This window comes from Oryzias latipes, chromosome 18 (assembly GCF_002234675.1).
Source record: "Oryzias latipes chromosome 18, ASM223467v1".
Taxonomy (NCBI): Eukaryota; Metazoa; Chordata; class Actinopteri; order Beloniformes; family Adrianichthyidae; genus Oryzias; species Oryzias latipes.
This window is the reverse complement of record NC_019876.2, coordinates 2,642,373-2,714,461: the sequence shown is the minus strand read 5'-3', so window position 1 is coordinate 2,714,461 and position 72,089 is coordinate 2,642,373. Positions and strand designations below refer to the sequence as shown.

The following is a 72,089-nucleotide window of genomic DNA, read 5'->3' as shown; positions in this document are numbered from 1 at the left end:
TTTTAAGTTTTTACGGTTGTTTGTGACCGTGGCGGCGCGTCAAAATTTGAGGTCGTTTCGAAATCACGCCATGAAAAGAAAAATGGCCATTACTCAGCCATAAATAATCTAATCTGATCCAAATTTGTTGTGCATTATTGTAGTCTGACTTTGAACACATCTGCAGTGGAAAAATCCGAAACAGGTGTAGCGCCACCTGTTGGCAACAGGAAATTACATGTTTTACTTGGAGCATCACTGCTCCAAGTAGGATGAGCAAACACACCTCAAAATGACGTCCACCTGTTGAAAAACCATTGAAGTTTACTCTGATGAAAAACAAATCTTTCAACGCGGGGGTGTGGTCGTGACAGAGCGGCGAAGTTGGGTATCTCGCCATGCACAAATGTTGCTCTCACGTTCACATTCCTTGTCTGATCTCACTGAAATTAAATAGATTTGATGAAACTTCCATTCTGAACCCATGGATATGACAATTTTGGACGAGCTATATATGTTCATAAATGATCATGAAGCATGATCATATAATCAAGCTTCATAGGAAATCAGCCGTTTGTCTCAGGAAGCTGAGATTTCAGAATTAGATGCGTCTTACAAAGCTCCACGTTTGAAAAGCAGCACTATACGTACGATAAACATTTAACCACCTTAATCACCCTATTGTGCTGAAAGCAAATTTTTGGACATTTTGACTCAAGCAAATATTTTTATCATAACATCTGTTTAGTTTATCAACACCAAAATAAAAAATATTTACATTTATAAAATGAACTGGTCAACTCTAGGATTTTATTTATTCAATCTTACATCCTCAAGCTTTTCATCAGTCTCCCCTGCTGCAGGAGTGGAGTTAGCCCCCCCCCCCCCCCCCCCCCCCCCCCCCCCCCCCCCCGGCTGTGTGCTCACATGTAAATTAGCCAGGAGTGGCAGACAGAAAGTAGAACAGTTAGAAAGCCTAGTTCAACACTAAAATACAGCAATTTCCTTTGTTTTGTTTGTCTTTTATACATCCTTAGCACTAATCATTGCTTTTTTATTCATCCAAAATACAATTAACTTTATATTTTATCTTTTTTTTTTTTCACAAACAAAATATATGAATGTGCTCCAAAACAAAACCCTGTCTCAGTACACTCCTACAGATGTAACATCAGACAGTAAATGTCTCTTTTATGCTTTTTTAATCAATGCTGCAAATTCTTTTCATTTCCTTTCAATACATCCAAAGAAATTAAACTACAACGACAACAAACACAACATATAGCAAATGTCTCTAAGAAGATTGTGTATATACATTATGTACCACCTTTAAACACCAAATAAATAACAAATCTTTCTAATACAATCACAAAAAATGGAACAAAAAATGTAAAACCCAAATTAGAAATTGCAATTTTAAAAAGATACATTTTTCAGCAGCTTTTCAAAATCAATCACATATTTTACTCTTCTGTGGATGAAACAAAGAAGTCCAGAGCAATGTAGCCACTTCTCCAAAGTCTCTGTCACGTTCAGTTTTACACAAAGTCTGTGAAAATCCACCATACATTGGTCACATGTATTCAGAGACCTGCTAAAAGTCCACAATTGTAAAAGCTCTTATATAGACAACTGTTTGTTTGCTTGGAGCTCTAAATATAAAAAAATGCTTTTCTATCACCTAGACACAGGTGGAGAACCATATCAACTGGATTAGTAACAGGGAAACATGTTTAGGTTTAAACTTACATCAATAGACAACATGAAGCTGTTCATCACATTTTTGACCTAAACATGTAAACACATCCTTGGCTCTGCGGTTAGGAAATGGTACTTGGGAATCTCTTCATACCAGGAGCCAGCCTGAACATTGGAACATCACCACAGTGCCCATCCAGACTGGGACAGCAACGGGGTCCACTTCACAGCCGTGAGGCTGCTGTGTTTAACTCCAGCTGTCCCAGCAAGGGAGACAACTGCAGCAACATCCACTGACCAAGCTGGAAAGCCCTGGCAGAAAAGATCCCCACAAGAAAAACACTGGCTCAGGCAGGCTGGTCAATAAAAAAATATAGTTTTACCAATGTCTTGCAGCTCGCAGATCAAGTGGTTTAGTTTTCCAGTAATGTCAGTCAAGAATACAAGTTCAGATTCACCATATTCAGCAGATATCTCCACCAATAGCTCCTTAAAAATCCTGTTCTGTTTTGCTTTGCAGCTGAGGTTTTTTATGATTTTCACAATAGGAGTCATTATATGTCCAGAGCCAATCACTTCTGCACATAAGGCCTACTGGTGAAAGAAGCAGCAGTAATGCAGACATTTTGGAAAGTCTTGGTCAGCTTTACAGTGAGTGATGAAACCTGTTTGTCGGTCAATCATAGCAGGAGCCCCGTCTGCAGGTATGGCTACCAGCTTTTCTAATGGTACCTTTTTCTGCACAAAAACTCCTTCACCGTGTTATACATTTCAACTCCTCTTGTAGTTGTCTGTTAGGGCAGATGTGTCAGGAATTCTTCTCTTGTGGAAACCAAAAGCTATGCTGAACTGTTGCCGTCCACAGACTCATCACACTGGACGTTAAACCACCTGCACTTTGTAAGATCCCGGTCCAGCTAATTGGCCAAGTTATCAGACATAGCTGACACTCATCTAGACATTGTAGTGAAAATTGAATGAGTTCTATTGTTCTCATCCTTAGGGACAGTGATAGCAATTATCATCATTGCTTGTTTCTTAATCTGATAAAAACCTTCTTCTACTTGATGAGAAAATGAGCAGGTCTAAACGAGGCTTAGATTTAAAAAATTTTTTCATGCTATATGCAAAAGTCTTTGTCCTTTAAGGCAACAGATTATAGTCCCCCCCCCCCCCCCCCACAGGCTGCTGTCATATTAACATTAGCTTGGAGCTCCAGAATGGACAAGGAAAAACGACGAGAATGGCTCGAGCAGGGCATTGCTCACGGGGCGGTCGCTCGTGCCAGGCGGTGGCACGTGCTCGGGCCCGCTAAATGCTACTTGTAGCTTTAATTATATTTATTTCTGCTTAATGTGAAACAATAAAAAGTTACAAAAAGTACAATCAATGAATAGTTAAGTTTTACCAAACTTTCAACAAACTTTCTCACATGAATAATTATCACCTAATTCACTACTTAACAGTTATTTATTTATTCTAGGCTATTGTAACTTAGAATAAGGTTAATAAAATAAATTTGTTTATTAAAACTTTTCCGTTTCTTGATGTGTTAAAAAGTTTTAGCCTCAACCGATAATCAGTTTGGGCCTAAAACAGACGTAACTGGGACTTCATCCTTACTTATAAATAAGGGATTTCAATGAACTTCTTGGTGGCCACAACAAGAACACAGAAGTCCACATTTTAAATGTTTCTGTGATAATCCTGGGAAAAAATCTGGAATTTTATCCACTAAATGAGAAGAAAACTTCCAATCAAAGGTCAGATTTCCTGCTCCACATTCAGAGGTTGTACTGTTTCTTCTCCTCGTTCTTTCACTGCTTGATGTTTGCACACCTGGACATGGATCAGTTCTCCTCTCATGTTTTATTCAGCCTCTTGGACGGCGGTGTCTGGTGTCCTGCCCTTGCTGGCGGCCGCACCGCTCGATGGCCGCTTGGCTTCACGTCGCCCTCGCTCGCTCTCGCTCTCCCCTCGCTCGCCCTCGCTCTGCCTCGTCCGTCTGCTGGAGTGAGTCTGCATGTTCTACAAACACAGACTCTTGCTGGTATTTGTCCCAGTTTCAAGCCTCTGCAGAGGAATTTCAGATCAGGTTTTCATGGCCACGCCCCCTGCATCTGATTGGCTGGCACCAGGAGGGCTCGCTCTCTGATTACAAACGGGCTTGAGAGGAACCCCTTCGTCCTCTGAATGAGAAGTCATCACAGCAGAGGTCGTACATCCTCTGATTGCAGCATTGAACCAGCAACCTCACATCAACAGATTCCACCTTCTGACATGTGAGATGAAGAGACGGTTCCTCCTCTGCCTCCATCGGTCCCTTGGGTTCATCTGGAGGTGTTCTGGCTGTGGTGAAGCTCTCTGAAGGTCCTGCAGAAGCATCTCCGTCTGATCTGGGCCACGCTAAAACTCAGCTGCTGTCGTTTAAGTCGGCCTCAGATCGTCACGCTGATGCATGACCCACTTAAAGCCGAGCTGCAGCTTCCTGCCTCATGGCCTCACAGAGGCTCCGCAGTCATCTGACGTGCAGAGAAGCACATTTATGGACGGTCACGCTGCGTTCACACCGCCCTTCATACGGCGTTTCAGGCTGCTGATGTCAAAACTCTTGTGTTAGCGCTTAGCTCTGCAAGTTCCTACAACCGTTTTTGGACTCTACTGTTGGGTGTTTGTCAAAAGTTAAACCAGTTTGACCAATCAGGGACTCTGATGCGGTTAGGATGTATGGATGACGTCCTTTTAAATTCACAGAGGTGCCAACCTTTGAAACTTGACAGATTAGTTAAATGGAATTCTATGACACCAAGTCTTTCATTTATCGGGATGGAGCTGTGAAAGAAAAAGCCTGGAGCCAGATCCACTAGATTGACATCACTACAACGCTTCACACCAAGACTCCTCCAACCGAAGGTGGCAGACATGCGCTAGTCCACAGCAATAAAACAAAAGAGGAAGAAGCCCCTCCCTGCTTCTGCAGTGTGAACACTATGTATTAAATGCAAGTTCAACAAACCACGTTCAGCTCGTTCTTGAACGTGCATTACATGTCCGGAGTGTCCGGAGCTTACAGACCCACTCCAGTGAAAATGGTTTTTCTCATGATGTAGGAAGTACGTATAGAAAATAATCTAAGGTTAAAATTACATTTCTGAGTATTTATTTATCCAAACTGGGATGAATCAGGACCAGATGAAAAAATATCGTTCTCTCAGTTGTTACGTTGAAACTAAAATGGGCGGAGCCCAAGTCTCCCTACTGCGCTCCATTCTGATCCATTCACATGTAGGCAAACAGATCCATGAAGGTCTTTGATTTCCTGGTCTGAGCTGGAATCTGGATCAGAACTGTACAGTTGGACAGCTCTGACAATGCTCGCCGTTTTTGATGCACCGCTAATGTTAGCTTGTGGTTGTGAGGGGCTGTAAGCTAGTGGAAGAGAGGGTCAACAGAGGGATGATGGGAAATCAGTGGAGGCTAATTTAAGCACCAACAGTCAGAGGTGGATTTCTGATGAACTCCTGCCGCTCTGCAGAGACTTAGTCCTAGAAAATGACAGGTTTTTAAAGTTTGGCAACAAACGACATAATCATAATTTATTTAACCGGGTTAGATATGAAGAACGTGTTCTTATTCACAATAACGACCTGGGAGTTACAGTGGGTCTTTAAGTTAGGAAGCTTAGCTCAAATGATCACCCCTCCACCACCATGCCTGACAGTTGATTAGAGATGGTTCTGCCTAAAAAAGCGACTCCATTGTTTGGTCTTTTTCTCCAAAGCGGCCCTCGAGTCCTCATTCTGATGTTTACCAGCAAACATCTGAATGATCCAGAGGAGTCTGAATGAAACCCATCATGCTTTGCAGTTTCAACAGATTTGTCCCTCAAAGGGACTAGGGGGGGGAGGGGGGCTGCACCACCAAATCCTGTGTGTAATCCTGGAATGGAAGGCCAGTCCTGCAGGACCATGACCCCCCAACATATGGACGAGACAGACAGGAAGTGACTCATGAGGAACCACGGGGGGGTCTAGGAGGAACGTATCTGGTCTTTAAATCTTAATCCCACAGAAAATCTGTGGAGGAATCTGAGATTAAAGGCCTTCTCACCAACACTGTTTGAGCCGGAGACCATTTGACCCCAGAGTCCCGTGTGTTTGGTTTCTGTTCTCTGGCACAGAATGGATTGAAACACATTGAGTCTCATGTTAAACTGATGCTGGTTAGGACTCTTTTCACTCAAACAGATCCTGGATTCTTTGGATTTTCTGAGTTCTGCAATGTTGGACTATCAGGTAAATTGCTGTAAATAAATTTCTTAAAGATTCTGTTCAGCTTAAAAAAATCTTTGAAACTTTTCAAGGAAGAAACTTTTAGAAAGGTCTACATCTGATGAGGATCGAATTTGTTTCTATCCCATGGAATTTAAGACTAGAATAATTTCCCCTGGATTCTTTTACAATAAATAGAGAGGGGTCGATATCAGTTTTTCAGGCCAACACCAATATTTCCTGATACTTAGGTGTGTACAAAAACACAACGTTTAGATTTTCTATGTTTCTTTATTAGAAGTACACAACTTTTCTTTTACTGGACAATCACATCGTACTTGACCTTTTTAACAAACAGCAAAGTATTTCATAGGAACAAGTATCACTTTTTAAAAATAAATCTAAAAACACTTAGACCATTATTGAGTATTAGACATAACTGTAAACTTCCTATTGCCAGGGATAACATGTATCCCTATCAAAATAAAACATACCTGACTACAGTCAGTCACTGTTCATGACTGTAAACATCAACTTTCCAATTCCAGGATCTATTAGGAACAAGAACACATCTGTGTATCTGAAAACAGTCACGACAATGTTTTTTATATCAACCGATACTGATACTGGTACCGATGTATCGCTCATCCCTAATAATACATTTAAAGACACGTTCTTAACCCTTTAACTGCAGTGTTGATGTTCTCTCAACTACCTCACCTCTTCAGCTGGTCACACTGTTTACAACATTTGACAGTTTCTGAGTTTGAACACAATTCCCGTAATTCCAACAGACTCTGAAGCAGACAAAAGCGGCTTTGGGCCGATGTGCAACATTTGACAGTAACGTACCAACGATATGAACCTTAGCTGCTATTCTCTGCCTCAGAATTAACTGGAATTCCGTTATCTGATGAATGACAGCAGAGCTACGACAGATCAAAGTGTGTGTGGTACTTCCTGACAGCTCTGGCATCAAAGGGTTAAAACTGTGGCGTCTGGCTTCCTTCAGCTTATTGGAACACGCTGTTCTCTTGTTGAGTTGAGTTTATTTAACCTGTAATTACTCCCCAAAGCTCGGAGGGACGACGTGGCGCTGGTAATAAGTCGGCCCCCACCCGCTGTCCCTCTTCTCCACCGACATGAATTAAAGATGCAGTGAGGCGGAGGGTGACTCCTGCCGCAGCAGGCGCTCACCTTCAGCAGGCGGACCGCCGTTCAGTCTGCCTCGCTCCGTTTCCACAGTTACCAGTCTGTGACGACTCGCACCCCCCACCCGCCCCAACGCCATGGCCCTCCACCAGCATCTGCCGTGGAGTCACGGGTCTATTTCTGGCCCCGCTTCCCGCCAGCTCACCCTGGCGCCGTCAGCACCTCACTTCACATCAAACACGCCGCTGATGCGTTTGGTTGTTGGCGTGCGACACGCGTGACGGTTGGAGAAAACCCTCCAGATCTGATCTGTGATCAGCAGAGAGGCGGGGCTTCATCGTGAGCTGTCATCGTCCCGCTGCTCCAAACAGCAGATCGTTTCCTGTTTTACACAAACAGCTGAGTTTATGAATGAATTTATTACTATTGAAGGTTTTCCTCCACAGCTGACGACAGGTTTCATTGATGTTTTTTTTTTCCATTTCAAGTACGAAGGAATCAGAAACGTTTTAACATCACTTATGAAGATTTCGTTTTTGCTCTTATAACAAATATCTGACCCTGAAAGTAGTTTTATCTCAGTCACAACCAAACTGCTGGAAACGAGTGTAAAGTGACAGAAATCCATCAAATTTAGCTTCATGGAGTTTGTCATCAACCTTTAGTTTAGCCTTTGGTAGAGTTTTCAATGTAAAATACAGATTTCTTGAACTGCACAAAGTCAGGTTGTTTGTTTTCTTTAACCGGTGAGTTCAGGAAACCACACGGTTCTGCTCAGAGACGCCGTCAGACCCAGAAAACCCGTCCGATCCACATCACATCAGTTCTGCTTCTTCTGATGCAGTTAAAGAACTTTATTGAACCGACCCGAGTCGTATTCAGCTGCTCCTAATGTTCACCAACAAGGTTTTGTGCCCAACTGTTGTTGATCAATCTAAGGCCATACTCACCAATACCCATGATGCAACTGGGTATGGCTGAAGCCACCCAACATGACCGCTAAAAGCTGTAGTTTGACACCGTTGGGGACTCTAGTGTGCTACAGAACCGCTAGGTACTACAGAACTGCAAAGTACCGTACCACACCGAGAACCAATGTGTCTGTGATGTTGATAACAAAACTCGTTCAGACTCAACGGAAACAAAACTGGAAACTGCTAAACAACCAGCAGGGATACGCCTGAAACATGACAAACATGTCCCGTCTACACGTCTAGAGAACTGAAGGTCCTTCCATCATGTATTGATAGATAGTAAACCGTCAGACAGAATACTGAATCCCACGTGTTCACTACGACCTGTCTGCCGTAGAAAAACACATGCATGAACACGTTCTCTCTATGGTTCACCGAGCGGTGTAGGATCTTGATATTTCCCATCATGCCACAGCAGAACCTTTAATGTTTTCTGGTAGAACTCAGTGAAACAAACATTTAGACGGACGGACGGATTCCAGTCCGTGTCTCCCTCAGGTTCTGTCTGAGCTTTCAGGACGTCTCTGCTCTTTATTTCTCTCATTTCCTGCCGTCGTGACCCACTTCCCCCTCAGGGATCAATAACTATCCTCTATTTCCAGGTGACAAATGAACAGCAGTTTGTCCAGATGACAGCGGGACAGACGGCAGGCTTGAGGGAGACGGATTCGTTTCTAACCCTCATCTTTCTCTGATGTGCTTTTCTGCTTTTTAATGAAACCAGAGAAGTTGTGAAAGTCCCAGAAGTGCAGGACAGCCTGAAATAAACGGCGTCTTCACCAATCTGGATCATCTCCAATGTTGCATCACTGTTGGAGCGGTTGGAGAATGGAGGTGAAGCTTGTTTCCCTCTGGAATTCATGAACTTCTTGAACTCAAACTGGATTCCAACGTCAGCGTTAAGATCTCCATCAACACTGCCGTTTCAAGATTTGCCCAAACTGGTCCCTACATCCGACACAAACTGTGGGACTGTTACCATAGAAACCAAGTGGACGGATCATTGCTGACGTCTCACGGATTGTCCCGAACGGCAAGAATCAAGCCTGAATTGGGACGAACAAATTAACCGGAACTTTCTCCTCCCAACGTTACAGCACTGGGTGATGGGGCGGGACAAAGGACAGCAGGAGTTTAGTTAACTCCACCCTCCTGCCAGTCAGTACAAACAACCCCCCCCCACCCCCACGAGATGTTTGAGCTTTCATAAAAACCCCCACAAACGAAAAGGTCCCAACATGAACACCCTGTTCTACCTGTTCAGTTTTTCTGTGAAGTTGGACTTTTAACATGGGAGTCAGTGGGAACGGCTCCCATTGGAAACCAACCCTAGTGGTCATTAGATGAACTGCAGCTTTAGGTACTCTGGGGGGGCTAACCGCCCTTTGAAGTGTCCACTCACTAGGACACGCCTCCACTTTGATCTCTGGCAACAGAGTCATGTGACACAGCGGAGGAATCTTCACCTTCATCAACAGGCAGCTCCCAACCTCATCTTCATCAACCTCTCTTCTTCCTCATCCGCTAGAGTAAACCTCCACCCATCCATCCAGCCTGCAGAGCAGAGAGGGGGGGCTCCGGGCCGAACGGATGGACAGATGGAGGGAAGGACTGGAGAGGGAGGACGGTGGAGGAGAGAGTCAATGAAAAAAACAAGATGATACAAAGAATGAATGGACAAACGGAAAGATGGAGGAGGACGTGAAGGAGGGATGCAGATGGAGAGATGTTGGAGGAATGACAAGAACAGAAAGCTGTAGGATGAATGAGAGGATGATGGGAGGAAGAACAGATGAAAGAGGAGAAGTTAGAAAACTGAGGTGGAGGTGAGGAAGAGGGGGTGTAGTGAAGTTTGGATGAGGAGCCAGGATGAAGGCATGCATGGGGGGAGAAGATGGAGGAGGATGGAGGGAATTCCCTGTTGCGTTCAGCAGCAGCCAATCAGCTCCGGACTTTACGGATTCTTACATAATATTATAACCGAGCCTCAGCGCCGGGGTTTGCCCGGTTCTGCTGCCCGGTTCCCCACTCCAAACATCACGAGAACATCCTGTAAAGAACCGAAACTGTGAACCGGACCGGATCAGTTTGGACCCAAACGTGACAGGAGGATCCACCTGCGTGGATTAAATCTGTTTTCAGCATAAAATGCGAGATTTGTGGGAATAAAACATGATTTGAAACAGAAATGTTGTGTTTTAAACTTCCGTTTAGATTCATTTAAAGGTTCAGAACAACAGAAATGTTTGTTTTTAGATTTTAAACATGGAAACAAAGGCTGAACCGGGTCAGAACGGGCTAAAGCGCTCACCTGGGTGGCTTTGTGGAACTGCTTTTTCAGCCCCGCGACAGACATCTTTCGGCTGCGGAGGAAGAAAAAAGAAAGAACTGACGGCGGAAAAATTTCACGGAGAACGGAGTCTGGAAGTGGACCGGTTCGACCCGGCGGAACTCGTCCGTAAATCCTCCGGTGATGCGCGTCGATAAGTGTCCGTTAGCGCTCGGTGGGACCCGGTGGGAGCGGAGCGGAGGACGGCCGGACCAAACCCAGCTGCTGGATCTATTTTCAGGCGCACGAGCGAGGCGGAGGGCGGAGATCGTTGATGAGCGAGATGGATCACTCCAACGAATAAACCGAAATGATCCACGTCCCGTTTGTCCAGCTGTTTATTTTTTAAATATGCAATAAAATTTTGAGTTTTCCAATGAATAAATAGGATTATGCTTGTTCATTTTTTATTTATTTCAAAGACTTGTTTTAGGTAGTGTAATGTCTGAACTTGACATAAATTATAAAGAAATAAAACAAAAAAAGGAAAGAAATCCGTTTAACAATGTCCCATTGGCAAATGTTTAGATTAGATTAGATTAAATGACTTTATTTATCCCACCATGGGGCAGGAAAAACAATGTTCATAAATAACAGCAAAAGAAAGGACATCAAAACTGATATTCTCATTATAAATAAATACAGCTACGAAGGTGGCGTGTGATCCACTGCAAACGTGTGGTGCAATTTTTTGTTATATCCGAAAAATGTAAAAAGGTACACACCAATCAAACATCTGTTTAGGAATAAGAACATTTGAAAAACAACAACAACTACAACAAAATTACATAAATAAATTTAAAAAATGGTAAAAAAAAAATAGTTTACTGGGAAAGACTTCCAACAGCTTTTAAAGATTGTTAAAAAAAGATTTTTTTGTTGTTTTGAAATTAAGACCAATAAATTAATTAAAAACGTTTAACAAAGTTTATTTTAGCTTTTTTGAATTTGAATAATATTCTGTTTTGTGAACAAAAAATGTTTTTATTTCTTTTGATTAGAACTCTTCAAGAGTTTCTGTGGATAAAAAAAAAAATGTAAAACAATTTTACCAAAAATGTCACAGTTTGGTTTAATCCACATTATATAACTAACATCTACAGAGATTTTTGATAACTATGCAGGAAAAGACAAATTTCTCGTCAGTCAGACGTCTGTCTTCACAGATAGACGATCTTCAGAAGGGCGAGAGCGCAGGTCTGCTGTGACAGGAACGCGCCGCCCTCCACCGTCCACGAGCCGTCCTCGCACGCGCGACCCTCCTATGTGAAAGAGTTAATTCTACAGAATAATAATAAGATCACAGGTGGGGTCACGTGATCGAGCGTTTCTGCAGGCGTCTGAACTGTAACTGAACACACTGTAACTGAACAGACACCGACGCGGTTTCAGCACCACGGACAGCTCATTGGAGGGTCCGATGGCGCGTTTAAGGGCAGCTCGGACATTCAATTACTTTTTCACATGGACATTCCCCATTGATTTCTTTTTTTTTATTTTTTATTTTTTGTAAAGCCTAATATCAGTATTTCTACATCCTCCATATATTTGCATATGTTTTGATTTTTAAAAATGTGCTAATTTACCGGTTCAGTAAGCAAGAATTTCAACCAAACTATGTGCTTTAGTCTGTCTGATATCATTTTTGATATTTCTTTGTCATAAAATAGATTATTACCCCCCCCCCCCCAAAGCTACATTAACCCCATTATATATAATAATAATAATAGTACAAAAATATTACAATTTGTTGTTTTAATAAAATTGTACTGATTAATGTTCAATGTCTGATTCAAATTTGAATTTTTGTGTAATTTATATAGTAACATTCCCACTAGTAGCTATTGAAGCCCTCAATGATTTAACCTGAAGCTCGTGGTCACGGTGCACGTTGGAGCCCGTTTACATGTTTGTTGTGTGCAGATGTTGGAATCACAGAAACACAAACAAACTAATCCAAACAAATCCAAACTAGAATCCAATAAAGAAATGAGTAAAGAGGATTAAACCAATAGTCTTTTCTGATTCTATCTAAAGACACACGTCAATTGATGATTAGCAGACTTTTACTTTTAAATTAAAAAACATAAAGTTCCACAAACAAAGAAACTGTAATCAAGGAAACCACAGGACTAGTTCTCCTGGGGAACCGGCTCAACCGGCTCCACAGGAATACATATATTAGATAGATTTGCTTATAATACACATGCAGGGACTGAAAATATGTAATCTAATGTACTTTTAACTGTTTAAGCTAGTTTGTCTCTATTTCAATATTGATCTCTGTTTTTACTCTGTGATCATGTTTGATCATTTTTATATCAACTTTAATGCCCATTAAAAAGTAACGTATGACTGAAGGATTTAAAGTTTTGAGGAAGAAATGTAAAAATAACCACCAGATGAATTCCTCCTCATCTTTTCAAATTCCATCTTTGGAAAAACATTTGTTGAGGATAAAAACTTTATGTTTCTTTAATAACAATAGTGATGCTAACAGCTGATAATTCCACTGAAGATGATAGAACGTCCAGTTTGTTATCCAAATAAAACGATGTTACTTAGTTGTGATAATCCCTCATATCTGAAAGCAGATTGTTTTTGCTACCAGAGCAGAAAACTAATAAAGTACAACAATAGTAAAATGTCACAACGGTGGATAACTGTGAGTCTGAAGTGGTGGAGGGACTGGTGGCTTTTTAGTTTTAGGTCTGCATCTATGGAAGACTGAAGTCTGTTATTAAAATGATCAACCATATGATGACAGCTGAAATCTGAGCAGCAGTTTGTTTAAAAACATCCAGAAAACTGGCAGCATCTTCAGGAGTTCTGTACCGCGTCCTCACAGCTCTCTGAGGTTCCTGCTGGATTCACTGGAGACACATAATGATGAGCTGATTTCACATAAACCCTTAAAAAGTCATTATCCTGCTGCAGCAGCATTTTCTATGGATGACATCACTGCAGTTCTCACATACAGTCAATGGTTCAAACACACAATAGTTGAAATAGAAACACAACTGGAAACGTGGTTGTTGCAGGTCATCCTCATGCAGGACAGATGAAAACCAGGACAGTTATCGTCTCAGCAGAACTCTCATCACTTTAACAAAATCATTTCTGAGTTTTCCACCTCTCTGGACCGAACCGACATTTAGAGAGAAATGAAGCAGAAAAGCTTCAAACAGCTGGAATAACTGAACGCGGCCGACCTTCAAGAACAGATTACAGGTCAGTGACAGTTAATCTGACCTTTCTGACCTTAAACTGTAACATTTCCCATTCTCCTCTGATCACTGCACCATCACTGCACTTTCCCCTGAAGACTGTCGACCAAAACAGGAAGATGTCACTGGAAACTGAATCATCCTTTAGAACAGAGGTTCCCAAACTGGGGGGCGCACTCCCTAGGGGGGGGCACGGAGGTATTGCAGGGGGGGCGCAGCAAGGCTACGGCTTGAAGCAAGCCCACACCAGTCACTGAAAAGATGTGGACAGTAAAGGTGCACATTTTGCAGAGTTAAATGTTCAGGATTTTGTTATTTTCTTCAGAGAGCTGGTAAAGTGTAAAAGGCCACTTTCATGCAGGAATGGAGTTTATAAGAAGATGTGTTAAAGGGCCATGAACATCATTACATGGTAAAATTTTATGATACAAGATGCAGTGTCACTTTTAATAATTGTAAAGGTGATTTGTTTTTGTTTTTTTAGTTTTTTTCAGGAAGAAGTTGCCATTTTGTATGACTTACAATGTTAAGTAAAGTCCAGTGGAGTTTAGAAACAAATGATTTGTATGTTTGTGTCAGTGTGGGGGGGGGCTCGAAAATATTCTAATCTTCAGAAAGGGGGGCCCCGCAGAAAAAGTTTGGGAACCACTGACTTAGAAGAAAAAAACTGTTTCCAAAGAATTAAGTCACTCATTCTTGATATAAAAGCTTTAAAGTATTTTCTTCTACGAGCAGAAGAGACTGGTTCTAATTCAACGTTGAAAAAACTGCTATAGAAGTAGGAAAACTATTGGCTACCAAAATAAAAAAAGATCAGGCTGAAGTACTTTTCAAAATAAAAGCATAAAGTCATTTAGCTCAGCAGAGTTAGGAAAATGTCATTGAAATAAACTATTTACATTTTAAATGAGATGAACTCTACATTAAAAGAGCAAAAGGAGCATTCATTCACTCAGAGGCAACTGGATTCAAATGGAGAAAAGAATTCAACTGTACGAGAACTGCAGAGCTGATAGCAAGAGGAGACACGCGGGGCGGCTTCAATAAACACTCTGCTTGTGCGGAGCGGTCTTCTGCCATGAACTTGACGTGACCCGGGGCAGAAAGCAACTCTCTGACGACAGAGAGTTTGCGCTCAGTGAATTTAAACACGCATCTCCAGCGACGTATGCATCAGAGGATGTCCGATTGGCCGTTCTGCATTTCAATCAAGTCCCGTTGTTCTCAGTGACGATTTTGATTGGCTGGTGGATTTTTTTAGAAGTACTTTTTTTTTATCTTCTCTGTCCAGCGATCTACAGTCATGTTCTTGAAGATCGACCGGTTGATTGCGATCGACGTGATTAGCACCCCTGCGATATTCTATAGAAATGTGTCAGTCACATTAAACGCTGTTTCTATAACAAAAGATCAGAAGCTTTGTTCATTGTTGAAAATATAACCAATATTTATTTATTCTTTTCTGAACTCATAATCCATAACATCCAAAAACATTTCTTATAATTTATGGCAAATCTTTCATTCCAATAAGTTATTATGGTACAAATCAGTGCAGAATCTTATACAAAAGGTCAGAGGTCAGTCGCTCCATCACAGTTAAAATTTCTATTTCCAGCTGCTGCTGCTTCTGCTCCTCCTTCACTGTAGTGATCTGGAACATCTCCATCATGACTTTGATTCAGATGATCATCTATGAAAGGACTGGAGAACTGTTCAGGGTCAGCCCCCCCTTCATCCAACGGTGGCTGGGAAGACTCCCCCTCCTCCATGATCCTGAACAGAAACAAGCAGGTAGAGAAGATGGATGGATGATGGATGGATGGATGGATGGATGGATGGATTATTTCATATTATACCATGGTCTGGGTGAATACTCAATTCTGATTGGCTGCTGGGTGTGCATTAAAACCTGATAACCGCACAATGAAAAAAGAAGTTCTTCTTCTTTAAAACAACCTTCAGCTTCATCATTTGGACAAAAACAAGCGGTAAGAGATGAACTTTCTCTCTGAACTGATGCTTTATTCAACCCATCGGGACGATCAGCATATTCAGTATCGCTTTATATCGCCACATCTTGACTGCAGCTGTGGTGCGGCGCGACGCAAACTATTTGTTACGTGATGCGGCGCGATGTAACAAATTGGGAAAAAAACAAGAATTAAGGACAAAAAGCTGGTTACTATTTATTTCTTTTGTAAGTGACCATGGTATAAGCGGGTTAATGGCCTTTGAAGTGTCCAATATCGCGTTTTAACGCGTCAGACGGTTCAGGCTTCCAAGGCGTGCGTTAAAAAGTGTTATACCATGGTCCGGTTGAACGCTCGATTCTGATTGGCTGCTGGGTGTGCATTAAAATCTAATAACCACACGGTGAAAAAAGAAGTTCCGGTCACCTAGCTTAAATGTTTTGTATCACTGCGCCGGCTTCTTTAAAACAACCTTTAACTTCATCATTTGGACAAAAACAAGCGGGAAGAGGTGAACTTTCTCTCTGAACTGATGCTTTATTCAACCCATCGGGACGATCAGCATATATATATATATCGCAGAATCTTGACTGCAGCGGTGGTGCTGTGCGACGCGGACTATATGTTACGTGATGCGGCGCATCATATAGTCCGCTTTTTGTGAGAAAAGCGATCTAAATCGGAAAAAAAACAAGAATTAAAGACTAAAACCTGGTTAATATATATGTGTTCAGGCTTCCACAGCGTGCGTCAAAAAGTTATAACCGCACGCTTCGTCGGCCATTAACCCTTACATAATGCACAGTTCTAAGGCCTTTAACCCTTACATGTGGGCGGCCGTGCTGCAGCGGTAGGGCGGTCGACCCATGATCATAAGGTTGCAGGTTCGATTCCTGCCTTGCACGCCCATGTGTCAAAGTGTCCTTGGGCAAGACACTGAACCCCACCTTGCCTCTGGTGGGAGGTTGGTGCCAGTGTTCGGCAGCGGAGCCGCCATCAGTGTGTGAATGTGTGTGTGCATGGGTGACTGTGACTGCAAAGCACTTTGGGCCTTCGAAGAAGGTAGACAAGCGCTTTATAAGTATACGCCATTTACCATACACCATAACATAGTTCCATGTTAAGCAGCAGTTGTGGTACAAAGGAGCCTCTTAATGTGATGAAAATAATTGATCAGTCAGATTTGTGACCATCAGTGGTTTGTTTTTCTTTAGTTACAGTTTAGTTCACAAAAACAGCATCCAGACTAAACAAGTCGTAAATTGTCCCTCTTAATGGTAAATGGCGTATGCTTATATAGCGCCTTTCTTCCTACAAGGACAAAGCGCTTTACAGTCACAGACCCATTCACCCAGTCACTCACACATTCACTCAAACATTCACACACTGGTGGTCGCTAATCAGAAAGTGTCTCACTTTCCAGCCGGTGGATTATACCACGATTAATGTTTCAGCATTAAACTTTGTTTTTTGCTGATTTTCTTCTGGATTTCCAGCAATTCTTCTGATTTTTCTAGATGTTTGTTTTAATAAACAAACTAAAACTAAAACCTAAACTAACTTTAACAGCAAAGCAGAACCAAAGTTTTCAGTCAGTCTCTTTTTACAGAATCTTGATCTCAGTACAGTTTAGTTTAGAAGATAAATTTAGTCTAAATATCATCACTTGATTAAAAATGAGGATAAAATCAGAAAGAAAATTACGTTTAATTTTGTTTAAACAAATGAATGACTGACCTCAGAGCGATGGAAGCAGAATCTGGTTGGGGATCAGTTCTGTCTCTGTTTCTGAACAAAGAGATTAGAAGTTAACAGTTCTGTTCAGTAAAAACATTAAAAAGGTATTTTATTTATGACTGACCTCCTACAATATCTAAAACCCAGGATCCCCCCAACACCAAGAAGAAGAACACCTCCAAGAACACCAATGGCAGCGATGACATCAGAGCTCTGAGCAGATCCTACAGGACAGAGATGATGAAAATGAAAAGAACTCAAGAATAGAAAATAAAATAAAATTAAAGTTCATGATTTATGTTCTTAAACACAAAACAAAATAAATCATTTGCTAATATAAAAATGTATATTATTGAATCTTTGTATTAATAAACAAAGCTAAGGAACAAAAACGGAAGTGAGTACACCCCTAAGAGGAAATGATTATGTGGACACACACACACACACACACACATACAAAAAAACACACAAACACAAACAAGCATTTAAAGTGTCAGACATGATTAAAATGAGTTGGTTTTACTCTTGCTTCTGATTTTGATTAAGCTGAATTTTTGGGAAACTTGACATGTTTTTAGGAATTGTTTATACTTGCTTTTATTCTTTTTATCCTTCTATATTTTTATCTATTTGTTGTGTTTTTATCTGTTTTAGGAATGATTGTGTTTTTAAGTATGGGCAGCTGGCCACTTAAAATTTCCTTCGGGATTATTAAAGTCTATCTATCTATCTATCTATCTATCTATCTATCTATCTATCTATCTATCTATCTATCTATCTATCTATCTATCTATCTATCTATCTATCTATCTATCTATCTATCTATCTATCTATCTATCTATCTATCTATCTATCTATCTATCTATCTATCTATCTATCTATCTATCTATCTATCTATCTATCTATCTATCTATCTATCTATCTATCTATCTATCTATCTATCTATCTATCTATCTATCTATCTATCTAATCCGTCCGTCCGTCCGTCCGTCCATCTATCTATCTATCTATCTATTTACCAAAAAAAAAAAAAACGTCCATTGAAACAAAGTAGAAACTGTGTTGATGTACACATGTACACATTTAAATCATGTAAATTCAAAGAACAGTTTTTTTTAAAGTGTGTAAGATGACCTTGGTTGTCCAGGGGGGTGTTCCAGGAATGTTTGAACTCCCCTGACTTTGAGCCTGAACTCTGGCTGAAATCTGCCTGAACTTGCTTACTCTGGGTATGTCGGTTCCAAAAGACCGCATATGAGTTAGCGTAATTACACTTGACTTGGTAACCCTGGGTTAACGCATGTGCACAGCAAGTTCATAAAGACATTCTCAATAGATCACAGATTTCTGGAGTCACCATGGAAACGCGTGGAGAATAAAATAAAGCGCTATACTTCAGTGAGACGGAGTCTGAGATTTTGCTGACGGCGTATGAAGATTATACAACCGTCAAAAAAGTAACACTGCTAAAAAATAATTTAGTTAAATTTATTCAAACTCAATAATTGTTTATACAACTCAAATTTACGTATTTATCAAACTAAATATCACATTACTCCATTAATCTTTTTTCCATCTTAATTACTTATATTTCTTGAACTTTCATATGTCTAAGTTTGAGCCGGCAGATATGCTCATTTTTATAACAATAAAAAGAACGGACAAAAATGCACGGAGTGCAAAAATTCATTAAAGAATTTTCCATCGCTATCATAACAGGTATAGGTGGTAGGAGTGCTATATAAACTCATCATCCTCTTCTTTACTCTCACTCATGGTGCAGAGACGTAAGCATAGTAGGACAAAATAACTCTGCAAAACACAGTAAAACAGCTAAACAACTAAACACATTTTGTAAAAAACCCACACTTAAACCCAAATCCATCCAGACAGGCAAAGGGAATGATATCCCAGAATCCCTTGCGGTGCCGATCCAACAGCAGCACCAAAGTTACACCCACTTAATTGAATTAATTTGAATGAAAGGAAAATAATTGTCTGAAAACTACGTGTTATTTTTAAGGTGACCTAACTAAAAAATGATTTATCTTAACTGAGGCAAATAATTAAGTTAGATCAAAGTAAAAAGGTTTATCTTTCCAACATCCATATGTGATCTTATCACCCTCTCACAGTGGAAAAAGTATTATCTGAGCTTCTTCATCCACTAAATCATCTTCAAATGGACACGCCATGCTGCTTCACCTCTCTGTAAACAAACTAACCTTCAACTAAACCTGCTCCAGACCAGGTTATGTTCAGAGCATGAGTTGCTATGGGAACTTGACCTACCCTGAAACATACCTCCATTTCTGGAACTGAAAGCTGAGGTTATCAACTTCCTTAGCCTCAAACTTACCGTGAGAGCTAGCATAACCTGCTTTCTGGAATACCCCCCAGAAAGGTACCAAAAAAAAGTATTATTATTATTATTATTATTATTTTACAGGCCTCAGTGTCAAAGGAGAAACAGGAAGTGACACTAAAAGGTGTTTTCCTCACCTGTTTGGTTGTGTGTCTCATTGTTCATCTGTGGAACTGATCAGAAGTCATGTTAGATCATATTTAGGTGGTTTCAGGTTTGAAAAAAACAGTTTTTGGTTCATTCTGGTCTAAAACAGCAGCTTACCAACTGTCAGGGTGACATTAGAACATTTTAACGGCTTCTGCTTAAGAAGACAGAAGGTGTAGTTTCCTTCATCCTCCTTGGTGACCTTGGTCAGTGTGAGGGAAACGTTTCCATCCTTCAGGTTCTGGTGGTTGAGGATGGTCCTGTTCTTGAACCTCAGGTCTTGATCATCAAAGTTGTCCCCCCCACTCCGATACACGTGAACAAAGGCTGTGCCACATTTCCATTCCAAGGTCTCAGCCGTCAAGTCAGATTGAGGTTCTCCTCGACATGACAGAACCACGTCCCGACCCAGCTGTACCGTCGATGGAGAGCAGACCACTTTAGAAGAACCCGAAGACAAAAAAACAGTTTTACTTTAGTGAAACATTTTATACGTTTGAGGAAAACAACCACAGATGTCCCAGACACGTCTTCGTCTGCTGTTAACGGTGTCATGTTGGGTTACAAAAGAGATTCTCTCAGCAAATAAAGGATCTTCTTCGTTTTTCATATCAGCAGCAGAGTCTTCTCTTTAAAGCAGCTGCTGTGGCAAAAAACTTCAACCTGGCTAGCACTTTCCTTCTTCTGGTTTGTTCTAGACGCCCAGATGGGATGTTCAGGTCTACTGATGTAGCTTTCTCTGCTGTAACACCACCTCTCCTCCTTTTCTTTCAGTCTTTTTCTCTTTTTGGGTTCAGTTTCCATCAATCTTTATATTTTCAGTGAAACATCTTCCTCTTTTCCTCCTTCTGCTTCACCTGACAGAGAACAGAGATCTGAGAACAAAGAACTTTTAGCTTAAATCTGTTTTCATCAGGAATCCATGATGACACTTTAACCCTCCTGTTATGTTCATTTGTGAGGAACAGAGATGATGTTCCTGGGTCAATTTGACCCAGTGCATGTTTTATTAATTAAAAGATGTCTGAAACCCACAAAATCCTAACAAGCAGTGTGAATATATCATCACTAACTCCATTACCAATCATTCTTTAAAAAACTTAGTGAAATGGTGTTCCTGACCTCTAACAGGTAGTGGTTCAATTATTAGATAATTCACTCGTTTTTCTTAAAAATATACATGTTCAAACTTAATTTTTTATTTTTCACTACTCTATTACTGTAGGAGCTAAAGGCCTAGAAACTATTTAACTAAGTTCTAGCTCCTTTGATACACTGAGATGTGCAACGCCAGAGTTGATTGACGCGCCAAGCGGGCTGTCGTTTCCTTATACGACGAAGAAAATTGAGTCTTTCACTCCGATCAACTTTGCATTACTTTGTTTCTTTTATTTATTTACACTACTGAACAGATTGGACTACTCTTTTGCTTCATTTCCCGCACAAGCGGTCAAAAACCATTTCTCCATCTGGCTCATGCACACCTGTGTGTGGTCAGATCATCAACCAATTTATAATTGACAGCAAAACATGAAAAACAGCGACACACACAGGACATGTTTCTCAATAGGGCTCCTACAATTACCCTTGAAGGACTAACATATAAAATACAATAGTTTTACATACCATTGAAACATAATCTTGAAATTTTGTTTTACATACGCACTGTGAACCAGAAAAAAACAAAATCACAATACAACAGACAAGCAATTGCAATATGAAGTTGTGTGTGTACATCTACACAGCACAAGAGTGACCAGTCATCTCACTGTGCTTTGTGCAAATTAATTTTGCACAATTTGTGCAAATTTGTGCAAATTTGTGCAAATTTATGCAAATTAATTTTGAGATGACGCTGTGACGAGGACCTGCTCGAGACCTGGTGGAAAATAAGATGATTTAATCCTGGGAAACTAAAACAACAAACAAGCCAGCGGCATATCTTTTTTGTCCCTTCTTTTTTGGGATAAATACACCGTCCCAGTGTCACCCCCCCCCCCCCCCCATAATTTTTCCAAGGTAAACTTCAAACGACCTGGAGAGCTGCAGCAGCGAGGAGGATCTGGACAGCCTGACAAGCTACATCGACGAGCAATACGAGCGTTTCGTCATGGGAAAAACCCCTCAGTCAGCCAAGCCAGCCGCCCCCACCAAGCGGAGCCGACCCAAAGAATCACCGGGGCTTCTCCACCGAAGACGGAGTTCGAATCTAACGCGTGGGATATGCTTCTTAGCATTGATGCCAAACTATCCAGCTTCGACAGCCGTCTTTCCCTCCTGGAAGTTCTTCACCGGGAATTTCAAGAGATCAAGGATGCTCTAGAATTTTCCCAAAAACAAGTGGAAACCCTGACCGCGGAGAATTCAGCGCTGAGGGAGTCGGTAAGGTCCATCACTGATGGAATGAGCCAACTCTCTGAAGAAAATAAGAAGATCAAGGAGTCCATTCTGGATCTTCAATCAAGATCCATGAGAGATAACCTGGTGGTCATGGGAATACCAGAAACGCCAGAAGAAAACGCCGAGGAAAAAATTAAAAACTTTATTCAAACCCAGCTAAAGCTTCCAGAGTAAAAAGTTAAAACCATAAACTTTCACCGTGTGCATCGCATGGGAGCAGTGAGACCTGGGAACCGCAGGCCCAGACCCATCGTGGCCAAGTTTGTCCTTCACAAGGAGAAGGAAGAGGTGAGGCGCCGTGGCAGGGAGCTCCGGGGAACCGACTTCAGGATGGATGACCAGTTCCCCAAAGAAATCTTGGAGCGTCGAAGGATCCTGTTCCCCATCAGGAAGAAATTTCTGAATGAAGGGGCCCGCGCTGTCATCTCTGTGGACCGACTCTATGTGAATGGACAGCTCCACCGCGACCCAAACGTCACTCCCTGGCTCTTCTAAACCAGATATGTATCCACACCCTTTACACTCTCTGCACAGGTGTTAGTTTATGCGTATATGTGACACACTGGGCATAACTCACGGGGCATAAAGGTTTCCACTTTAGGTAAAATCACCACCAGTCTCCTCAGCAGCTTCAAACCTGTTTATGATAGGTTTGTTCTGTTTCTACCGTCCCTGTTTTCTTAGTTATCCCCTCTGCACTCCTTTCCCTTTTTTCTTTTTTCACACACTATTCCCTCCCCCTCACCTAAGCTGCCACATAACCCAGCCACTCTACAATAGTACTGATCTGCACAACACACTCAGACACTCAGCATGTCCAGCATTACATCACATGCACTGTACATTACACATTAAGCCTCATAGCAACATCAAGCACACCATTATGTGTACATATATACTCATTTTTGCCTCCATCAATAACATACAGTTTCTAGCATTCACCTCAACAGCAGCATGTCCACCCTAAGGTTAGTTACTTGGAATGTGCACGGAGCTGGAACCAGAGAGAAGAGACTGAAAATAATGAGCAAATTAAAAGATCTCAAAACTGATTTTGCGTTTCTTCAAGAAACTCATATGTCTAATTCCTCAGTGAATATTCTCGCCACAGCAGATTTTCCCAACGTATATTCAGCCTGTTATAATTCTAGACAGAGAGGAGTAACAATTATGATAAATAGGGAAATTAAATTCACAGAAACTAGTACAGTCATAGACCCAGAAGGAAGATTTATAATAGTCACTCTTTCCACCAAAAATAAGCAGCTGTGTTTAGCTAATGTGTACGCCCCCAATGTAGATGACCCTAAATTCTTTTATTCCTTCTTCTCTGCGCTATCTGAACATACAGACAAATCGCTAATTATTGCGGGTGACCTCAACATGTGTTTAGATCCAGAGATGGATAGGCTAAATAACACAGGAAATCTTAGAATCTGGCAATCCACAAACACTGTTAAACAGTACATGGAGGATTTTGGTCTTTGTGATGTTTGGCGTTTATTCCATCCCACAAAAAGAGCTTATAGCTTTTTCTCCACAGTTCATCAATCATACTCCAGGCTAGATTATTTCTTGGTTAACAGCTCCTTGTTGAGTTTAGCTACGGAAGGACAGATCCACCCCATTACTATCAGTGACCACGCACCAGTTTCAATGACTCTTAAAAACAAAACATCACCACCTTCATTAAGGAGCTGGAGGTTCAATACATCGTTGCTCAGAGACCCTAACTTTATAGATTTCTTTGCTAAAGAATGGTCCTCATATCTTCAAAATAATGACCACCCAGGTATTTCCTCGTGCCTTTTATGGGAGGCCGGGAAAGCAGTCATGAGAGGGAAAATAATCGCCTTCTCATCCCACAAAAAAAGAAAAGAAAACTCTAAACTAGTGGATTTAGAGCAAAAAATCAGACTTTTAGAGGAAACCTACAGCAACTCTCCGGATGATCAAACTCTACAACAAATAAGGAAAGTAAGAATCGAATTAAATGAAATAACTAATCAAAGAACACAGTTATTATTACAGAGGCTACGTTCACACTGCAGGGCTTAATGCTCAATTCCGATTTTTTGAAAAAATCCGAATTGTTTGCTAGACCGTTCACATTTCCAAGTAAAACCGAACTTTTGTGATCTCCAGTGTGACCGTGACACGACCCAGAGTTGACCCGCATGCGCAGAAGAGTACTCAACGTCGAATGACGTCACTCGTTGTTTGCGGAAGTAGCTTACGTTAACATGGTTGTCAACAACAGTGTTGTCAACAGCGGAGCTCTTTTTTCATTAATAAATCTATTTTCACAAAGGAACCAGCACAATAACAATCTTCCCATTTTTAAGAAGGCATTGGAGCCGGGATCGTCTGTAACCACTGTTGTGGAATGTATTGGGCCCACGATCGCGCGCGTTTGTGTAAGGGACAGGAAAAGAGCGCGTGCAGCGGGAGAGAATGGGGGGGCGGCAGTGTGGGCGTGCATTCATGTTGTGTGTTACGGAGGAAGGAGGACGGTAATAGAAGAAGGTTTCCCCCTGAATAAATGCTATGGACTCTTTATTAACCCGTTCTGGAGAATCTAAGGATCAGAACAGGGAGGAGGAGGATGATCGCCTCGGGTCCCCCGCGCTTCTGAGCATGGTCGGAAAGGGGAGAAAGAAAAAAAAAGTTATCGCGGGAAAGGTTCAACACCACGCTCTGCCATTTATCTGGAAATTTTTTCAAAAACCGCTCAGTTGCGATAAGAGCCCTGGAGTTTGGCCTGAAAAGAGCGATCACCCCAAATATTAATCCAATCCGTGACCTCCCTTCCCTTCCACTGACTGGTCTCAGCAGCATCGTCCACCATGGTTGATGTTTACGTTCTCGTTCCCGCCTACTTCAACGCAAAATGATGACGTTTGTTGCGTGTCGATGACGTACAGTTCGGAATCAAGTCGCCTGGCCGGTCAGACGGCAGTTGCAATTAAAAAGAACGGCTACAATTCGGAATCAGGACGGCAAACCCACGGGGCCTGGGTCGCAATTGAAAAGATCGGATCTGTGTCATTCAGACTGTCATGAAAAGATCGGAATCGGGCCGCTTAGGGGCAAAAAATTCGGAATTGGGTCGTTTCAGCCTGCAGTGTGAACGTAGCCAGAGACTACGCTTGGAGAGGTTTGATCACAGTAATAAATCTGGGAAATATTTGGCAAATCAACTCAAAATAAACAAAGAGAAGACAACTATTTCATCAGTCATAGACCTAACAGGAAACGCAACACATGATCCAGCCGAAATAAATTCAGTTTTAAAAACTTTTACCAATCTCTCTACTCATCCCAAATTAATCCTTCTGACAATGACATCAATAGTTTTCTCAATAGCATAGATTTGCCTAGACCAACAGAGGAACAAATCACAGCCCTGGAGTCCCCTTTTACTAAAGAAGAGCTACATAAAGCATTAACCAACATGCCTAGTAAAAAAGCCCCAGGACCAGACGGCTTCCCAGCAGAATTTTATAAAGAGTTTTGGCAAATCTTAGCTCCCATTTTTCTCAGAATGACAATAGAAATTAAGGACAACAATTATCTACCTCCAAATATGAATTCTGCTAATATTATTTTACTTCTGAAACCTGGAAAAGATCCCACATCACCATCCAGCTATCGACCCATATCACTGATTAATGCAGATCTTAAAATAATCTGCAAAGCCTTGGCAGGAAGGCTGGAGAAGGTAGTTCCCTCTCTAATACATCCTGACCAAACAGGTTTTATAAAGGGTAGACATTCATCTACCAACATGCACAGATTAATCAACCTCATAGATTATACAACCATCAACAACCGAGAAGCAACCATTTTGTCACTGGACGCAGAAAAGGCATTTGATCGGGTCAACTGGAAATTTTTAATAGCCACCCTGAACAAATTTGGCTTTGGAAAATTATTTCTTAACTGGATTAAAATATTATATGCCTCTCCTAATGCTCGTATCAGAACAAATGATCAAACATCTCCAAGCTTTAATTTACAAAGAGGAACCAGACAAGGCTGTCCACTATCTCCGTCCTTATTTGCACTATTTATTGAACATCTAGTTGCTGCTATTAGGCAAAGTCGAGACATTGAAGGCATTCAAACCAAAAATCTAGAACACAAAATAAGTCTTTATGCAGATGATGTTTTACTATTTACTCCAAATTCACAATCTTCCATCTGCCAAATCATCTCCCTAATTAATAGATTTTCCTCAGTTTCAGAATACTCCATAAACTGGTCTAAAAGCACAATTCTACCAATTAATTGCAATTATCTAAATCTGTTATTAGGGTTGTGCCGATGGACGATATCATCGTCCATCGTGATGGGTGACTGACATCCCGATGGAGAGACCACCATCGTGATGCCACGCCCCCGCCGCGTTGCGCGTCGACACCATAAGCCGCGGTTACATGGACAAAATATCTTGATGGGATCAATGGTCGGATTAGAATCCAACCGTGTTCATGGGCCCAGAAAAATGTTTTCAGAATATAAAAACGTTCACTAAGGTCACAATTTCGGTCGGAATAAATCATTCGCACATGCGCAGTTTGAAAACCGGAAACGGAATACAACTTCCGCAGAGCGGCTTTTTTTCCAAACTTTATTTGAATGTAACAATTCAATACAAAACGATAACAGCGCTGAGCGGCTATATATATTGACATGTCAGCTCGGTAAAATACGAGATGATCTTCGAAACGTGCTTTTAATAATGTTACGGTTATTATGAAACACCTGTTCGCTCATCATTTGAATTTTAATCCGTGTGGTCGGTGCTTTTTCTGAATGGAGCCAGAATTAGCAGTATGCTAACACGGGCTAACAACATTATCTTTGGGTGGCGCTGCATGCTGTGAATAACATCAGCCTTTATTTAGTCGGGACACAACTGGAGACACAAATCCACGTGATTGTTTGAATGTTTTCTAAGGACTGAGCGACATTTCTGCTTTGATGCTCAAACCTCTGTGTGTGCTGACGATCCGAGCTGTGCTCAGACACACGTTTAGACCCGGTTCTGAGTTCGGTAGCTAGTAGTACCCCTAGAGCTGCGGGAAGGATCGCAGTCTTAAATCTGCCACACATACCGCTCATGTACCCCCGCCCCCCTTCCCATCAAACACAAAGCTGTAAATCCGCACTCCGCCGGTCCACTCCGCTAAGTGCGGGAGTGGACTACTTCTTTTCTATTTTGTTTGTTACTTTTTTTTGTTAAAGTCACTTCCCTCAGTTTATACTGGATCATCGCGGATTAACCATTAGTTGGGAAATAAAATGAAAAAGCAAAATAACAAATAGCAGTTATATAAGAACGAAAAATGTAAAAAATAGCCCCCCCCCCGACCATGTCATCGTCCATCCCGATGGTTGACAGCAGACATCGTCAACGGCCAAATTAGGGGACATCGCCCAACCCTATCTGTTATCTACTAAAATACAATCAGGCAAAATAAAGTACTTAGGTATAAATATCTCTTCTAGGCTTTCTGATCTATTCAAGCTAAACCACACCCAACTACTTAAAACAACGGAGGCTGATCTCACTAGATGGAAAACTCTACCCATTTCTCTAATCGGGAGAGTTGCAACCATAAAAATGACGATTCTCCCCAAAATTAACTACCTGTTTTCAATGATTCCTTCCAAACCTCCAACTACTTGGTTCAAATCATTAGACTCATTCATTTCCCAATACCTCTGGGAAGGTAAACCCCCACGGATCAGTTTAAAAACTATTAAAAAACCTAAAGATAGAGGAGGACTAGGCCTTCCAGACTTCCAGGACTACTACTCCGCGAACAGATTGTGTTATGTACAAAAATGGCTGAATCCTGGTGTGCTAGATGAATCCTGGCTAGACATAGAACAAAATCTCTGTGATAACCTAGATATTTCTAATTTACCTTTCTTCAGTTCTAAAATTAAACAACACAATTGCTTCAGAAGTTTAAACATCGGCTCATCTCTAGCAGCCTGGTGGGATTTTCTTAAAAAAAAACAACCTCACATTATTTCCATGTAAACTTACCCCCATTTGGAAGAACCCTGACATTTTGATTAACAAAACCATGATTCATTTTGCTTCATGGAAGGACAAAGTTTCTCCCGTTCTCCCGGCTCGGGGCTCTGGTTGCCCGGGTGGGGTGGTGGTGGGGGCGCGCGCCCTGCCGGCAACTTGGCAGGGGTTCCTGGGCGGGTGCCTTCTGGGCGCGGGGTAGGCAGTGCGGCTGACCGGGAACGGCGGCCGGGTGCCGTGCTGGGTGGCTGGTCGCCGTGGCGGGGGCTGGGGGGGGGGGGGGGGGGGGGGTTTGGGGTTCTGGGGCCTGGGGTCGTCTGCCCATGGCCGGTGTTTTGCCCGTGGCCGGTAGGGAATGACCCTTCCTTGCTGGCTGTCTCTTGGCGCTACGAGGCTCTGGCCTCCAACTGCGGCTGGCTTGCCCCTTCCTGGCTGCCTGGCCGCTCTGGGAGGGGGGGCGCCTACCGCGGCCGGCTGGGGGGGCCGGTCGCTCGGGGGAGCCTTCTCCCCCGGTTGTGCCCATCCGCCTGCTCCTCCCCGCTCTCACCCAAACAAATATTGCACACAGGCACAAAGGGCTCCGGGAACTGGATGGGAGGGGTATGCTGGCGGGGCTCACTGGGGATGCCCCTCTCTGGGTTCGCGTTGGCACCCGCCCTCCACCCAGCTTTTTACTTGCATATTAGACACTCTGATTCATCTAGGGCCTTGTGGAGGGGGTCTGGTGGAGGGGGGCATGGTGAAACATCCGTGCTCTCCTTTCGCTGGCCCCCCCCACAATTTTAACTTCCTCTGTAGACACTCACACTGCATGTTAGCAGCACACACACAGCAAATACACACCCCTCACAGAGGGACCCCGGGGGGGGGGACTCTGCGGCTTGGCAGGAGACCTCCTATTTTACCTGCAGCACACACACAGCACTCCCACACCTCCATACATGGGTGGGGTCGGGGGGGGCGGCCGGTCTTCACCCGCCTGGTCCTCTCAGGGCGGCCGGGCTTATGGGTGTCCTGTCGGCTGCGGGAATGGTCGGGCATACAGCGCTGGGGGTCGGCCGGCTGGGGGGGGGGGGTTACTGCGTGGCGGCGGGGGGTGGGGAGGGTAACCAGATGATTGTGAGTATGTGTGTGTGAGTGCATGGGTGGGACGGACCTGGGGGCTGGCTCACTGGGACCCTCTGGGGCTTTCCCTCCCACTGAGAGGGTTGGGGAGGGGGGCTCAGATATTATGGCGGGGGGGGGTGTAGTGTGCAGGGTTGTAGGGTTATGGGGGGTGGCTGTGGGTGCGTGGCGATCCCTGGGTGCTTAGGTCGCGTGCCTGGGCTGGCTTGCGGAGACGGGGCGCCGGTCGGGTGGTGGACGGCTCATGGGTTCTGGGGGCCCTGGCTTCGTCCTTGGCCTTTGTCTCGGTGTCCGGCGCCCGGTGGCCCCCTGGTACAGCTAAGCGCTCGTGGCCTGGGGGCCGGACACTGGGTTCACTTATGCTTCTGGGCACTGGGGGGCCCCTGTAGGGGGGCCCTCTCTGTGCCTGGCTGGTGGGGTGGGCGGTCCCCTCCTCCCCCCCTCCAGGGCTGCCTGGGTCCGGATGCTGGGGGGGCTCCTGGCCTGGGGGGCTCTCCTCCCCTTTCCTGGTCTGGCTGGTCTGGCTGGGTAGGATCTGGTTCCCCTTATGAACACACGGTTCACGTCGGCAGCATGCATGTATCTCCACCTCCACGTGCACGTGCACACTGCCACACTGCTCCCTGTCTGCTTCATCCCTCCTCCTTACCCACAGTGTATTGATGGACAGATTTTTTTCGCTCATCTAAGTGTCAGATTTTCACCTTTGATGTAACATTTGTCTTTCCAGACGATCTGGTATAATTGTAACAGCTTAAAATAATAACTTCAGTGCTTGTACCCCCCACCTTTTCACCTTTCTTCCTTTTACTCTATTCCACCCCCCCCCCCCCCCACATTCTTCCCCTCTCCCTACCCACACACATTAAATGTAACAAATAAATAAAAAATAATACGACAAATACGACCTGAGCACATGTGTTAGCTCACCTTCGCACAAATAGTTTGCATGATTGAATGAATGTAAGATTTCACACTATGTTACGACCCCTGGTAGTTGTCTGCTTGTCTTGTGTGTGCGTGTGTGTATGCATGTGTTCTCAACTCCTGTAGAAGTCCTGCTCCTGCACAGCTGCTGACTCCGCCCCTATGCAGAGCTGATTGAGGCTGCTACCAATCGCCTGGCTTGGAGGGAAGCTTAAAAGCTCCCAGGATCCTCTGCTCCACTGCTCCAGTCTTATCAGTCTGTCTTCTATGAATGTATAATTACTATATTTCTAAGTGTTTGTGTTGCTATTCTGCGGTTTCTATCAAGAAGCGTTTGATGACCTAACCTAACCGTGATCTAACACATGCAATTTCCCCTTAGAAAGTAACTGTGTGTCAAATCTTCCACATTGTCATCATTTTGGGTCTGAATCCATCAAACTTTCTACAAATTCAGACGTTAGTTCATTGAATAGTCTTTAGAAAGAACCGCCACCATAAAAGGTGGAAGTTTCTAAACATCAAACAGAAACTTTTCTCCAGAGTTAAACTAAATAACAGAACATTCATGAACTTACCTTCAACATGTGAACAGAACCAGAACCACAAACATGCAGAAATCCACAGACTAGAAGCAGAAACACAACAGAACTCTGCTGCAGACATCATGAACCCTGAATGAGACTGGAAGACGGAGCTGCTGCTATTAAATAGGGTCGAGATGCTTATTCAGCTGCACTTGAGCCTGGAAGCTGAAAATCAGACACTACTGCAGCAGCAAAACGCAAGCTCCTCTTTTGAAGACCAGATGACGCGACAGGAATGCTCCAGTCACATTCCTTACGCTCCAGTCACATTCCTTACGCTCCAGTCACATTCCTTACGCTCCAGTCACATTCCTTACGCTCCAGTCACATTCCTTACGCTCCAGTCACATTCCTTACGCTCCAGTCACATTCCTATCGTTCTGTCGTTCCTGTCACAGGAGCGACTGGAGCGACAAGAACGATAGGAGAGTTCCTGTCACATTCCCCATAAGATGCAGGAGCTGAATGCAGCAGCAAGTCACTCCTCCCTCCTTCGACAAAAGGAGGTGTTTTTGTTCGATTCATTGATTATACGATCAAGGGGGTATTCCAGGAAGCATGTTTAAACTAGCCTGACTTTAAGCCTGAACTCTGGCTGAAATCCGCCTGAACTTGCTTACTCGGGGTATGTCGGTTCCAAAAGACTGGATATGAGTTGGCGTACGAGGTCCGCACGAGTTTCTGATCTTATTTCCATTTTCCTTGTGACGCATATATTTATAACTTATCCAATTTTGCCAACTTAAATGAATTACTTATATTGGTAACAAAAAATTGAGTTAAATTTATTCAACCTAATTTCTTACGTCTATAAAACTCAATAATTGTTTATACAACTCAAATTTACGTATTTATCTAACTAAATGCCATATTACTCCAATTCAATTAATATTTTTTTCCATCTTAATTAATTACATTTCTTGAACTCTCAAATGCCTAAGTTTGAGCCGGCAGATATTCTCATTTTTATAACAATAAAAAAGACGGGGGGAATAATGCACGGAGTGCAAAAATTCGTTAAAGAATTTACCTTGATTGTCATTTCGATGCCAAGCCGTAGGAGTGCTATATAAACTAACCATCCTCTCCTTTACTCTCACTCATGGTGCAGAGACGTAAGCTCAGTACGGCAAAATAACTCGCAAAACACAGTAAAACAGCTAAACAACTAAACACATTTGGTCAAAAACCCACACCTAAACCCAAATCCATCCAGACAGGCAAAGGGAATGATATCCCACAATCCTTTGCGGTGCCGCTCTAACAGCTGCACCAAAGTTACACCTACTTAATTGAATTAATTTGAATGAAAGGAAAATAATTGTCTGAAAACTACATGTTATTTTTAAGTTGACTTAAAAAAATGATTTATCTTAACTGAAGCAAATAATTAAGTTATATCAAAGTAAAAAAGTTTATCTTTCCAACATCCATACGTGGTCTTATCACCCTCTCACGGTGGAAAAAGTATTATCTGAGCTTCTTCATCCACTAAATCATCTTCAAATGGACACGCCATGCTGCTTCACCTCTCTGAAAACAAACTAACTTTCAACTAAACCTGCTCCAGACCAGGTTATGTTCAGAGCATGAGTTGCTATGGCAACTTGACCTACCCTGAAACATACCTCCATTTCTGGAACCGAAAGTTGAGGTTATCAACTTCCTTAGCCTCAAACTTACCGTGAGAGCTAGCATAACCTGCTTTCTGGAATACCCCCCAGCTGTTGTGGCCTGACAACAACAAAACATTGTTTTTAACTTAGCAGAGCTCTAGAATCAAGATCATTTCTCTTCCAGAGGATCGCCCGGCGGCGAACTGTCGAGGAGCTGTCAAACACCCGCAGTTCCTCTGTGACATGTGATTAAGTTATTTAGAAATGCCCAATGTAGCCGGGCGCACTCTTGCTGCTGTGTGTGTGCAGCATCGGCTAAAATCTTCTGCGTTGTGTCTTCAATGAATAAAGAGTCTCACACCGGGATTGCCATCATATGAGGGAATTTACTGTGTGAAAACAAAAATACAGCACATAAACGTCGCGTCGGGGGGGTATTCCAGGAAGCATGTTTAAACTAGCCTGACTATAAGCCTGAACTCTGGCTGAAATCCGCCTGAACTTGCTTACTCGGGGTATGTCGGTTCCAAAAGACCGGATATGAGTTGGCGTAATTACGCTCGACTTGGTAACCCTGGGTTAATGGGCGTGCACAGCAGGTAAATAAAGACATTCTCAATGGATCGCCGATTTCTGGAGTCACCATGGAAACGCGTGGTGAAAAAAAAGAAAACGCTGTACTTCAGTGAGACGTAGTCTGAGGTTTTAATGACGGCGTATGAAGATTACACACGTCCATCAAAAAAGTAACACGGCTGCATCATCAAAAAAAGAGTTTCTGCGTGTAGAAAAAGAGTAGACAAAGTAAACGCACAAGTTTCTGATCTTATTTCCATTTTCCTTGTGACGCACATATATATATAACTCATCAAATTTTGCCAACTTAAATGAATTACTTCTATTGGTAACAACAAATCGAGTTAAAGTTTATTCAACCTAATTTCTTACGTCTATAAAACTCAATAATTGTTTATACAAGTCAAATTTACGTATTTATCTAACTAAATGCCATATTACTCTAATTCAATTAATATTTTTTTCCATCTTAATTAATTACATTTCTTGAACTCTCAAATGCCTAAGTTTGAGCGGGCAGATATTCTCATTTTTATAACAATAAAAAAGACGGGGGGAATAATGCACGGAGTGCAAAAATCCGTTAAAGAATTTACCTTGATTGTCATTTCAATGCCAAGCCGTAGGAGTGCTATATAAACTAACCATCCTCTCCTTTACTCTCACTCATGGTGCAGAGACGTAAGCTCAGTACGGCAAAATAACTCAAATCCGTCCAGACAGGCAAAAGGGAATGATATCCCACAATCCTTTGCGGTGCCGCCCTAACAGCAGCACCAAAGTTACACCTTTTTAATTGAATTACTTTGAATGAAAGTAAAATAATCGTCTGAAAATTACGTGTAATTTTTAAACCGACTTACAAAAATGATTTATTTGAACTGAAACAAATAATTAAGTTAGATCAAAGTAAAAAAATATATATATTTCCAGCATCCATATGTGGTCTTATCACCCTCTCACGGTAGAAAAAGTATTATCTGAGCTTCTTCATCCACTAAATCATCTTCAAATGGACACGCCATGCTGCTTCACCTCTCTGAAAACAAACTAAGCTTCAACTAAACCTGCTCCAGACCAGGTTATGTTCAGAGCATGAGTTGCTGTGGCAACTTGACCTACCCTGAAACATACCTCCATTTCTGGAACCGAAAACTGAGGTTATCAACTTCCTTAGCCTCAAACTTACCGTGGGAGCTAGCATAACCTGCTTCCTGGAATACCCCCCGGGTCTCACTCTTCCACACACACCTCCTCTCGGCCGTGAGGTTCCGGCTGGGATGGCGGACTGAGCGGACGTCTCTCGCTAAGCTCTCGCCTTTTGCCCCGATCTGCACGGTAAATGTCAGAATTTGAAAACTGAGAGAGAACGGTTTGACTGGAGAGCAGTTGCGCGTTAACTTTATCTTCGTTTTGGGAAAAAAAAACATCTTGGTGAGTTCCCCTTTTTCTGCTTAATGGCGACGAAAAAAACAAGTCCGAAGCAAGCTCCAACTTTGCAGCCGTCGGCCATGATGAGCGAGCATGACTATTCCCAGATGGACGTCGCTTCTAGTGCGAAAAGGAAACCACCACCTACTCCCACAAAGTCCACGGGACCACCTTTGAAGGTGAAAGCGGGACAGGAGTCTAGTATTTCCAGATCTGAAGATGCGGTTTTGGCTGCAATTGAAAGGCTGACGTCCAAAATAGAAGATTTTGGAAGTCAGCTGCGTGAAAACACCGTAATGGTGGCAAACATCTCCCGGCTCGTTGAGATGAACGCGGCTGAAATAAAAGACTGTAAGGCAAAGATCGCAACGTTGGAAAGAGAAATCCCAAGGATCGTGAAAGAGAACCTAGAACTGAAGGAAAAAGTTGCAGATCTGGAAAGATACAAACGAAGATGGAACTTGAAAATTCATGGACTGAAAGAAAAGGATGAGGAGAACATCAGGGAACATGTGGTTGGAATCCTGTCCAAAATCGCACCACAGTGGGCAGACGTGATGGACACGACGGTGGACACGGTTCATCGACTGGGGAGGAGGGAGGAAGGAAGACATCGCCAGGTGATCCTGCAGTTCGTCACGAGGCGCCATAGAGATGCTTTCTGGAAGATCACCAAGAACTGCCAGATCTGCAAAGACCTGGGGATCCGCTTCAAGGAGGACTTCAGCAAAGCAGACCGAGAAGCTCGAGCGGCCGTCTGGCCCAAGATGGAGCGGGCCCGAGCTGAAGGGAAGAACGTCTATTACAGGGGCCATGTGGGATACATCAACGGGATTAGAGTCACTATGGAGTGAAATATTTACAAGGAGGTGACCTACCTATTTTGCATTAAAGAGTTCATATCGTTCTGTTTAAATTGTTTTTTACTCTAGTTATTCTAAGTTTTAACATTTGAGTCATTTTGTTTACATAATAGAGCAAATCTAAGTTAAGTATTTTATCCTTTATTTTTACATTTTACCTTTTTTTAAAGTATTTTTTCTAAGATGCGAAAGGTTTTAATTAATATGGTTATATAATTTGTTATAACAATTTATACTGTTTTCCAGTGAAACATTTTCATGAAAATCATCATATAATGGTAAAATTCTCAGTTTCATATTTAGTAAATAGTTAGGGGCACAGCTAACCCTTAATTTAAGACACCAGCTTCTTTTATCTTAAACTTTCTCGTTTTTTTTTGTTTATATCCTTCTGTGTTTTATTTTATGTCTTTAAGTTCTGTGTGGTCTTTCATTTCGCTAAATACTAGGGGTATTAGGGATTCTGTTAAAAGAAAATCACTTTTTTTATTTTGCAAAAACCAAAAAGTTCAATGTTGTTGTTTACAAGAAACTCACTCCAACGAGACTGATGAAAAGTTTTGGGCCAATCAGTGGGGAGATAAAATCCTTTTCTCTCATGGCACCAATCGGTCAGCAGGGGTCGCTATACTGCTGAATAGTTTTCCTGGCAAGCTTTTAGTTACAAAAAGAGATGGTTCTGGTCACTGGTTGGTTTGCGTTTTTATGAAAGATGATAAATTTATTATTCTGGGAAATGTATATGGATATAACTCTGCAGCGCAAAACAAAATCATGTTTTCAGATTTTACAAATTCTGTTAAAGAGCTAAACCAAAGATATCCTAGCAATAATCTCATCATTGGAGGTGATTTTAATATGGTGGAAAATGAATACCTTGACAGATTTCCCTCAGCATTTCAAAATCATCATTATAATCCAGTTCTTCTTCATTTATGTAGAGATTTAAATGTTTCTGATGTCTGGCGCCGTGATAATCCTGATGTTCGAGCGTTCACCTGGTTTAAACCGGACGGATCTGCTAAATCTAGGTTGGATTTTTGGTTAACAAATGAAAATCAACAGAATTTTACATCAATAGCCAATATTTCTGCTGCACCATTAACAGATCATTCTATGATTAAACTTATTATTCAACCTCGCAATAATCCTATAAACAAAGGTTACTGGAAGTTCAACTGTAGTCTATTAGAGGATGAAGTTTATTCTCAAGCGATTATAAATGAAATCCAAAAGATAACTAAAGACAGACAGTTTACCACTCAGAGGGACAAATGGGAATTTTTTAAATTCAAAGCAAGACAGATTTCCATAACTCACAGCAAAAGATTGAGTAAAGATGGAAAACAAAAAGAAATGGAAATTATCAGAGAAATTAACTCTATGTGCTGTAAATCTCTATTGAGTGAAGGTGAGAAACAGAGACTTTCATTCCTGCAAACCTCGCTGGATAACATGTACGTCTCTAAAGCCAAAGGTGCTTTTATTAGATCCAGAGCTAAATGGGTTGAAGAGGGAGAGAAAAGTTCGGCTTACTTCTGTAGACTAGAAAAAAGGCGACAAGAGAAAAATGCTGTTAACAAATTAGTAATTAATGGCAGGGAAAGTACAAATATGGAGGAAATTAAGAGAGAAATGTTCCAGTTTTACAGCGGGTTGTACTCTTCTTCTTATTCATCTCAGGATGTTGATCGCTTCTTTAATCACATCAAGGATTTGGCTCCTAAAGTGGATGAAAACTTTAAACAAGTGTGTGAAGCAGAAATCACTCTGGAAGAAGCAGAAAAAGCCATGAGAAGTTTAGCTTTAGATAAATCTCCAGGATCTGATGGGCTTACTATTAACTTTTACAGACATTTCTGGGAACACTTGAAAGAGCAGTTTCTGTTGGTCATAAAGGAAATTTCTGAGTTGAACATCCTTCCAACTACCATGAAGCAGGGCGTCATCACCCTGATTCCTAAACCTGGGAAAGACGCCAGACTAATTGATAATTTGAGGCCAATATCCCTCCTTAATAGTGATTATAAAATTTTAACCAACATTTATGCATCTAGATTAAAAACAGGACTGAATCAGATCATCTCAGACACACAATCAGGATTCTTAAAAGGACGTTCAATTCACAATAATATCCGGTTAGTTCTTGATCTGATTGACTATAATCAATTAATTGAGGATGATGGCTTCATTTTATTTTTGGATTTCTTCAAAGCCTTTGACACGGTTGAACACAAATTTATGTTTCAGACTTTAGAAATATTTGGATTTGGACCTAATTTCATAAGTTTTGTTCAAACAATCTATAATGATACAAACAGTGTAATTATTTTACCAAATGGCATTTCTCCCAGGTTTTTAATTAACAAAGGAATTAAACAAGGTTGTCCAATTTCACCGTTACTTTTTATAACAGCAACAGAAATGTTATCAATACTTATTAAAAACTCTGGTTTCAGTAAACTTAGTGTTCTGGGAGAACAGTTATTGATGACTCAGCTGGCAGACGACACGCCCACATTCATGAAGGACAGTCATCAAATACCTGACATCATTCAGACCGTGGATTTCTTCTCTAAAGCATCTGGTTTAAAACTAAATCTTAGCAAATGTGAATTATTACCAGTTCACCATTCTGATCAGTCAGTAATTCATAACATTTCTGTTAGGACTGTTGTGAAATATCTTGGTGTTCATATCACCAAAGACAGCAAAACAATGGAGGAAATGAACTTATGGAAAACTTTAGAAAAATGTAAAGTCAATCTAAACATGTGGTCACAGCGAGACATTTCTATTCTGGGCAGAGTGTTTTTAACTAAATTAGAATGTTTATCCAGATTCATTTATCCAGCATATTCACTCCCAATTCCTAAATCTGTGAGGAAACAAATAAACCAGGCCAATTTCAACTTCATCTGGAAAAACAAAACCCATTACATAAAAAAAGGAACAATAATTCAGGATTACAGTGCAGGTGGACTTAAAGCCATAGACTTTGAAAGTTTGGATGGTATGATTAAAATAAATTGGCTTAGGTCTTTTCTGCAAAATGAAAGAAATATTTGGTTTCATATTCCTTCAAACATCTTCTCTCATCTAGGGGGCATTGAGTTGCTTCTAAAATGTGACTTTGATTACAGAAAACTTCCTATTAAACTTTCTACTTATCATCAGCAGGTGTTACTGTACTGGAAACTCATATACAAACATAACTTTAGTCCACACAATACTCCCATATGGAACTGTCGGTATGTTTTATGTAGAAACAAATCTTTATTTTACAAAAATTGGATTGATAACGGCATTTGGTCATTACTACATATTATGAATGACAATGGAAACATTATCTCATTTGAAACTTTTTCCAGTAAGTTTAAATTAAATGATAGAAAACAATATAACAATGTGATCAAAGCAATCCCTCAGACTTTGATCCAAATGTCCTCCAGTTTGGTTCAAAATGTTCAAGTTCAGCTTCCATCTCTGTTGTTTGATGGTCGACCGCTTCATTCAAAACTTCCAAACTCATTTATACGATCTTTATTTGTTAGAGAACTGTTTCCAACATCTGACAAAAATCATTCTATGTCACAGCATTACACAGGAGAGGAAATAAGCAAGTTGAGGTCTCAGTTCATTAAATATCCAATTTTCCCAAAATACAAAGAAATCCATTTTAAAATAATGAATGCAGTCTATCCATGCAAAGAACTGTTACACATACGTTTTGGTTTTCCAGAGAATAACTGTTCTTTTTGTGATACAAATATTGAAACACTTGATCATTTGTTTTTTGAATGTATGTATGTTTACAGTTTTTGGGAGGATTTCTTTTTTTGGTGCTCTTCAAAGTTTCCCTTCCCTATTTCTATTCACTTACAAAAGCACAGTATATTATTTGGAGTAGTTTCTGGTGATAATCTATTTGATTTGACATTCAATACCTTGTTAATATCTGGTAAATTTTTCATTCACAAGTGCAGATTCTTAAAAAACAAACCGTTATTCAATACATTTTTTAAAGAAATCAGTTTATATTTTAAATCTCTGACATTGATGAAAAACAAAAATGCAATAAAACTGTGTATTTTCATTGAAGATCACAAGCTGTATCACAATCCCTAGTATTGTAAACTACAATTCTATATATTTTGTTTTAGTTATTTATTTTCTTTTCTTTTTCTTTCTCTTCTTTGTGTGTAGTTATGTGTATGTTTAAAGTTCAAATAAAAAAAAAAAAAAAAAAAAAAAACCTCCTCTCGGCCGTCCTCACAGAGACTGAGGTGGATGCCGCGAAACAACAGGAAGTAGCAGAGAACCACCAAAATAAAAGTCTCTGCTTAAAACATTCCCATAAAAACAACAAAATAAAGACAACAAAAGCGATTTTGGTGAAATTAATACAAAACATATTTCATGGGCTACACAAACAATAGTCAATAATAACAAATAATAATGAACCAATAGTAAGTCAATAACAATAAATAATAATAGTAAATAATGAGACAACAAAAAGTCCTAAAGTTAACAATAGATTTACCATAAATCAATCGATTTTCTCTACTTTTTCCTGTAGGGATCAATGTAACACTGATGGTGTTTAAGTGGAGATCTGTCATTTCAAGCTGTTGCTCTTTGGACCCCCCCCCCCACTGTCGTTGCGTCACATCGACTCCGTTGATGGTTTTAAATCTCAGGTAAAGACGGTTTCACAAAGGAGAACTTTTAATTTGATTTTAGTCTTTGTTTTACTACATTGTACTGTTTTTTGTTTCATTATTGTATTTTGTTACTTTTTTGTGTTTTGATATGATTTTATATTCTTTGTAAAGCACTTTGATTTGTTCTGGGGAAAGTGCTATAGAAATAAAGACATTCTATTGTAAGTTAGGACGAACAAACGTTATAAATGTGCATACGGAAAAAAATAAAATAAAATAAAATAAAGAAAAGGCAAAGGCAAAAAACAATTCAAAATAACAACATTTTTATATATTTTGATAAATTACTGTAATTTTCTTGTTTTTCTTTGGAATGCATTTAAGACACTTACAATAATAAGAATAGTACATTTTAAAAATACTAAACAAATGGCATGTATTTTTCCATTTTATTTTGTGGACCCTGCTATCTTCCTCCAAGGCCCGTCTTTGTTTCTTTGGGTGTATCAGAGTGACCCGGGGACAGCAGATGCAGCTGAAAGAGGAATGAAGCCTTCACTGCATGTTGTGGCTCCAGGAAATGCAGTGGTGGTGGACACAGTCACACCTGGGTTTAGAATAATGCTCCCTAACTGCTGACACAGCTGGAATCATTCAGGTACACTGGTGGTTTCTCGGTTCACTATGGTGGTGCGGATGTACAGGACAATTAGAGAGAGCATCGTCTTAAATGCCAGAATTATGAGTGAGACCAGCATCCAGCTCCCAGAAGTAAATGCTGCTACAGTCACACAATGGTAAGTACATTAGAATGATTTAATAGATGACATTTTCAGTCTTTAGGAATACATTTTCAACTTCAAACAGAAAAAGATAAGAAGCTGTATCCTCTAGAATGCATAGAGGAAAATCCAAACAGTTTAATCAAAAAATAGGAGGGAGGGGCTTTTTCATTTGTCTTGCATCTTATAAACACAAAGGCAGCTGGGGCTGTTACCCTGTTTTGATTCTATTGTTGAACCTTTTGGTTTTGCACATATTTACAGGTACAGCAGGCGGTGCCGGGCACAAGAAAAACTCATTTTAAAGCAGGGCATCCCACAACCTGCTGCTTCCATGGCAACTACAGAAAAACTCCCAGATCTCCAGAAAGGAACACCTTTACAGGTGGGGACCTCAGCTATGCCGCACATTTTTCTGCTTCCGCCCAACACTGCTGGGGAGGCAAAACTTAAGGCAAAGCCACAGCTGCAGGCACTAGCACCCCAATTGAGTTCTACACCCTTCATCATCCCATCAGGATCCACCTCACAGGTTTTGGTTCCTCCCGTTTTAAACGTCCCATTCAGTTTTGTCCTGCCTCCTCTTCCTGCCGTGCCGATCATACTCGCTGTGCCGCCATCACCTCAGCCTCTTTCCAACACGCCATACACGACACAACAATACCGAAAGCGGAAAATGGAAGCAGAAAAAATGGGTATTATGAAAAGGAAATACATAAAAAAACAGAAACCATAACGTGCAGCAAATGCGGTGGAAACAGACAGCCGCCATCCCACCGTCAGAACTTTGGGAACTGGTTTTGTGAAGCAACAGAGACTCAGTCATTTGACAATTGGAGGGCTGAGCTACAGAAGCATGGATATGGGAGAAAAAAGAGAGGAAATGACCCACCACCACCAGCACCACCACTTTAAACACAGAGCAGTCCTTGCACAGAAAAACTTGCACATCCAAAGCACCTAATGTTTTATATTTGTTTGTTTTTGTGCTTTTCTATATATATTTTGTTTTTTGTAAAGTTAAACACTGTAATGATGACACCATCTTTTATATATTATTTCTATAATATTTTGTTGGTGTTTTCTGTAAGAATTATTGTGTTTTTTAGCTTTTAAATGGTGTATACTTATATAGCGCTTTCTACTTTCTTATGGAGGCCCAAGGCACTTTACAGTCACAGTCCCATTCACCCATGCACACACACACACATTCACACACACGCACGCACACTGATGGCGGCTCCGCTGCCGAACACTGGCGCCAGCCTCCCACCAGAGGCAAGGTGGGGTTCAGTGTCTTGCCCAAGGACACTTTGACACGTGGGTGTGCAAGGCGGGAATTGAACCTGCAATCTTACAAGTATGAGTCGACCGCACTACCACTGCACCACGGCCGCCGTGGTTTTAGTTGTTTTTGTCTTTTAAATTTGCTATTTCAATATTTAAGTATTTGATCAAGATATAATAATTGAATTTTTGGATAGAAATATGGATCATATGGATGCCATTTACGGAGCTCTTTGCATTAAAGAACTTTGACATGAGCACTTGAGTATTTTAATTTGTGTTCATCTTTTAAATCAACAGTCAGAGTTAGATTGTCAATAAATTACAGCTGTAGTTGTTTTTACACAAATAATAATATTGTTCTGCTGCTGTAGTACATTTATTAGAAAATTCCTTTTGTTTCAAGACTCAAAGTAAACTTTATTGTCAATCTCTATAATACATACATAGAAATTTAAATTCCTTTTCTCTTCAAACTAAAGGAATCTAACTTCAAATTACAGAATAAAATAGAATAAGACGAACAAATAGGGTACTTATAAATATAAAAAAAATAAGTGAATAAATAATGATAAAGTCTAAAAATGAAAATAAATTAATAAATAAAAAATTCCACCTGTGTGGAAAGGGTTGACATGATGTCGTGATTTTCTTTGCCTTTAATTTCCCAAGAAGCTGCTTTGATATTTGAACTCTTATTTTCTGCAACAAATAAATGCAAACTGCACAATTTCTATACTTTGACATTTATTTATTTATTCATTATTTTTTTTTTTATTCAAGAAAGAGATATTTCACTGTCAAATCAATAAAAAGATGAACCCTCCTGCGTTTCTGGTCTGGATCTTTTCTTCTGTTTCTTGCTGGAACGTTTAGACGTTTCTCCTCATCTGGTTCCTCTGATGGTTCCGTTCTTCAGAGGCTGGAAGTCATGTGACCACACACCTGTTTTCTGCTGTAACCATCAAACACAGCAGTCTTCCTCTCCATTCAGAGTTCTTCACAGAGAAATGAAGGTTTTCTTTTCCTCTGGATGGAGGAGCAGCTGACAGACGTTTCCATGGAAACCACTTCCATCTTTCTGCTTTGATCTTCTGTCAGAAATACTGTCAGGAAGATGTTGGAGCTTTGATTGGGTCTTCTGGTGTTCCAAAAGAGGACGATGTCACACTAGACACCAGAAAAGTGTCTCCACTTCCATCATTCCAGAGTCCGTCCAGGAAAAACCTTCAGCTTTCATTTCCAGTTGGTTTTCTGGAACCAGCAGCAGGACCTCTGCTGGGATTTGAGCAGAACAGAAACAAAGCTCCTGAAATCCAGGAGACGACTGCAGCAAAGTCAGACGGATCCCAACCGTCAACTTCAACCTGCTGTTTGGAGGAAACTGAGGAGCTGAACATCCAGTGGGCAGATGAAGGAGCTCTCAGGCATGAAGTCCAACTGAAACCGACAAACTTCTGTCCAGAAAAACATGAAGATGTCTAATGATGTCATTTCTGATGGTTCTAGCGTGGAGCTCCATCCCTGTAGGACTCAGTCTGAGAAGATTCTTCCAGCAGCAGCAGCAGCAGGACCTTCAGGAGAAAGGAGGTCAGAAGCTGCAGCTTCAACCTTCAACCTTCAGTCAGAGCTGAGGAAACACCTTCTAAGGTTGGACCAGAACCAGAGGGACGCTTCATTTAAGGAGGAACTCATTCACAGTCCAGAACCACGGAGAAGAAGACCAGGAAGGAGTCCATCCATCAGAGGAACAGATCATGGAGATGTTGGAGATCAATGCAGGGAAGCAGATGGAGACGCTGAGAGGAGGAAGAGTGATGATGCTGCTGAAAGGAGGAAGAGGTTGGAGACACCAGGAAAGAGGAGGAAGACCAAAGAGGAGGTGGATGATGGAGAGAAGGAGGACATGAGGGTGGAGGATGCAGAGGAGAAGGTGGGATGGAGGTGAGATGATGTCACTAAAACGTTGGATTAGAGTCCAAAATTCTGGTTTTTCAACAGTCTGACCCTGTTCTGGTCCTCTTTCACAATAAAAGTCCAGATTTATTTTCCTAATGCAGTTTTTAAACAGCTGAGAGTTCTTTATTCAGGTTTCTACTCACAGGTTGTCACAGTAGCAGGTCTCTAGCGCCCCCATGTGGCTGCTTGAACCTTCACCTGTAGAGACGGAGCAGCAGCTCTGATGAGTCAGCATATTTTAATGCTTTCATTAAATGAAAATAAAAACATTCATCTGAACCGGTTTAATGTCAGACAATATTTTCACGGACCGGCCTGTGCCAGGATGAAGTTGGCGTCTGATTTTTGTAGCTTCCAGTTTAACTTTGGAGGCTAAAGTTCATCTTCATCCTCTGTCAAATATCTGCAGATGATTTAAACTTGATTTGTTTTCTATGTTTCATGCAGGAAACATTCAAATGTGATCCAGATTTTTCCTTAAACCCAAAACTGTCAAAGTGGAAGAGAATCAAATCAGACACTAACTTCAGCCTCGTCCAACTTTTAAGAAAGTAGTGGATGGATTTTCAACACAGAACCTCCACAAGCATCAAGAATGACCGGATGTGGAGGAGAGAATCCAGTAGTTTTTCAAAATAAAACTTCCTTCAGAATTTGACTAGAAATACAACAGAAAAAAGGAAATTCTTGTTTTTTTCTCTGCAGATCGATACCAGAACCGGTTTGCTGTCCGGGTTTGGGGACCACTGCATTCCAACAGGAGAAACTAAAGTTTAGTGAATCTGTGACTTACGTTTTCTTTCTGTCTCTCATTTTAAGGACACAAACAGCAGAGAGGATCAATGAGGTCCAGCCTCCAAGAAGGATCCAGAGAGCCGGTCTGGAGCGACTGATCCAGATCCGGTCTCCTCCTGGATCTGGAGTGGAGATGATGTCAACCTGGGATGTTTCCATGGTTGGAGCTCTGACTCCGTTTGGCTCTGAAACAAAGAGATGACATCATTTCCTGCCTGCTGTTCAGGACAAATGTTCTTCATGTGAGGGAGAACCTGCAGAGCAAACTCACCAACGACCAGCTGAACCGTCTCCCTGAAGTTCTTCCCAGGAATGAAGCAGCTGTACTTCCCCTCATCCTGGAGCGACACGTTCCTGATCTTTAACGTCACGTCTCCTCGTTTTAGTCCGTCTTGGTTCAGAGACACTCTCGGGATCAACGACTCCATCATAACTGTGGTCATGGTCTGCCCGTTCCGGTAAAAATACACAAAAGGGACGCGGCCCTGTGGATCCGCCGGATCGGGCTTGACCTCCAGTTTGGTCCACTCCACAGCCTGATCCTGCAGATCCTCCTCAGAGTCCAGGCGGCACGGCAGGATGACATCATCACCAGAATAAACAGACAGAAGATTTTCACCTGGAAGCAGACGGACAGGAACGACGTGTGACGACCAAGAAACCTCTAGAATCTGACAAACAGGAGACGATTACAGATCAGAGTTTTCCACCGAACTTCCTGTCAAGAGGAAACAACCAAAAACCTCTGAAGCTACGAACACACTGGTCATGTGACGCATGTTCAAGAACAGCTAAACACAGCTTCTTTAGCCGGTCATGTTCACACTGAACCAGCAGGGAGGGGCTTCTTTTGTTGGTTTTTCTTTTTACTAGCACATGACTGCCAACTACTTGATGTGTAAAATCAAAGCAGTGCAAATCCTGCTATTGGGGCACAAAAGTGGAAACTCTGTGAATTGTAAGGGAGGTCATCCAAACGTCACTTTCAGAGTCCCTGATTGGTCAAGGTTCAACCTGGTTTAACTGGTCATCGATGATCGTGTGTTTTGTACGCAGAGTCTGTAAACAGTTGTAGAACTTGTAGCTACGAATGAATACAGGTGTGATTTACGCGCCTTTAGATGGACTTTTTATTGGAAGTGGCCGCATGAAGGAGCGTTGCTGAGGGAACATAGCTTCAGAGAGAAGCAGGTGTCATCAGCATAACGTTCAACAAAGACAAGTTCATGTTTTTTTAACAGGGAAAGTCTGCTAAAGATGAAAAGGATGCCGGAGGAAAATGCCAACATTCCACCAATACTCAATCTTTTTTCAACCTTTAATGGCTGCAGCTTCAACAAGGAAGTCTGGGATTTGTAGTTTTTAATAAAATAAAAGAACCTTTTCATTATTTTTTCTCTCACAGCTTCTAAGAGACAATCGACAAATTTTAACCAGAGTGTCATAACAAGAACAAAATGTACTAAAATGTCTTCTTGATTCAAATGTAAAGACCATTCTGTTTGTGCTGATGTCATTTTTTTGTATCCAAATTCGATGTTTAGTTTTCTTTCTTTTTAGCACATCTTAAATCTAAAATCATAACAGAAAGAATAAATAAATGTATTGTTTATTAGTTTTTAATAGTAAATGAAAACATTGAGGTGTATTTTCATCCTATTAGTGATCAGTAATGAAGGAAAAACTTTGACCCTGAAATTAATTATGAACTTAAACTGTTTATTCTAGAGTTTCTGGAGAAAACCAGATAATCAGAACTTCTGATGAGTCAGCATTAAATCATAGAATGACTCATCATCATTGAAGGATGTGGAGCAGACGAAAACCTCAAAAACTACAGAAAAAAGACAATATTTACATTTTTTCCTTTTAATGAAGAAAATCTGAACAGAATGATTTTTATGACTCTAAACATTTTATTTTAAATAAACACTTGATATAAAACAATAAGCAGAAATAATCATGTGAAATATATTGTGGTGAATTTTGCCTTTTTTAACATTTGTCTCAGAATGAAAACAATAAAAATCAGTTTACAGTTATTTTTCATAAAGACTGAAGTTTTCAATAATATTTTACAATAAAACCTAAAAAAAGAACATTTATGGATTTACCGTGAACGTTTCTACAGAATAAATCCACACAAAAGAAAGTCAAGACACAAAGATGATTCATCTTTAACACGTGGACGAAGAATGACGGTTCAAGACAACTGTTGCTACGGCAGCAATGACGTCAGGGTTGCCAGATATTTACGGCTTTCCAGCCCAAAAGTACTCTAAAACAGGTGCGCAAGCGCAATGCGGACCGCTGTAACTCCTCAACAAATAATAACAAAATATCGAGAGAGACAGAAAAACTCGTTGATGACTTAGTCATAATAAAAAGAAATTGGTTTAAAACTTTCCATTACAAAATATTTGTTGAATAAAATAAAATTAATTAAAAAAATTTTTTTTTAATTCTTTCATAATAAAAATAAAAACAATTAGAACGATTAAAGCCTTTAAATGTATTACTTCCATTCTAATAGACAGTTACTGAATACTATGATTATAAATGATCTTGTTTTCATTTTGTTTCCTTTTCCTTTATTAGTTCATACTATTTCTTAAGGAATGACGGATGTTCATGTGTTGAAATATATTTCTACAAGGAAAAAAAAAAACCAAACCCGCCTAAAAGCTAACTAAACCCGCAAATTCTTTGAAAAAAAAAGTATTGAAAGAAGTGGGAAACCGCACAATTTGGCAACACAGTTCATGATAGTTTCTTGTTCTTCCGGTTTTGAGCGTCCTGCTCACATCTGCCACCTGCTGTCCGGGAGGGGAACCATCCAAACAGGTTTGCTCAAAGGTTCTCTGGAACTTCAACTCCATTGAAATTCTTTTCACATTTGTAGAATTTTCAGCTTTTGCCACAAACAGAAGAGAAGTTTCTTTCTAAGCCGCCTATCCTCTGATCCTCTTTCTTCAGGCGGTGAAGGTGATCTGCTGAGTTTCTGTCCTGTGATCAACCATCCAACCAGCATCTGAGCAGAAAACCTTCTTCTTTGCTGTTAAAGACTCTTTCTGTTCTGACTAACAATCACAGGAAGTAACTACAGGGACCGTCTACTCCATTACTTTGGTCATTACAGTTTGTAAAACAGTAGATTCACATGAATGTATAAAGTGCATCATCAATGTTTGTCTCATAAAATACTAAATACATTAAAAATACAGAATCATTTCAATTTAAAGAGACGTGTCATTTTCTAGAAACTCAGTTTAGAACTAAAGTTACAGAAAAATGACAGATTTCTCCTGGTTTGAAGAGTTCTCATTTACCTGTTTATAGTAGGGGGGGGGGGGGTGAACTCCAGCCCAAATGCAGCCTGTTCATTTCTTGAATCTGCTCCACCAAACTGGAATCAATGAGATATTTTTTAAACAACTTTATTGCACATTATGCCGTTTTACAAGAAAGTACTTTTAGGTATGCAATAAAAAAAAACACAACTGCAAATATCAAATACACATCTGTAACATACAGAAGAACAAGAATAGAAACAGAAATAAGAACAAGAAATAGAAATAAGCCAGGGGGTTAAACTCTATGAAAAAATACTGAATCTATCACATACAGACAATTTTCTGATTGCTTTTTGCTTCTCTGAATTTCGAATACTGTTGATATATTGACCTAAATCAGAAAGGAATACAGTGAAACAGGGTTTTCTACCAGAAAATTTACATTTATGGACATGGAATTTAGCCAAAATGAGTAAAAGATTTAAAAGTAAACCACAGTCCTGTTTTGATATTAGACCCAACAAGACATCTTTCCAGAATAAAACAAAACAAGAATCAATTTTATCATGAATGAAATCACACACCTTTTGCCAAAACACCTTCACTTTGGGACAAGACCAGAAAAGATGAATAACTGTTTCAGGGGAATTACAACCAAAACTACAAAATCTCTTAATGTTTAACTTAAATCTATTTTGAATAAACGTTTTAGATAGATAAATTATATGGATAATCTTAAAAGAAATTTATTTAACCTTATTAGTGATTAAAAATTTATTGGGTATTTGCCAAACCTCCTTCCATGCAATATCTTCAACAAACATGTTCCAATAAGACATGCTACGAGGTAGTGAAACAATGTTTGTTTGAAATAATGTTGTTATTGCTTTGTTGTTTTTCCTAGGATAACCGGTCAGACATATTTTCCCCACAGGAGTATTAATGAGAGAGAGTAGAAAAGGCTCCTCAACATGAACTCTGTGTTGGAACTTAAACAGCATGCAGACACCAGAGGGAATAGCTCCAAACACTCTAGCATATTCTAAAGGGGGAACAGGGAAGTTACATTTAGATAGGAATTCCTCATAAGTTAAAAGTAAGCCCTGGTTGTTAAATAATTGAAACACAAAAATAATCTTATTTTGAAACCAATGTTCTATGAAGAGTGATTTACGTTTATATAAAATGTCTCTGTTATTCCAGATAGAATATTTGTGAGGGGAAAAGTTGTGTTTGTACACAAGGGACCATGAAAGGAAGGCTTGGTGGTAAAATGCAGATAACTTTAGTGGGATTTAACATTCATCATAATTACACACGAGAAAGAAATCAACACCACCAACTTTAGATAAAAGATGAAGAGGTATAGTGTTCCAAATGGAGCTGAGATTTCTGAAAAGTTGTTTCAACCAATTAATTTGTAATGTGTTATTTAAGGTATAAAAGTCGAGAAAATTGAGGCCACCTTTGTCATCGTAGTTCATGAGAACATTTTTTTTAAGTTATGGGTTCTGTTTTTCCAGATGAAATTAAAAAGCATTTTGTCAATTTCTTTGATAATTTTATCATCAACATGTAAAGCCAAAGCTGCGTATGTTAAGCGGGAAATACCTTCTGCTTTGCTGAGTAAAATCCTTCCTCTCAAAGATAGATCTCTGGAGAGCCACTGATTCAATTTCCTTTGAGTTTTTTCTATTATTGGGTTAAAATTTAAGGAGTTTCTTGCTTGTTGGTCTTTTGTTATTAAAATACCTAAATATTTCACTTTAGATTTAACTGGAAGATTATATAAAGTGGTAGCAGCACATTCTTTAATTGCCATTAATTCGCATTTATTCACGTTCAAACAAAGACTGGACGCCTTTGAAAATGTCCCAATAACGTCAAAAGCAACAGGAATTTGCTTTTCATTTTTTAGAAAAAGTGTAGTGTCATCTGCAAGTTGAGTAATAATGAGATTGATGCCTTCTACTGCACTGGCCTCGGGTCCTCCTGGCGTTTTCTTCCCATTCGATGAGCGACATCAACAGCATCGGGAAACTTTTCTTTTTCTGATGGCAGAACATGCTGGCAAATGTTGATCACCTCCTCGCGCACGTTTTCCTTCTCAGCCTCAGGAAGGCCGTAGAGCCTCAGATTCCATCGTCGACCATAAGCTTCCACATCTGCAACCCGTGCCAAGCATTTCGATGTATATTCCTCATTTTTTTCCACACGTTGTTCCATAGCATCAACTTTGTCATTTATGAGTTTAATTTCAGAACGGACAGTTTCAACCATTTTTTCAAGAGCATCGCTTCTTGAGTTGATCAGATCGGCGAGCATATTGACTGCTTCATGAGACTTCATGGACCAGGGTAAAGTAGGCTTTTTAGCAAGAGGAGGCTTACTTGGGGTCACTGGGAGTGAAGGAAATTCTTCCTCTGAAGGTATGTCCATGCTACTGCCGGAGTAGTCGTGCTCGTCGGCTAGTAACAAGGTAGCGGAGCTTTCTTTTTCTTTTGAAGATTCGCTTCTTTTAGGAGGTTTTGGCATTTTGAATGGTGGGAATTTGTCAAAAGTATCCAAAAACTACAATCCACAACGTCCCCCGGTCGTTTTAGAGAAAAGGCAAAATCTTGCTGCTTCAAAAAAGCTCAATAAAAAAGTTAGGTGCTCGGAGCTCGATATAAACAAACCGGTCATGTGGAGCTAAGATGGCGGTCCGTGCAGGCAACTTTTTGTGAGCTGCGACGGTCCGGTCCCAAAATATCCCTTTTGACCTCATTTTCAAACTGCTGAACTAGTTTTGCTTTTTTTTTTGTATTACTCTCAAGTCTTACCACTGTAAAGAGACAAGAACGAAGTGAGAAAAACAACAACAGCAATATTAAGAGCTCCTAGAATGCCACGGGAAAAGCCTGTATCGGAAAAGCCGACTCCCGCATCCAAAAACCCAGAGATGACAACACATGACCATGAATACGCCATGGAAGTATCCTCGCTGTCTACTAAAAGGAAAACCCGGGTTACATCCACCAAACCCTCCGTTCCACCTAACAAGGTAGTCGTCTCTAACAAAAGTGATGCCGAGTTGTCAGCATTAACTGCCGGCAAGATTTGACGACTTTTTTTTTTTTTTTTTTTTTTTTTTTAACTTGTCCTGTCCAACAGCTAGGCAGACAGATGAGAGCTGAGGGCCTCTTGGGTTGGACATATTTTACTTTAACAAGAGAGGTTATTAATCTTCAGACAAACCAAAGGTATGTCTGAATAAACCCCTTTTGTAATTGAGGCCAAACTTTATTAATTTCAAACATGTCTGAAAATCTTTGGTGTTGGACCGGACGGAAAAGGAAAGAGGGGAAGAAGAGAGAGGGACGTTAGAGAGAGGGGGGGTAGGGGGTGATAATAGGAGGGGAAGGGGGATAAGACCATGAAGCAGCATAAAGCAACAAGTTTACTGGTTGTTAATCATTATGGTAAGGTTCAAATGTAAAAGAAAACAACAAAAAAAAAAAAGGGCGGAGCCTGTCCACACACACACTCAAATGTTATAAACACACCTGTTAGTTGCAAAAATGTCCACCTGTCGACATGTACACAAAACAGATAGTGTTCACACGCATACTTATGCCTTAAAACCAACTAGTGTGAAATCTTTCAGTCATTCAGTCTGTTGAGCTAACACCTGTGCTCAGGTGAGTGTTTATGTTCTTCTAAAATGGATGGTGGAACGTGAAAAGGAGGGAGAGTGCCCAGCCATCCCCACCCCAAGACCCCCACCGCACCAGCAGCGGCAGCCGGATTCCCCCCAACGCCACACGGGAACCGGCAGGGAACAACCGCCGCCCGGGCGACCAAGCCCGCCACCCAGGCCAGGGCCAGCAGGGCCGCCGCAAGGCCCCCAGAGCCAGAGAGCAGGGAGGCACGGAGGGAAAGAGGGCGCCGCCCCAGCCCAACCAGGAGAGCAGCCCCCCCGCCGCGCCGGGAGAGCCCAACGCAGGGCCCCACCGGAGAAGGACGCCCACAGCCCCAGACGAGCACCCCACCACCACCCAGGAGTTCCGGGCATCCCCCCGCCCCAACCCCAGGTACGGGCCAGGACCCCCCAAGGGAGACCCACTCCGCACTCCAGGCAGCCATCCGCCCGGCCCACGGTTGGTCCAGGGAGGAGCGAGGCAGGGGCCCGCCGCCCCCGCCCAGAAGGGGGGAACCCCGGGGAAAAAAGAGGGCCCACAAGGGGTGTTGTAAATATGGCCCGACCAGGCTCGGCCATAGTTGGAAATTTGGCGGGGCCCAGCACTCAGGAGCAAGGACCAGAACCCACCCCCCAGGGACACGAACACCCCCGGCTCAGATGTAATGTGAACCCCCCCACCGCGCGGAGAGAGCACCGCCGGGCCCAGGAAGCCAGCACCCCGGGGACACAGCCGCCGTTGCAAAGGGGCCCGTACCCCCCACCAGGGAAGAGGCAGGGGACAGATGGTCCTAGGTCCCACCTTCCTTGCAAAATGTGTGTGCGTGTATGTGTGTTTGAGAGAGTGTGTGTGTGCATGTGTGTGTGTTTATGTTGGGATGTATATATTGAGGGGGGAGGGGTGTGTGTACTAAGGGGGGTGCGGTTAAAATTGGCGGGTAGGGCACTAAGGGGACGTCTCCTGATTACTCACAGTGACGTCCCCTCACCCTCCCCACCAAGGAGCCCTAAATGTCTAAGGTGCGGTTAAAATTGGCGGGTAGGGTGCTAGGAGGACATCCGCTGCTTGCTGGCAGTGATGTCCAAGCACCCCCCCTACCAAGGGCCCTACATGTCTAAGGTGCAAATAAAACCGAAAGAGGGGGGGCCCACTCCATACGGCAACCACAGGAGGGGGGTCACTGCCTAGTAAACCCCCCCCCCCCCCAAGGCTCATCGCAGGCTAAGCCCCCCACCCCCTCACCCTATTATGAGGTTATATGAGGAAGGGGGTAAGTTGGGGACAGATGATAGACTGTCCCCCGGTGGTCAAACAGCCCCCCCCCGCCCCCCCCCCCAGCAAGGGGGCCAGGCCCACCCAGCCCCGGGGCCCCACCCCCGGAGGCGCAGACACCCCAGGCCCAGCACCACCACCCCCACACAGAGAGAGGGGAGCCAGAAAGCGCCGGCCCCCCCCGGAGCAAGCCCAGGCCCCCACCCCCAAACGCCGGCCCTAGAAGAGCTCTGGTCAGGCCTCGACGGGACAGAGGCAGCCAACCGGCCGGGGAAACCGCCGATGGCCTCAGCGGAGACCCCGACCCGTCAACCCCCCCTGCCCCGTACCAATAGTGGCCCCCCCTCCTCCCCCAGAATGCCCCCCCACAGGACAGGGCCGACAAGACCCCCACCCCACCCCACCCCCAGACCCCGCAGCCGAAGCGGATGACACCCAGAGCGACCGGGGGCCCCAAGAGGGTTGTCCCGTCCCGCCCCAGAGCCAGGGAAGGGCCGATCCCAGCCCCAGGTGTAGACGGGAAGCCCATCCAGCGCCGCTGGGCCCCCCCCCCGAGCAGCGCCCCCCGCCAACCCCCCCAGCACAGGCAAAGGGACCACCCCCCCAAGCCAAGCCAGACCACCACCCCACCCCCCCACCACGCACCCCCACACCCAAGCCCAGAGGACCACGCAGCGCCCCAGGCCGCCCCACCCAGGCGCCGGACCCGACCCCCCGACCAACGGAGCCCCCAACACCCCCGGCCAGGCACCGGAGGCCCCGACCCCCACCCCGGCCCACGGCAGAAGGGCAAGGAGCAGCGACGACCATGCCCCCCCCACCCCTTAAGTCACGGAGTTAGCTATGGGAGACCAGAGAGACCGAATTCTTTCAAAGTTACTTGAACTTTGGGCTGACATTTTTTCCAAGCTGATATGATCAAGCAGCAGATTTCTGTGTTGACTTATATTTATATTTTTTTTGCTTTTCCAATTTATTAAAATAGTTTTTTTAGCAATGCAAAGAGTTATGAAAATGATAGAGCCTAATCCTCCTTCTACATCGATGGCACTCATGTCACCAAGCACACAAAGTGACGGTGAAGCTGTGATTGAAACCTTAAGCCAGACTGATAGATCGGCACATACCTGCTGCCAGAGAGCCTGGACAGGCGTGCAGAACCATAGTGCATGCATGTAATTGTCGGGTAGATTACTGTCACAGTGCTGACAAATGTCTGAGTTACTGAGACCCATCTTGAACATCCTCTGTCCAGTGTAGTAAATTCTGTGAAGAGTTTTGAAATGGATTAGCTGCAGATTTGGATTTTTTGTCATTTTAAAGGTGTTTAGACAAAGTTCTGACCAAAAACTTTCATCTGTGCTGATGCTCAAATCCGCATCCCATTTTGTTGTCGGAAGTGAAATATTGTTATCTAAATTACATAAAAGTTTGTATATTTTGGAGAGAGTTTTATTCATTGAGAAATTGATCAGAGTGGTAACTACATCTGGTAGCTTTAAATCGTTGTCTCTGTATTTAAACTTTTTAGTAATAATTGATTTAAGTTGCTGATATTCCAAGAAGTTATATATTCCATGTTTGTCTTGAAGTTCCTGGGGAGTTATGAATCTTCTATCAATAATTATGTGCTCTAGTTGTTTTATGCCCCCTGCTTGCCAATCTGGGAAGTGGATAATTTTTTTGTTTATGAGGATGTCTGGGTTGTTCCAGATGGGTGTCATTTTGCTCGGTTGAATTGATGATTTTGATATTTTGAGAAATTCCCACCAGGCTGTTAAAGTGGCATTTATATTAATACTTTTGAAACAATCCTGTTTTTTAACTATTTGACTAATAAATGGAAGATCTGACAGGTTGATCTTTCCACATAACGCCTGTTCCAAGTCTAACCATGAGTTGGTTTCTGGATTATTTTTTAACCATTTTAAGATGTATTGTAATCTATTTGCAAGAAAGTAATTGTGGAAGTTAGGTAATTCTAATCCTCCACAGCTTTTTGCAGATTTTAAAGTTTTTAGACTAATTCTTGCAGGTTTATTGTTCCATAGAAAGCTTGATATGGATGAGTCTAATGTTTTGAACCATTTTAATGGCGGTTGTGTGGGAATCATTGAGAAGAGATAATTAACTTTGGGTAAGATTTTCATTTTAACCGTGGCTACCTTGCCCATAAGGGACAAAGGCAGGTTGGTCCAGCGTGTTAGATCGTCCTGTATGTTTTTCAGTAATGGGGTGTAGTTTAGCAGCACCAGTTCTGATATTTTGGGGGTAAAAAAAATACCTAGATATTTTATATTGACTGATTTAACTGGTATTGTGAGTCCTTGCTCCGCATTACTGTTCAGTGGTAATAAAACAGATTTATTCCAATTAATGGAATAGTCTGATATAGAAGAGAATTCATTAATGATTGTTGCCGTTTCATTTACAGAATGTATATTACTTAAAAACAGTAATATGTCATCTGCATAGAGACTAATTTTATGATGGCTGTGTTTGGTTTTAATTCCTTTAATACTCTCATTCTGTCTTATTGCTGCAGCTAGAGGCTCGATAAATATTGCACAAAGAGAGGGGGAGAGTGGGCAACCCTGTCTAGTTCCTCTTCCAAGAAAAAACCTGTTGGAAGTCTGTTTATTAGTTCTAACTGATGCATTGGGGTTGTGATATAATATTTTGATCCAATTGATGAATGATTCTCCAAACCCAAACTTATGGAGGGCAGCAATGAGGAACTTCCAATTTACTCTATCAAAGGCTTTTTCAGCATCCAGTGATAGTATAGTCATTTCCTGGTTTTTGATGGTGGCAAAGTCTATTATGTTAACGAGTCTGCGGACATTGTCATCCGAGTGTCTGCCTTTGATGAATCCAGTTTGATCAAAGTCAATTATGTGAGGAGTGACTTTTTCTATTCTCTGTGCTAGTGCTTTGCAGATAATTTTTACATCTGCATTAATTAAAGAAATGGGGCGATAGCTTGAAGGACTCGTGGGGTCTTTGTCTGGTTTTAGAAGAAGGATAATGTTGGCAGAGTTCATGTTGGGTGGTAGAGATTGGCTTTCATTGATAAATTTTACCGTTTTATAAAACGTTGGTGCCAGTTGTTCCCAGAATTCCTTATAAAACTCTGCAGGAAAGCCGTCAGGCCCTGGTGCTTTACCATTAGGCATAAGTGACAGAGCTTCATGAAGCTCAGACAACGAGAGCGGAGAGTCTAAATTTGTGATTTGATCTTCGTTTAACTTGGGCAGGTTTATATTGTTGAGAAATGAGTTGATGCTTTGTTCTGATGGATTGATCTGTGGAGTGTATAAGTTTTGATAAAAGTCTTTAAACGCATTATTAATTTTTACCGGGTCATGGGTGACGTTCCCTGTTTGGTCCATAATCGAAGTGATTGTTGATTTTTCTTTATTAATTTTAAGCTGATTAGCTAGAAATTTGCCAGATTTATTTGAGTTTTCATATCTTTCCAGTCGAAGCCTTTGTATCTGGAATTGTGTTTGTTTATTGATGATGTCATTTAACTGTAGCTTTAAATTTTTCAGGTCCCCCAGTATGTGTTCCTGTGCAGAAGCAGCATAAGCAGTCTCCAGAGTTTTTATTTTATTTCCTAATTCTAATAAATCTGCTTTCTCCTTGCGTTTTTTATGCGTTGAATAAGAGATGATTTTCCCTCTCATGACTGCTTTTGCTGCTTCCCAAAGAATACTTGGTGATATTTCAGAAGTATCGTTGAATTCTAAGAAGGTTGCCCACTCTTTTTTAAAGAATTCAATAAATTCCTGGTCTTTTAACAGAGACGTATTAAACCTCCAGGTTGAACCCGAGGGTCTGGGTACTTCCCTTGAAGTAGTAACAGAAACTGGTGCATGGTCACTGATAATAATTGGATGAATGTTGGAACTTTTAATTTCTTTCAAAAGGGAGTTACTGACTAATAAATAATCTAAACGAGATTGTGAATGGTGAACTGGAGAAAAAAAGGTAAACCCCTTAGTGCTTGGATGACATGAGCGCCAAGCGTCGCAGAGACCCAGATCATTCATGTACTGCTTTAGAATACTTGCAGACTGCCATGTACGCTGGTTTGCTGCTGTGCTGAGTCTGTCAAGTTCAGGGTCCAAAACAAGGTTGACGTCTCCTCCTATAATGATTGTGGAGTCAGAGTGAACTGAGAGTGAGGTGAAGAATCTGTGAAAGAAGGAAGAGTCGTCAGCATTCGGGCCATAGATACTGGCGATGCAAAAGTCCTTATTCTATATGGATATATTAATGATTACTAATCTGCCTTCTGGGTCAGTAACTGTATCCTTATGAGTAAATGTAACATTTTTATTAATCAAAACTGCAACCCCTCTTTGTTTGGAGTTGAAACTGGCAGAATACATAACTGGATACTGGGAACAGCACAGGAGTTGACCAGCTGATAAAGATAAATGGGTCTCCTGCAGCAGAGCTATATCTGCTTTAAGATCATTCAGGTGATTTAACACTTTCAATCTCTTTGGCCCAGAACCAAGTCCACGCACATTCCAGCTAACGATGTTAAGACTGCTCATAGCTGTTCTAACCGGGAGAGTACAAGGCTAAATAGTGCGTGTGCCCGTCCGTGTGCGCGTGCACGCTGTGCGTTCCTGCTACACTGACAAGCGCTGTGCGTTGTGGGTGAGCGTGTCTTGGCTATGAGCTGCATGTTACGTGCGTCCTGTGTGAGCCTAAGTGAGGTTTTTGCAGTTTATCAACGTGTGTGTGCGGGATCGCGTGTGCATGCTCTTATGCGCGCTAGTATGCGCGCGCGCCCGTTCCGTGCATAAATAAATACTCACCGTGGTTGCGTTGACTTTACCTGATTCACATATGAGGACATGGGAAGGGGGGGGGACAAGAGAAAAGAGAGAGGGAAAGAGAAAGAACAAAAAACAAAAACAACGAAACAACAACAGAAACATGAATGTGAGAGAAAGAAAAAACACTTTTCCTGAGAGGTGTGGATTATTGATGATCCGATTATTTCCTATTCAATTAAATAAGTTTGCGGCTTTCTTCTGGGCAGCGCAGATGTCAGTGCGCCTCTGAAAGCCTTCAGCACAGCCAGGGTGTTACCTCTGGGTCCCGGAACAGCTTGCCATTCACAAAAAGTTTATCAACGGCAACTACCGCACGGGCTCCAGCAGACAGGTGCTTCCTCCTCAGCGGGAAGAGGATTTTCCGCCGGCGGAGGATCTCGCCTGGAAACTGATCATTCACGCTGTAATGTGTGTCTTTCAGCTCGCGCCCTCTGCTTTTTACCTGCATCTTTTGTTTATAATGTTCAAATTTAGCAACAATAGGACGGGGACGCTGATTGTCCGGCCTTTTTCCTCCGAGCCGGTGAACCCTGTGGAAGGAGATCTTCTGGACTTCTTCCTTGGGGAGTTTCAGGTGGACCTCTATAAAGGACTTAACAATGTTCTCTGGGTCTTCCCCTGCCTCTTCTGGAATCCCTGCGAACACTAAATTGTCCCTCATGCTCCTCGCCTGAAGATCCAGGAGGGTTTCCTTGATGGATCGGTTTTCCTCAGAGAGACGGGCGGTGTCGTGGCCCAAGGTCTTCACGGTCTCTCTGAGGGCCTGGTTCTCCGCTGCGAGCTCCTGCACCTGCTGTTGGCTGAACTCCAGAGACTCTCGCAGACCTTGGAATTCCTTATGGAGGATCTCCAGCAGATTTAAACGGCAATCAAGGCTGGAGAGCCTTTTATCAATTGAATCCAGGATATCACTCATGTTGCTGCCTGGGGAGGAGGCAGCCCCGGGGGAGTCTTCGGGACGGTTGCGTTTGGTGGACGGAGTGGCGGTGTTGGATTTCTTCATGAGGCAGGTATTGAAACACTCGTCGATGTAATTCTCCAGATCCTCCAGGTCCTCCAGGCTGGCAAATGCTTGACAAACTTTTTCAGATTTTTATTTTTTAACTTTCTGGATTATTTAAATATGGCGGTGTAATAAAATAAATCAAAAATGTTTGTTCACAACTTACGCGCCGCCAAGTAAACTCACCACACTCCTCTCGTCGGCTCTTGCGATACCACAGCATCACGTGTCCTACTACAGCATCACTACAGCCAACAGCCAACAGAGATCTGATCTTTAACCTGGGTAGGTTTACATTATTAAGAAATGAGTCAATACTTTACTCTGACGGATTGATCTGTGATGTGTACACGTTTTTATAAAAGTTTTCAAATGCGTTATTCATTTTGACCGGGTCGTGAGTGACATTTCCTGTTTGGTCCGTAATAGAGGTGATTGTTGATTTTCTCTATTAATTTTAAGCTGATTAGCCAGAAATTTGCCAGATTTATTAGAGTTTTCAAATCTTTCAAGTCGTAGCCTTTGTATTTGAAATTGTATTTGTTTATTAATGATGTCATTTAACTGCAGCTTTAAATTTTTCAGATCTCCCAGTATGTGTTCCTGTGCAGAAGCAGCAGAAGCAGTCTCCAGAGTTTTGATTTTATTTTCTAATTCTAATAAATCTGCTTTCTCTTTGCGTTTTTTATGCGTTGAATAAGAGATGATTTTCCCTCTCATGACTGCTTTTGCTGCTTCCCAAAGAATACTTGGTGATATTTCAGAAGTATCGTTGAATTCTAAGAAGGTTGCCCACTCTTTTTTAAAGAATTCAATAAATTCCTGGTCTTTTAACAGAGATGTATTAAACCTCCAGGTTGAACCCGAGGGTCTGGGTACTTCCCTTGAAGTAGTAACAGAAACTGGTGCATGATCACTGATAATGATTGGATGAATGTTGGAACTTTTAATTTCTTTTAAAATAGAGTTACTGACTAATAAATAATCTAAACGAGAGTGTGAGTGGTGAACTGGAGAGAAAAAGGTGAACCCCTTAGTGCTTGGATGACATGAGCGCCAAGCGTCGCAGAGACCCAGATCATTCATGTACTGCTGTAGGATACATGCAGACCGCCATGTACGCTGGTTTGCTGCTGTTCTTGGGCTGTTCTTCCATTTTAACTCGGTGATCTGGATATTTTGGCTCATACTCAATAAAGTTCTCTTCAGGGGTTGTTACAGTCTGGGTCTGTCTCTCTGCACATGCTTTAGACAAAAAACTTAACAAGCCTATACTTCTGCACTTTCTTAGTGTCAGGAAAATAAACAATATAAGCAGGAGTATTTTTATCAAAACCATTGAAAACACTCTTTTCACACCTTGGGTCTAGTTTACTTTTATCCTGTTTGAAAAAAAACAGTCAGTGCCAAACTTTTGCATCCTGGACAGATTAAGCCGTCGACCTGACAATGCCTTAATCGGTGTCTGCTCTATGCGTTTATTAAAACATCTGTTTCTCACCATAGCAGCAGTCTGGACAGCATAGGTCCACAACTGCTTTGGCAGATCACTTTCAATCAGCAAACATTGTGCCATGTCAAAAGGAGTACGCCTGTTCCTCTTTCGGAATCAGTAAAAAAGCCCACACAGGTCCATGCGGGAGCTGAGAAGGCGAAAAAGGACAACCGAGTTTGGTGACAAGCTCTCACACCTGGCAAAGGGAAAAGGCCAATATGCCAGGTGAATGGTCAGTACAAGAACAATCATGCCAGAGTGCGCTTTGTTGATTGCTACAAGTATACCTGTGGCAAATGCATAAAGGAGATTGTGTGGCAGTACCAAGTATGTGCAGACAATGCAGTGGTTGGAAGATATCCCTTTGACCACATGATTTTTAGGCTTGTACATATCAGTATTATGTCTGTAAAGAAGTGTCTTTTGTGCATGAACAATAAATCTCAGCCAAAAAAGAAAAACCAAACTGTGGTGACCTCTTACTGGAAGTCACAAAAGTGAGGGGAAATAATGAAAAACTTGCGCAGCCACTTGGCTTGTCCTTTTTGCATGCCAAAAGAACAGCCTAATGGCTGTGCTGTTCATGTGCAAACTATGTTGAAGGCTGCTCTTTGGGCATGTAAATTTTAACTAATCCAGCCACTTGGCTGTCCCTTGGACATTGTAGGTAGAAAAGCCAAATGGCTGCCCTACGGACGTTCTAGTGTTAATGGAGAAAGAAAGGATTCAGGTGGACAGCTGCAGGGATACTGTTGAACCTTTGCTGCGCGATGACTTCTCTTTTTTTCTTTCTGACCGTGGTCGGAAACGCAGGGGAGATTTTCTCCAGGGCCGAAGACGGATCCTCGTTTGGGATTCACTTTCCCGTTCGGATCCTCAGCCTCCAGAGCGAGTTAATAAGACAAAATACTTCTTCTGGGGAGGGACACCATCTTTTTATTAAGGTTTTCAGTCCTCGATCACACAACATAGACGCAAACTCTCCCGCTCCGCGCTCTCACCCCCCTCTTTCGCCCGTGCTCTCACACATGCACGCGGGGTCTCCAACACACACACACGCACCCACGCACGCACGCACCCACAGCGCGCGCACACTCCATAACTGTCGCCGTAAGCTTCATCGCCTGCAGAGATCCTGCAAACCACCCATCAAAAAAATAAAACATTAATAAATCATAAATCAAGCAACTAAACTTCCAGACATTTGGAACGTTATCAATAAACATTCAGCTCACCTGTTCAACTAAGTTTAGTCGGTCTGCTCTGCTGCTTTGCAGCGTTCACTTGTTGCTGCTGCTGCCCTGTATGCTCACTTCCACTTTAATCTCGTAAAAATACAATTTTTTTCTCATAAATTTACGGTTTAAAATTTCATAATTTTACTTTTTTTTGGTGGCCCTAAAATTCTGTCGTACTGAATAATTTGAAACTGATTTATTTTTTTCTCGGAAAAAAAAGTCCTCATTTCCGTTGTGCTGAGCTTAATGCTAATGCTGCGGTTATGTCGTCGCGCTTCGGGTAATTTCGTCGCGCTTCGGGTAATGCCGTTGCGTTTTTCCATTTGTATTTAGTGTGAGCCCTGTTGGCCACCGTAACTTTGTGTACGAATTGTGCTATACAAAATAAACTTGCCTTGCCTAGCCTTTTTTTGGTGACCCTAAAACTCCATTATATCAGCTGAGTTTTCAGTCTTTAATCTCATTTTGAACCAATAATTAAAACTTTAAAGTCCACGTGTTTATTAGAGACTCAACTCACTGAGTTATTTTTTAAAAGTTTAGTTAAAGAAACAAAAACGTCTTTATTTGCAGAGCAGACTTACGTAGAAATTTAACAGACATTTGCTTTTAATTAAAACAAAAGATCATTTTGAGTCTGAATCCATTGAAACAAATTTTCTACAAATTCAGACATTAGTTCATTGAATAGTCTTTAGAAAGAACCGCCAACATAAAAGGTGGAAGTTTCTAAACATCAAACAGAAACTTGAACCAGGGGGGTATTCCAGAAAGCAGGTTATGCTAGCTCCCACGGTAAGTTTGAGGCTAAGGAAGTTGATAACCTCAGCTTCCGGTTCCAGAAATGGAGGTATGTTTCAGGGTAGGTCAAGTTGCCATGGCAACTCATGCTCTGAACATAACCTGGTCTGGAGCAGGTTTAGTTGAAGCTTAGTTTGTTTACAGAGAGGTGAAGCAGCATGACATGTCCATTTGAAGATGATTTAGTGGATGAAGAAGCTCAGATAATACTTTTTCCACCGTGAGAGGCTGATAAGTACGGAGCCCGTGTCCTGACATTAAGATATAAAAATATATCTTGTTCCCACAGATTAATATCTTGTTCCCACAGGTTATTATGTCGTTCGCATGAAATACTATTCCGTTCCCACAAGATATTATTGCGTTCCCTCAAAATACTATTCCGTTCCCTCGAAATGATTAACTCGTGCGAACGCAATAATTATGTCGTTCGAACGCAATAATTAATCCGTTCGAACGCAATAATTATTCACGTCATAAGTCATACACGCGGGTATGCTCTCTGTACGCCGGCAAAACTAAGCCGCTTTCAGCGGTAACTTCCGTGTCTTTGTGACCCATATTCGTTCAAAAAAGGAACATGAAAAACAAAAATGATCACTTTATTACCGTCTCAATGAATATAAGAGAAATATCAAAAGATTTATGATAACTAGGCTGCTTTGTCATACAATAGCTCCTGCTAGGCTACTACTAGCTCCGCCGCAGAGCTCTCTGATCATGTATGCCGGCATTTGGGCAACTGGCTGGTCTGTTGTCAGACAGACAGCTGATATTGTAGTTTAGGGTCGAACAGGAATAATAATATTTAGGACTTGTCTTTTATTAACTTTAGCAGTCAGTTGCTTTACATTCGAAGGCTATAAGGATACATGCTAACTGACTAGCCGATCATTGATCCTGTTATTAATTTACGTCATAGATTTACAGCAGATACCTTCACATTTCTGTCTGTGTGTGTCTCATTACATTGCATTGAAGACACGCAGGATGTTTAGAGAACAGATTTATTTATTTTAAAAAGCACAAAAGCATCCATCGTATTCACGTTCACATCATGATCTGGTACGCCCTCCGGTCATCTTGCTGCAAAAGCCGCTTCCTGCCGCTACTTCCGTGTCTCTGTGAGCATTCAATAGGGGTAAAAATAAAAGCAAGAATGGTCGATCTGTTATTGTCTCGATGACAATCTGAAAAATATCATATTAAGCAGGCTGCTTCGCCGAAAGCACTTACCTTTAGCTTGTAGCATAACAACAATAGCAGTACGTCACGTTTCCCAGAATGCTTTGCGGCCAAGCATTCTGAAGGTACGCCCTCAAGATGACTGAGGGCGTACCACAGATCATCATCATCATGTGAATGAACGTGAATACGATGGATGCTTTGTGCTTTTTGAAATAAATAAATCTGTTCTCTAAACATCCTCCGTGTCTTCAATGCAATGTAATGAGACACACACAGACAGAAATGTGAAGGTATCTGCTGTAAATCTATGACGTAAATTAATAACAGGATCAATGATCGGCTAGTCAGTTAGCATGTAGCCTTATAGCCTTCAAATGTAAAGTAACTGACTGCTAAAGTTACTAAAAGACAAGTCCTGAATATTATTATTCCTGTTCGACCCTAAACTACAATATCAGCTGTCTGACAACAGACCAGCCAGTTGCCCAAATGCCGGCATACATCAAAGAGCTCTGCGGCGGAGCTAGTAGTAGCCTAGCAGGAGCTATCGTATGACAAAGCAGCCTAGTTATCATAAATCTATTGATATTTTTCTTATATTCATTGAGACGGTAATAAAGTGATCATTTTTGTTTTTCATGTTCCTTTTTTTTTTTTTTTTTTTTTTTTTTTTTTTTCTACCTTGTCCTGTCCAACAGCTGGGCAAACAGATGAGAGCTGAGGGCCTCTTGTGTTGGACATATTTTACTTTAACAAGAGGGGTTATTAATCTTCAGACAAACCAAAGGTATGTCTGAATAAACCCCTTTTGTAATTGAGGCCAAACTTTATTAATTTCAAACATGTTTGAAGATCTTTGGTGTTGGACCGGACGGAAAAGGAAAGAGGGGAAGAAGAGAGAGGGACGTTAGAAAGAGGGGGGGAAGGAGGGTGATAGTAGGAGGGGAAGGGGGATAAGACCATGAAGCAGCATAGAGCAACAAGTTTACTGGTTGTTAATCACCATGGTAAGGCTCAAATGCAGTACAAAAAGGGCGGAGCCTGTCCACACACACACCCATCATAAATCTTTTGATAGTTTTCTTATATTCATTGAGACGGTAATAAAGTGATCATTTTTGTTTTTCATGTTCCTTTTTTGAACGAATATGGGTCACAGAGACACGGAAGTTACCGCTGAAAGCGGCTTAGTTTTGCCGGCGTACAGAGAGCATATCCGCGTGTATGACTTATTACGTGAATAATTATTGCGTTGAACGGATTAATTATTGCGTTCGAAAGACATAAATATTGCGTTCGCACGAGTTAATCATTTCGAGGGAACGGAATAGTATTTTGAGGGAACGCAATAGTATCTTGTGGGAACGGAATAGTATCTTGTGGGAACGGAATAGTATTTCATGCGAACGACATAATAACCTGTGGGAACAAGATATTAATCTGTGGGAACAAGATATATTTTTATATCTTAATGTCAGGACACGGGCTCAGTAGATAAGACCACATATGGATGTTGGAAAATTAAACTGGTTTACTTTGATCTAACTTAATTATTTGCTTCAGTTAAGAGAAATCATTTTTTTGTTAGGTCACCTTAAAAATAACACATAGTTTTCAGACAATTATTTTGCTTTCATTCAAATTAATTCAATAAATTAGGTGTAACTTTGGTGCTGCTGTTAGATCAGCACCGCAAGGGATTCTGGGATATCATTCCCTTTGCCTGTCTGGACAGATTTGGGTTTAAGTGTGGCTTTTTGACTAAATATGTTTAGTTGTTTAGCTGTTTTACTGTGTTTTGCTGAGTTATTTTGTCCTACTGTGCTTACGTCTCAGCACCACGAGTGAGAGCGAAGGAGAGGATGATGAGTTTATATAGCACCCCTACACTCTTATTCTTCAAGTATAATGATGGGAAATTCTTAAATTAATTTTTGCACTCCGTGCATTTTTTACCGTCCTTTTTATTGTTATAAAAATTAGCATATTCACCGGCTCAAACTTAGACATATGAGAGTTCAATATATATATATATATATATAAATATGCGTCACAAGGAAAATGGAAACAAGATCAGAAACTCGTGCGTTTACTTTGTCTGTTGATTTTCTCCAAGTAGAAATTCATTTTTTTTGATGATGCAGCCGTGTTACTTTTTTGTTGGACGTATAATCTTCATACGCCGTCATTAAAATCTCAGACAGACTCCGTCTCAAGTGTCGCGCTTTTTCTTTTTCTCCAGAAATCGGCGATCTATTGAGAATGTCTTTATGTACATGACATGCACGTGCGTTAACCCAGGGTTACTAAGTCGAGCGTAATTACTCTAACTCATATCCGGTCTTCTGGAACCGACATACCCAGAGTAAGCAAGTTCAGGCGGATTTCAGCCAGAGTTCAGGCTTAAAGTCAGGCTAGTTTAAACATGCTTCCTGGAATACCCCCCAGGTTATGTTCAGAGCATGAGTTGCTATGGCAACTTGACCTACCCTGAAACATGCCTCCATTTCTGGAACCGAAAGCTGAGGTTATCAACTTCCTTAGCCTCAAACCTACCGTGGGAGCTAGCATAACCTGCTTTCTGGAATACCGCCCTGTTCTAGGAAACTATGCAGTGAAATAAACAAACAGCGGCTTCGCGATGAAAACAAATGAAAGAAAAATAACTGAACTCCCGCCATAATCACAGAAAAAGCAGCATTCAAATATTAAGATTCATTTTAAAATAATAATGTTATATTTATCTATAAATTATGATTTGAACTTCTTTTACTTTTGACAGCAGCAAATCCAAGTTCCTTTCAAAATAAAACACACTCTGTGTCTAATCTGTGTTATGGCGAGTTATTTTGTCCTACTATGCTTATGTCTCTGCACCATAAGTGAGAGTGAAGGAGAGGATGATGAGTTTATATAGCACCCCTAAAATACCTATTTGTAATGACAATGTTGGAAAATTCTTTATATATATATATATATAAATACGTCACAAGGAAAATGGAATCAAGATCAGAAACTCGTTCGTTTACTTTGTTTGTTGATTTTCTCCAAGCAGAAACTCTTTTTTTTTGATGATACAGCCGTGTTACTTTTTTGATGGACGTTTAATCTTTATACACCATCATTAAAATGTCAGACTCCGTCTCACTTCCGTCTCAAGTGCTTTCTTTTTTTTTCCCCCACACGCGTTTCCATGGTGACTCCAGAGATCCGTTCATTCAGACTTCCTTTTTTTTGTTGTCTCTGTTTTCAGCAGCTGCAGGTTCTGTTCAGTATCTGTTTAAACTAAAGGAAGGTTTGTTCTGTCAGGGGATTTTTTACAATATCTAAATCTGATTTCTCTTATTGTCCTGTTGATACTTTTCCTTGTAAGAAAACATTTGAAGGTAGTTTATGGACTTTCTATGGTCTTAGTTGTCCTTTACCTTTTAGTTTAGTTTATATCCGTTTATTCAACATTTGAGATTTCAAAACGAGGAAAGAACATGTTATTTTAGGTCCAAACTGTGGTATTTTCTTTTTCAGGAACACATGCAGTTTCTCTTGTTTTCAACCACAGAAACATTGTGACAGAGCATCACAGCCTGCCTGACATAGATCCTCTCACATGAACATACGTGCAATCGGGAGTTTATTTTTATTGGCTGACTTAGCTGTTTTTGTGTACATTAGCTCAAACCTTTTAGTGTAAACGCCAAAATCGAATGGCTTCATTCTTGCATTTGTACTGAGGAACAAATGTTTGTGTAGCGTCTTTGCTCTGAGGCGATGAACGTGTGACGATGCAACAAACTGGCCTAAAGTTTAGTAACCCTTGTGCTATCCTAGGCACTTTAACATTGGGAGTTGGGTCATCTACTATAGTGTTTCTCAACCTTTTTTGAGCCATGGCACACTTTAATCTTGACAAAAGTCCCGCGGCTAACCAGCATCCCAAAAAAAAAAAAGCTGAAACTCATGGTCTGTATTGATCCACAGCCCCCCGCAATCTCACATGCATATTGTTATAACTGTGGCAGAAAAAGCAGGAAGTTGCAGCTGTCAGACAGACCAGCCTCTCTGAGCTTCATTGTTTTGTTCACTTGTTTCACGTTCTGATACTGGATTCTGTGGAAAGCTACACCGCTAAAGACGAGCTTTAGCTGGTATTTTTGTTAGAACTGAGAGACTTTATGAGCTAAATCTAAACAAAGAAGTGAAGACTTTAACCACTTCTGATTGGTCAGACTGATGGCATGTGATTAAGCCTCCAAGAATGATTGGCTGAATGATTTCAGAAAATGGCTTTAGTTGCAGCTGAATCGTGGTACCATCATTCTTATCAAAGTGTCTTCAATAGAATCAAATAAACAGAAAGAAAAAAGTATTCTATGATCTTTCATATTCATAACTACTCAGTGTTTTATCAGGGCCTGTTTGGATGAACACAGAGCTGATATCCTGGAGATGGGAAATGTTTTTAGATTAGTTAATGAGGGCAATGAGCACGGCACACTGGTTGAAAAACACTGATCTAGACCCACTAACAGAGCTCTGAACCTTTTTTTTTCAATGATTTGTGATCTTCACTGGTGTCCATGGATTACATGAAATCCTCTCCACCTTTATCCACCTTTGTCATGGTAGGAGAACATGTCAATGTAAGGGGGGGTCATCTAAGATAGCACAAGGGTTAAAGCAGTGTTTTTCAACCCGTGTGCCGCGGGAAATTGCTCTCATTAGCCGCGTTTACATGGGCAAAAGTAATCGGAAAGAACGCCTGATCAGAAAGAAAATGCGTCATGTAAACGCGCCGTTCGGAATACTCTGCCCCGGTCAGACTCATTCGGATCAAACTTTCTTTCTGATGGAGATAGGTGGGTAATCCGATCGTTTATCCAATCGTGGAGCATGTAAACGGTCATTCTGTAGACACTGCTGCTCTGGGTTACGTCACGCATAGACAGTGTTTCGCTGAGAGAAAGCTTTGGAGTGCATACGGGACCGACCAGCTGCTCTCCCCTCTCTTTCACCCCTCACGAGGGAGATGCGGGGGGGATGCGTGTCCACTGACGTCTGGACCCGGCACCCGAGCTCTGCGTTCGGGCTCCAGTGCCAGTAGACCGAGAGAACCTCTCTGAGCAGAGCAGCGGGATTTATTAATGTGTTTGGGGGGATGCTTAGTTACGTGTGCGTTTTGTTGTTTTGTTATGTGTGAGAATTCGGACTGTGAGCCGACCCGCCGCTCTGGGTTAATGGCTGCAGGACTCAGGAGGACAGAGCAGAGCTCACAGTGTGTGTGAGTGTTACGACCCTGGGGTGTGGGAGGGAAAAGGGAATCAGCAATACAACAAAACCGTATTAACTGATTTATTCGGAGCAATAAGCTGCAATTGGTTCTGTCACACAGATATCCTCCCACATGGGATCACAACGTGATGTAGACACTGTTAACAATAATCAAAGAACATATGCCCGTAGAAAGAAGCATTTAAACATGGCGAGTATAAGTAGAAATCATTCTAATGTGCCAAGAACCGAAACGAAACACAAATAAGTGCACAGAACAGAAATGGCGAGCTGAAGAGTCAGCCGCCTTGGTGCTTGGGCCACGTCAGCTTATGTGTCCGTGCCCCTAGCGCAGAGGGGCGGGGCCGATGCTGTAGATGGAGTGCCAGGCCAACCAGGACGACGAGGCAATGACGTCCAACCTAGAAGAAAGGAGATGGGCCGATCGCCTCCCGGATACCACCGCGTTCAATTAACATAACTAATAATCCAAAGCAAGAAGAAAGCTCGTCCATCCCCGAAAGACTCGGCACGTAACAGTGAGCTTTTCAGAGCAGAAATTCCACTCAGTCCTTAAACTGTTCAAAAAAATCACGTGGAATTGTGTTTCTAGTTGTGCCCCGACAAAATAAAGGCTGATGTTATTCCCACACATTTACGTGCAGCCAAGCTGCAGATCGCAGCGTTTCCCGCATGGTCCTGGATTTTGTGTCCATCAAAAGACTAATGTTGTTAGCCCGTGTTGTTAGCCTCTCCTAACACTGGGTTCTAGTATCAGCTCCGTTCTTCCACAAAAAAGCACTGAGCAAGCGGATTAAATATAAAATGATGAGCGAACAGGCGCTTCATAATATTCATAACATTAATAAAAGCACGTTTGGAAGATTGCCTCGTAGATAACCGAACATCTGCATAAATATATGTGACAGCAAACGTTTGTTTACAACGGGACACATTTCCCTTCCGGTTTTCGACACTACTGCTCATGCCCAAATGATTTATTCCGACCGAAATTGTGCCCCATGTGAACGTTTGTTCTAATCGGAAAAAGGTTTTCTGATCCCATGTGGACGGGTGAATTTTAACCCGACCATTGATCCGATCAAGATATTTTGCCCATGTAACCACGGCTATTCTCTGATCTAAAAACATTTTCCATCTCCAGGATTTCAGCTCTGTGTTCATCCAAACAGGCCCTGATAAAACCCTGAGTAGTTAGGAATATAAACGATCATAAAATACTTTTTTCTCTGTGTTTATTTGATTCTATTAAAGACATTTTGATAAGAATGACGGTACCACGATTTAGCCGTAGCTTCAGCTGTTTTAGGAAAAGTCCCGTCCCTTTAACTGTCTCCACCAATCATTCTTGGAGGCTTAATCACATGTCAGCAGTCTGACCAATCAGAAGTGGTTAAAGTATTCACTTCTTTGTTTTGATTTAGCTCAAAAAGTATCTCAGTTCCAACAAAAATACCAGCTAAAGCTCGTCTTTAGCGGTGTAGCTTTCTACAGAATCCTATGTCAGAGCGTGGAACAAGAGAACAAAACAATGAAGCTCAGAGACGCTGGTCTGTCCGCCATCACTACATCTCCCATGATGCATTGGGTTAAAGTGATAGCATCTCGGCGCACAATGAGTCGTCCTTGTTAAACGTCTTGAAACAACAACGAACACAAATCAAACAGTTATTAAACCATCTAACTTAACTTTATTACATCTTTTAGAAAAACAGCTGCAGCTTCCTACGGAGCCCGTGTCCTGACATTAAGATATAAAAATATATCTTGTTCCCACAGATTAATATCTTGTTCCCACAGGTTATTATGTCGTTTGCATGAAATACTATTCCGTTCCCACGAGATACTATTCCGTTCCCACAAGATATTATTGCGTTCCCTCAAAATACTATTCCGTTCCCTCGAAATGATTAACTCGTGCGAACGCAATAATTATGTCGTTCGAACGCAATAATTAATCCGTTCCAACGCAATAATTATTCACGTCATAAGTCATTCACGCGGATATGCCCTCTGTACGCCGGCAAAACTAAGCCGCTTTCAGCGGTAACTTCCGTGTCTCTGTGACCCATATTCGTTCAAAAAAGGAACATGAAAAACAAAAATGATCACTTTATTACTGTCTCAATGAATATAAGAAAAATATCAAAAGATTTATGATAACTAGGCTGCTTTGTCATACGATAGCTCCTGCTAGGCTACTACTAGCTCCGCCGCAGAGCTCTCTGATCATGTATGCCGGCATTTGGGCAACTGGCTGGTCTGTTGTCAGACAGCTGATATTGTAGTTTAGGGTCGAACAGGAATAATAATATTTAGGACTTGTCTTTTATTAACTTTAGCAGTCAGTTGCTTTACATTCGAAGGCTATAAGGATACATGCTAACTGACTAGCCGATCATTGATCCTGTTATTAATTTACGTCATAGATTTACAGCAGATACCTTCACATTTCTGTCTGTGTGTGTCTCATTACATTGCATTGAAGACACGGAGGATGTTAAGAGAACAGATTTATTTATTTTAAAAAGCACAAAAGCATCCATCGTATTCACGTTCACATCATGATCTGGTACGCCCTCTGGTCATCTAGCTGCAAAAGCCGCTTCCTGCCGCTACTTCCGTGTCTCTGTGAGCATTCAATAGGGGTAAAAATAAAAGCAAGAATGGCCGATCTGTTATTGTCTCGATGAAAATCTGAAAAATATCATATTAAGCTGGCTGCTTCGCCTAAAGCACTTACCTTTAGCTTGTAGCATAACAACAATAGCAGTACGTCACGTTTCCCAGAATGCTTTCCTGCCAATCATTGGCCAATCACCGTGTCCCTGTGACCAAGGTTTAACAACAAGACCAATGGTTGGCCGCAAAGCATTCTGGGAAACGTGACGTACTGCCATTGTTGTTATGCTACAAGCTAAAGGTAAGTGCTTTCGGCGAAGCAGCCTGCTTAATATGATATTTTTCAGATTGTCATCGAGACAATAACAGATCGATCATTCTTGCTTTTATTTTTACCCCTATTGAATGCTCACAGAGACACGGAAGTAGCGGCAGGAAGCGG

General features: G+C 41.6%; 2 protein-coding genes across 3 annotated transcripts in view; both read right to left on the bottom strand.

The window, feature by feature from the left end:
* Positions 1-10,708, bottom strand: part of LOC101160542 (endophilin-A1) — a 41,800-nt gene extending 31,092 nt beyond the window's left edge. For both annotated transcript variants that reach the window (XR_002289843.2, XM_011473403.3), the window contains exon 1: positions 10,386-10,708. Coding sequence is in view for 1 of the 2 variants with exons in the window: in XM_011473403.3 (XP_011471705.1) it covers positions 10,386-10,430 (45 nt within the window). In the remaining variant the exon portion in view is untranslated. The remainder of the gene's footprint in view (positions 1-10,385) is intronic.
* Positions 10,709-15,052: 4,344 nt separating this feature from the next.
* LOC111946340 lies at positions 15,053-34,642 on the bottom strand. Its single transcript, XM_023948982.1, has 7 exons — positions 34,558-34,642; positions 34,319-34,507; positions 19,967-20,287; positions 19,840-19,875; positions 17,462-17,561; positions 17,338-17,388; positions 15,053-15,403 (listed from the first exon to the last, which is right to left on the bottom strand). Exons 1-7 carry the CDS (start codon positions 34,640-34,642, stop codon positions 15,202-15,204), a joined length of 984 nt encoding a protein of 327 aa, XP_023804750.1. The 3' UTR covers positions 15,053-15,201.
* Between the last annotated feature and the right edge of the window lie 37,447 nt (positions 34,643-72,089).

Bases quoted from the DNA above. Each gene is read 5' to 3' on its own strand.
- LOC111946340 (XM_023948982.1), bottom strand. From the start codon at position 34,642: ATGGCCGACGGCTGCAAAGTTGGAGCTTGCTTCGGACTTGTTTTTTTC. The intron at 34,508-34,557 runs GTTTTTTTTTCC...ACTGCTCTCCAG, and splicing joins AAAGGGGAACTCACCAAGAT to TCAAACCGTTCTCTCTCAGT. The intron at 19,876-19,966 runs GTAAGCTGCTGT...ACTTCTGATCAG, and splicing joins TAATGTCACCCTGACAGTTG to TTCCACAGATGAACAATGAG.